General features: G+C 50.1%; 2 protein-coding genes across 4 annotated transcripts in view; both read left to right on the top strand.

The window, feature by feature from the left end:
* CACNG6 (calcium voltage-gated channel auxiliary subunit gamma 6) overlaps nt 1–890 on the top strand; it is a 17,604-nt gene extending 16,714 nt beyond the window's left edge. The window contains exon 4 of the mRNA XM_029585493.1: nt 1–890. This exon is cut by the window's left edge and continues 598 nt beyond it. The gene's annotated coding sequence lies outside the window, so the exon portion shown is untranslated.
* Nucleotides 891–14,111: 13,221 nt separating this feature from the next.
* On the top strand, nt 14,112–65,285 carry LOC115080726 (cytoplasmic phosphatidylinositol transfer protein 1-like). Of its 3 annotated transcripts, none has more exons than XM_029585104.1 (10): nt 14,112–14,271; nt 27,660–27,803; nt 34,625–34,713; nt 35,530–35,537; nt 36,224–36,295; nt 54,660–54,752; nt 55,272–55,427; nt 57,063–57,126; nt 57,398–57,478; nt 63,405–65,285. In XM_029585104.1, exons 2-10 carry the CDS (start codon nt 27,676–27,678, stop codon nt 63,560–63,562), a joined length of 849 nt encoding a protein of 282 aa, XP_029440964.1. In that variant the 5' UTR covers nt 14,112–14,271; nt 27,660–27,675; the 3' UTR covers nt 63,563–65,285. The 3 variants fall into 3 exon arrangements, with proteins under 3 accessions (XP_029440964.1, XP_029440962.1, XP_029440963.1); XM_029585102.1 differs by having other exon boundaries at nt 27,655–27,803; XM_029585103.1 differs by lacking the exon at nt 14,112–14,271 and adding an exon at nt 18,046–18,184 and having other exon boundaries at nt 27,655–27,803.
* The last annotated feature ends 5,181 nt before the right edge of the window (nt 65,286–70,466 follow it).

The raw sequence follows: 70,466 nt of genomic DNA, 5'->3' as shown, positions 1-70,466 counted from the left end.
GTGGGAGGGAGGGGAGCGACAATATGAAAATGTGTTATTTATTCAGACCTTATTTAACATTATTTTGATTTTCTCATTCAACTGGAGGGGACGGGGACCAGGCTAACGAATATTCAACCTGGGCTCTGCCTCTGCTTGAGATGTTGGCCAAGTCATTAGAGCGCCCACACCTCAGTTCACTTGTATTAGGATAGAGAAGCAGTGCATGCTGGGATTATTTGTCCTCTTTGTTTCCTTGCATGGCAAAGTCCTGGCATGATGGAAAGTTAAGAAGCTTGGGACAGGACTAGCTTGTCAAGGTGGTCCTGACAGCGCAAGCAGGACCAGTGCCAACTAGCGAAGATCCTCATTAGAGGGCAGAGATGACAGGTTACAAGATTGAAATGTGAGAGGCTTAAGGGCTTGACCTTCACACGTGGCTACCTCGGTGGCTGCCAAATCTGATCTTCAAGACTCCCTCCCCTCTTCCCCTCCTCCATCCACAACCAAATACATAGGGTTGCCAGGGTAAGTTAAAGGCATGCCAGTAGTTCTGGATTTGAGTCCAGCTGCTTGCCAACATAACCTCAAGAATATTCTACTGTGGTTATCCTGAAATGCAGACCTGTCTGTGGAGTGGACAAGGAGGTAGGGGTCTTGAAGATTGGATTGGGCCAACATTGGGTTACTTTATCAACCGACCAAGATGGTCAGGTTAAAGGTAGACCAGAGGTTCCATCGAGTCTCTCTTACAATGGTAGGAAAGAAATCTCTCTGTGGAAATCTCAAGGAAGGAGAAGACAATGCCACACTAGATTATCTTTAGCCAACTCAGCTGTACACAGTGAGAGAAAAAAAAATCCTTCCCAGCCTCCTAATAGACTGTAAAATATAAATTTGTACATACATGATTCATCTGGTGCTTTAATAAAATGCAAATATGTGTTAACAGACCTCTAAGTGTCTGCAGGTGGGGGATATCTGCATATTGTCAGTCACACAGTACAAGGGTCCCTCGCCCCCATCCCCATTCCTCTCTCACTCTATGACCCCTCCAGATATTAGATGTGATTGGACAGATGATAACACTGTTCTCATGCACTTGCTGAGACACTGATGTGGGGCTTTAATGAGACTTCCTTGTATTTAAGAGGGAGACAGCATTGAGATCTATGGGGGTGAATGATGTGGGGAAGAAATATTTAAGAGGGTGACGCCATTGAGGTCCATGGGGGTGAATGACGTGGGGGAAGAGATATTTAAGAGGATGACGCCATTGAGGTCTATGGAGATGAATGATGTGGGGAAGAGATATTTAAGAGGATGACGCCATTGAGGTCTATGGAGATGAATGATGTGGGGAAGAGATATTTAAGAGGGTGATGACATTAAGGTCCATGGGGGTGAATGACGTGGGGAAGATATGTAAGAGGGTGATGACATTAAGGTCCATGGGGGTGAATGACGTGGGGAAGAGATATTTAAGAGGGAGATGCCATTGAGGTCTATGGGGGTGAATGACATGAGGAAGAGATATTTAAGAGGGTGACACCATTGAGGTTTATGGAGATGAATGACGTGAGGAAGAGATATTTAAGAGGGTAACACCATTGAGGTCTATGGGGGTGAATGACATGAGGAAGAGATATTTAAGAGGGTGACACCATTGAGGTTTATGGGGGTGAATGACGTGAGGAAGAGAGATTTAAGAGGGTGACGCCATTGAGATTTATGGGGTGAATGACATGAGGAAGAGATATTTAAGAGGGTGACACCATTGAGGTCTATGGGGGTGAATGACGTGAGGAAGAGATATTTAAGAGGATGACGCCATTGAGGTTTATGGAGATGAATGATGTGGGGAAGAGATATTTAAGAGGCTGACGCCACTGAACTCTATGGGGTTGAATGACATGCTTAGGAGGGTGACAGTCTACGAAGGACTGACTCTCATGACTGTAATAAGGTTGTCTGGACCTTCCTATACTGAACGAAGGTTTTGCTGTGCTTTAGAAATGACTAAGCGGGAAATAAATAATTTTAAATGTACAAAAATAATGAAATTGAAATAAATAAGCCTGAAGCATGCGCAGCACCGCCTCTAGGGTGAACGAGACTCTCCTCGGCAGGAGAAGCCGGGGACTGGGACTCGCTCTCTCATGCTTCACTACTCCAGCCATGAGACCACAAGATCCCTCTCCCCCCTCCTCCCTTTTCTGCTGCCTGTGCTAGGCAAAAGCTCCTTCCAGCGGAATCTGGGCCTGGCTCCTATTACATCTTGAACCGGCCAGGACGTAAACATGTCCCCCCCCCTCCTTCTGTGGCTCCCTTTCCTTCCTCTCTTTCTCATCACAGATTGATTTACTTCATTTCCTTCTATCCAACCCATTATCAGTTTCTCTTGGTCATCAGATGATCGCCCCCGCTCCCTTCCAGTTAAGCTATAAGGGATAGGCCCCGGAAAGGGGGTGGGGGGTTGGATAGGGTCAGCCTGTCCTCTGTGAGGGCCTGCAGCTCGCTGGCCACCCTACTCGAAGGAAAGGACACTTCCTGGCTCAGACCGAGGTCTCTTTCTGTCTCCCTCCTCCCCCCACGGCCGATACCAGTTTGTCATTTTCCCACTCTTCCACCCCGTCACCCCAAATCCCCCATTCTCCAAAGATTGTCGGGGGAGAACGGCGGCCCAGCCAGTTCCCCCGAGACCTAAAAAATACACTGGGAGGAAAGTGAAGCCGTCCAAGGTAGCGGGAGGGGGGGATGGATGGGATAATTCGGGAAAGGGTTTTCACACCACCTGAGACCCCTCTCCTCCAGGCTAAGAGTCAACGTAATTTGAGATATCTGGCATTGGAGAAGGAGGGGGGAACTCTAAGATGAGGCTGTCTTAAAGGGGCCTTTCCTAGGAGGTGTAGGAGGAGGGGGGTGGGGTGGTGGGGGGGGGGGGGTCTAGGCAGAGAAACTGATCTAGGCACATATGCCTTCAGCTTTCTGGAAGATCATGTCAGGTTCTTTACCAGAGGGATTATTTCCAGTGCTTTGACCCACCCCCTTCACAGCTCTGCCAATGCACCTCACTCCTGCGCTGCAGCACCCCCTGCTATTCCAGTACTGAGACCCTCTCACATAGCACTGCCAATGCACCTCATTCCTGCCCTGCAGCACCCCCTGCTATTCCAGTACTGAGACCCCTCACACACACAGCTCTGCCAATGCACCTCACTCCTGCGCTGCAGCACCTCCTGCTATTCCAAATACTAAGACCCTCTCACATAGCACTGCCAATGCACCTCACTCCTGTCCTGCAGCATCCCTTGCTATTCCAGTACTGAGACCCTCACACACAGCTCTGCCAATGCTCCTCACTCCTGCGCTGCAGCACCTCCTGCTATTCCAGTACTGAGACCCTCACACACAGCTCTGCCAATGCACCTCACTCCTGCGCTGCAGCACCCCCTGCTATTCCAGTACTGAGACCCTCTCACACAGCTCTGCCAATGCACCTCATTCCTGCCCTGCAGCACCCCCTGCTATTCCAGTACTGAGACCCTCACACACAGCTCTGCCAATGCACCTCACTCCTGCGCTGCAGCACCTCCTGCTATTCCAATACTAAGACCCTCTCACATAGCTCTGCCAATGCACCTCATTCCTGCCCTGCAGCACTCTCTTCTAGTCTAATATTGAGACCCCTCCCCAAATGCACACAGTTCTACCACTGCACCTCACTCCTGTCCTGCAACACCCTCTGCTATTCCAGTACTGAGACCCTCACACACACAGCTCTGCCAATGCACCTCACTCCTGCCCTGCAGCACCTCCTGCTATTCCAGTGCTGAGACCCTCACACACATAGCTCTGCCAGTGCACCTCACTCCTGCCCTGCAGCACCTCCTGCTATTCCAGTGCTGAGACCCTCACACACACAGCTCTGCCAGTGCACCTCACTCCTGTCCTGCAGCACCTCCTGCTATTCCAGTACTGAGACCCTCACACACAGCTGTGCCAATGCACCTCACTCCTGCCCTGCAGCACCTCCTGCTATCCCAGTGCTGAGACCCTCACACACATAGCTCTGCCAATGCACCTCACTCCTGCCCTGCAGCACCTCCTGCTATTCCAGTGCTGAGATCCTCACACACATAGCTCTGCCAGTGCACCTCACTCCTGCCCTGCAGCACCTCCTGCTATTCCAGTGCTGAGACCCTCACACACACAGCTCTGCCAGTGCACCTCACTCCTGTCCTGCAGCACCTCCTGCTATTCCAGTGCTGAGACCCTCACACACATAGCTCTGCCAATGCACCTCACTCCTGCGCTGCAGCACCTCCTGCTATTCCAATACTAAGACCCTCTCACATAGCACTGCCAATGCACCTCACTCCTGTCCTGCAACACCCTCTGCTATACTGATACCCTCCCCCCCCCCCAGTCAATGCACCCCACTCCTGCACCTCCCCCCCCCCATGCATATATTACAGCAGATTGTGTCATTACCATTCCAACAAAGAGAACTGAATTACTTTGAAAAATAAAGGAGAAGCAGAAAAGGTGTGCAGAGAGAATGAGGCCGAAGCAAGAGAGTGGACTGTTGAGCAAGGGAAATCCAGTGAAAAGATGGAACCTGGTGCCTTTATGTGGTTTACAAAGCTCTCCAAATCCAAGGTGCTTCCTTTTCTAACATTCCCTGGCCCAATCCCCATAGGCAGGGAGTACATCTCGGTATAGTAGGATGGGAGGGGGAATGAGGAGAGGGCGGTACATGTTTCCACCCAGGCATTATCAGACCTGCGTGCGATGTACGGATGGACAGAAATATGGCTCGTCATGTGGGGGGGGGGGATGGAAAAGAGAGTGGGATGGAGGGCAGAGGATGTAGGCAAGGAAAGGGGGAAAAAGAGGGAGGAACGGCAAGGGAGGAGGGGGCCGCCAGCTCCCTATAAAGAGGCACCAGGAAAAGGTTTTGGGGTGTGCACGACCACTGTCCATGTTCCTGTGTGACGGGGGGGGGGGGGGGGGGGGGGCATTGGTAATAGGATAAAGAGAGAGGGAGGCGACATGGTGAGAAGGGTTAATAAACGCTGGGATCCCCCCATGTCCTCCAGCTCTGGAGGAGACTAAGAACATAAGGACATGCCATACTGGGTCAGACCAAGGGTCCATCAAGCCCAGCATCCTGTGTCCAACAGTGACCAATCCAGGCCATAAGAACCTGGCAAGTACCCAAACACTAAGAAGATCCCATGCTACTGATGCAATTAATAGCAGTGGCTATTCCCTAAGTAAACTTGATTAATAGCCGTTAATGGACTTCTCCTCCAAGAACTTATCCAATCCTTTTTTAAACCCAGCTACACTAACTGCACTAACCACATCCTCTGGCAACAAATTCCAGAGTTTAATTGTGCGTTGAGTGAAAAAGAACTTTCTCAGATTAGTTTTAAATGTGCCCCATGCTAACTTCATGGAGTGCCCCCTAGACTTTCTACTATCCGAAAGAGTAAATAACGGGTTCACATCTACCCGTTCTAGACCTCTCATGATTTTAAACACCTCTATCATATCCCCCCTCAGTCGTCTCTTCTCCAAGCTGAAAAGTCCTAACCTCTTTAGTCTTTCCTCATAGGGGAGCTGTTCCATTTCCCTTATCATTTTGGTTGCCTTTCTCCGTACCTTCTCCATCACCGTTATATCTTTTTTGTTACGGCGATGAAGGTAGTGGAGCTGGATTTAAAACGATTTGGACAAGTTCCTGGGGAAGACCTCCATACCGTGTCACTGGCCGGGTGGATTTGAGGAAAGCCACTACTTACTGCTGAGCATTCTCAATATGGGAGCTCTTTACTGTTCGGGATCCTGCCAGGCACTTGTAGCCCGGACTGGCCACTGTTAGCAACAGGATATTGGGCTTCATGGACCCTGGGTCTGACCCAGTATGGCATATCATATGTTCTAACCCAAATAACTGTAGAGGTCTCTGTGCAGACAGTAACATCAGCAAACTATTCTGCAGTATCCTCAACAAATGAATCTGACAATTCCTAGTGAATTGCACAGACTTCCGGGTGCATTTCTCCCCCAGCACTGAAGCACTGGCCACATCTTTACCTTACAGTGATCAACAAACATAAAAAACCAGCCCCTCAGAAATAAGCACTGCGTGTTTTAGTTGCCTTTACAAAAGCTGTCGATTCGATCTGGCACCCGGGCCTCGACCTTAAACGATCGCAAACTGGAATTGGGACGGCATCAGGCAGGAGTGAGATGTGAGCCTTCATCAATGATATCCCCAAGCTACCGGAAAGATCCTCACCTCAGGAGCGAAACTAAAAGCACTCAGAGACCAAACGGTCGGGCCATTTTATCCCAGACAAAAGATTCAAAACCTGCTAGAGAGCTGTAGCAAATCCTGGGTCCAACAGAAGTTCCTGGAAAAGACAAAAATGACGGCTCTCCAGAAACAAAAAAGCCAAACAAATCTCCCACGCATTCAGATTTGACCTAAAGAGCCAAGTCGTAGAGCTCACCCCAGACTATGCAGGCAACAAACAGGCCCAGCTTGACTGGGGGTGCAATACTCTGCATTCGCATGGGGCGGCACACCCGGGGGGGGGGGGGGAGGGGGGGCAGCGGGCCAGAGGCAGCAGGAGAGGCCATGGGGCCACCGGCGGCTGAAGAAGCGAGGCCGCCGGCAGCTGAAGGAGAGGCCCGGGTTTCTGGGCGCGCCCGTGCACAACTTCCAGTCCCCGCCCGAGCAGGAAGGCCGTTGGGCCGAGGTGAAGCTCATCCCACCACGGCCCAATGACAATAGGAGGCTCTGTGTGTATATGTGGGAGCTTGGGTGTGTGAGTGAGAGCCTGTGTCTGTGAGAGCAGGTGTGTGGTGTGTCTGTGAGAGCAGGTGTGTGGTGTGTCTGTGTGAGAGCCTATGTGTATGTTTGTGTGTGTCTGTGTGAGCACATTTGTGTGTGTGTGTGAGAGCCTACGTGTGGTGTGTGTGTCTGTGTGAGAGCCTGTGCGCCTGTGAACGTGTCTGTCAGAGCCTGTGTGCTTGTGTGTGTATCTGTGAATGCTTGTGTGCCTGGGAGAACCTATGCGTCACAAATAGGCTCTCACAGGCACACACACAACACACACATGTACATAATGTATCTGTGAGGAAGAAGGAGCCTGTGCATGTGTGAGAGAGAATGAGTGAGAGAAAGAATGTGTTACCGAGCGTGAGTGTGAGAGGGAAGATAACATTTCTACAGCCCTACCTCCCCCAATCCACGAGGATCTCAGGGTGACGGGAAATCAAAAGATCCCAGGTCTGGAGAGCAGGAGATTTTGAAATCCTTATTAGTTTGTAATTATTGGGTGTAATTGGATGTTTCTCATCTTTTGAAATATTTAATTTGGGGCGGGGGGGAATAGAACAGGTTTAAATTATTGAATGTTTTAGTCATCAGGGGTTTGGACATTGTGCACACTCATTCGTTCACTGGTTGGAAACCTGTATTCTTTTTACGAATATGATTCCATTCTTACGTTTGATGTTTGATATCCCTTGATCGGATTAGGTCATGTTTCATGAAGGACGGTGATGCTCCTGTTTCTCCATTCTTGCTCTGCAGGTAGAGGCCGACTTCCTGCGGGTCCCGGTTCAGTTCTTCTCAGGCACAGTTTCTCTGGATACTTTCGGAGCTCTTCATTCTGTATTTGGTCAGGGTCTCTCTGTGCCCTGCATAGGTGAGGGAGGGGGCGTCAGTTTTTAAAATATAGAGCGCAGGAGGGAGCTGGGCTTTATCTGATGGGGGCCCGGGGGCAGAGACTGAATTGTTCGTACAGGGCAGCAAAAAAACCCCTAGCACCGGCCCTGGGAACAAAGAAACCTCTAGACAAATACAACCCCCGAATAAAAACTACCATTCAGATTATTCAATGGCATCACTGACCCTGCCGAAAGGTGCAGCCAAAACCTGCTCGGGGGAAACCCCCAAAAGATGATATGTAATTTTTTACATGAATCCCGGTATATAAAAGTGTTAAATAAATAAATAAATAACTAAGAAACCCCGACACTGCCTGCAGTGCAGCACCGGGGAAAGAGAAGCAGAAATGCATTTCCTCCTGCGCTGAGAAAAGGGGGAGAGAAAATCCAGGACGTCCCAGCCAGGAAGGAGCAGGAAAACCTGCGTCTGATCCTGGGGGAAAGAGGAGAAACAGCAGCCGGAGCCGCAGGATCGGAACCGGGATCTGAGCAGGGCCAATCCGGACCGGCACCAGAACCTGGGACCCAGCCCTCTTCCTGTCCCCTGGCTGCACGGTGTCATTCTTTTCTTTTCTGGCTTACTTTGAAAACACTTAACCGTCCGGCCAGGTGAGCATCTGGAAACTTTAATTGAATGTTAGGGAGGGAGGGAGATTAGAGGGCCTGCAGGTAACACCACCTGCAGACAGGTGAATTAATTAGCACCACTCTGACCTACTTTTTCGGGGATTATTCTGCAGCACTGGCTTTGTGATCTGTGACTTTTTTTTTTTTTTTAACATGTCTGGAGTTGTTAAATCCCTCCCTCACATCTGAGAGAGGATGCCAGGTGGCCAGAGAGAAAGTCCGGGGAAAGAAACAGCCAGATATTCCTGGGGAGGAGGGGGTGATCATCATCCTGCCACTTGCATTTTCCAACCCTGAGGGCCTCAGAAATCAAAAGCCATTGGGGCCAGCCCAGAGGGGGGTAACATTTGTTTTGGATCCCCTAATGGTGTTACATTAGCTTAAATCCCTGGCATCAAGCCCATGGTACTGTAGGGCACCCCAAAGAGTGCCCAGTGCCACTCCACCCCCAAGCTTCGGGTCGGCACCCAGGTGTTTGGGGGCCATCACTTGCTGAGCAGATGCATGGATGATTCTTCTGAAGATTCGCTTTGCCTGCAAACGAAACCCTTTTCCAGCTGCAGCAATTCTGGGGCAAAAAAAAAAAAACAAACCAAACAGGATGGTGCGGAAAAACCTGTCCGGAAGTCCAGATCTTGAGGCAATCTGAGAGCGACATCATACAGATAACGTGACTAAGAGAGGGAGAAGTGAGGCTGCAGGAGAGAAGGCCTGGAGGAGGCTGCAGATTGGATAAATAAAGCAAGGGGGGGGGGGGAATGGGGGGAGGGAGGCGCAATCAGGATAGCCATCCGGTCCCTCTCTTTGTTCAGTGGTGACAGAGGCAAGAGGTCACAGACTAAAAATCACAGGAGACCAGTGTGACACGTTAGAAAAATCTACTGACTTACCCAGAGAGGGGATGGGATCTCAGCACATCTGTCTGGGAAAATGTACCCCTGGAGGCACAGGTTAGACTAAATGACCTCTCTAGATCCCTCCCAGCCCCATCTTTTTCTCTGACTCTAGATGGCCTCCTGAGGTCCCTCCCAGCTCCATCTTTCTCTGACTGTAGATAACCTCCTGAGGTCCCTCCCAGCCTCATCTTTCTCTGATTCTAGATGACCCCCTGAGGTCCCTCCCAGCCTCATCTTTCTGACTCTAGATAACCTCCTGAGGTCCCTCCCAGCCTCATCTTTCTCTGATTCTAGATGACCCCCTGAGGTCCCTCCCAGCCTCATCTTTCTGATTCTAGATAACCTCCTGAGGTCCCTCCCAGCCTCATCTTTCTGATTCTAGATAACCTCCTGAGGTCCCTCCCAGCTCCATCTTTCTCTGACTGTAGATAACCTCCTGAGGTCCCTCCCAGCCTCATCTTTCTGATTCTAGATAACCTCCTGAGGTCCCTCCCAGCCTCATCTTTCTCTGATTCTAGATGACCTCCTGAGGTCCCTCCCAGCCTCATCTTTCTGATTCTAGATAACCTCCTGAGGTCCCTCCCAGCCTCATCTTTCTCTGATTCAAGACGATCCCCCTGAGGTCCCTCCCAGCTCCATCTTTCTCTGACTCTAGATAACCTCCTGAGGTCCCTCCCAGCCTCATCTTTCTCTGATTCAAGACGATCCCCCTGAGGTCCCTCCCAGCTCCATCTTTCTCTGACTCTAGATAACCTCCTGAGGTCCCTCCCAGCCTCATCTTTCTGATTCTAGATGACCCCCTGAGGTCCCTCCCAGCCTCATCTTTCTGATTCTAGATGACCACCAGAGGTCCCTCCCAGCCTCATCTTTCTCTGATTCAAGATGATCTCCCCGAGGTCCCTCCCAGCTCCATCTTTCTGACTCTAGATTACCCCTGAGGTCCCTCCCAGCCTCATCTTTCTCTGATTCAAGACGATCCCCCCGAGGTCCCTCCCAGCTCCATCTTTCTCTGACTCTAGATTACCCCTGAGGTCCCTCCCAGCCTCATCCAGAAATGTTGCTTTGCAGGTAAGTTCAGATCTTCCTGTTCTGTGGGCTCCTAAGCTTTTCCCTGAATGTATTTATTTTATTTATTTGTTAGTTTTTTTATATACCGACATTCGATCGAGCTATCACATCGGTTTACATGTAACTGAACACAAAGAATGCAGAGGCTGCTTATTTCACATTGTAACATAGTAACTTAAATGCTAAGGTTAGGGAGATAAATATACATATACTAACTTTGCAGGTTAATTAACAAAGTCATTTAGAGAGAACATATAACATGTGAAAATGAGAAGATAGATGGGGGAGGGGTGGCATAGAGGAAGACATATTTACAGTTATATTTTCCAAGGGAATCTGGGGTGCATCAATAAAGGACCGTACTAATTTGACGGATACGAGGGTTTCTCGGCTCCCTCCCTTAACCGACCCAAGCCAGATTCCACCAGGCCTGGCATACCGAGCCAAGACAACTCTTTTTGTTTATTCTGTTTTAATTAAAACTTAGGTACACCAACTTGTGACCAAGGAGGGATCTCAGGACTACTCCCTTAAGCACTACTAACTCCAGGGTTAAGGACAGGGCCTGGAAAAAATGCTGTTCCCTCCTCAGTCTCCCTTCATATCCTCATCTGGCTAGGTCCAGAGACCTTCTCTATGACAGAAAGAGACAAACCGACCAAAAAAGGAAACTCAAGAGTCAGGGAAAGCAGGAAAAAAAGGGGCGATGCAGACGGAAGCAGTATTGGCTTGTAAATCAGTGTGAGGGAGGATGCAGCCGCAGGAGAGGGAGGAAGACAGATAGAGAAAGAGTGCTCCAGTTCTGTGAAGAGCGCAGCCTTGAGAGCAGCGTATGTCCCGGGCCCAGCTATGAACAGGTTCATCCCCTCCACCCCATCTGAGGAAACCTCACAAGAGGCATAAAAGAAACACACCACAGCCGGGCACCTCACCCTCAAAGAAAGACTTGCTTCTTTCCCCTGCCCCTGCCCTGGGAACTGGTAAACTCATGCCCCAGATCGGAGGTCCCAGCAGCTTACTAGTCAAACTTGTAATTCCATCCTCTTCCCACCGTACCCACTCACCCTTATTCTGTAGTCAAAAGCCATAAGCTACCCTAGGGAGCTCGGTTAAGGTTTTATAGGGTGGGTCAGACACACGTCTGGCTAGGATGCAGTGGGTCTGGCCTAGAGGAACCTAAGATTTTAGATGACCCATCTTTCTGATTCTAGAGGTTCCCTCAGAGCTAATTCTAGACGATCCCCCGAGGTCCCTCCCAGCCCCATCTTTCTCTGACTCTAAATGACCCCCCTGAGGTCCCTCCCAGCCTCATCTTTCTCTGATTCAAGACGATCCCCCGAGGTCCCTCCCAGCTCCATCTTTCTCTGACTCTAGATAACCTCCTGAGGTCCCTCCCAGCCTCATCTTTCTCTGACTCTAGATGACCCCCTGAGGTCCCTCCCAGCTCCATCTTTCTCTGACTCTAGATGACCCCCCTGAGGTCCCTCCCAGCCTCATCTTTCTCTGATTCAAGACGATCCCCCGAGGTCCCTCCCAGCTCCATCCTTCTCTAACTCTAGATAACCTCCTGAGGTCCCTCCCAGCCTCATCTTTCTCTGACTCTAGATGACCCCCTGAGGTCCCTCCCAGCTCCATCTTTCTCTGACTCTAGATGACCCCCTGAGGTCCCTCTCAGCCTCATCTTCCTCTGACTCTAGATGACATCCTGAGGTCCCTCCTAGCCTCTTTTTTCTGACTCTAGATGACATCCTGAGGTCCCTCCCAGCCTCTTCTTTCTCTGACTCTAGATAACCTCCTGAGGTCCCTCCCAGCCTCATCTTTTTCTGACTCTAGATGACATCCTGAGGTCCCTCCCAGCCTCTTTTTTCTGACTCTAGATGACATCCTGAGGTCCCTCCCAGCCTCTTTTTTCTGACTCTAGATGACATCCTGAGGTCCCTCCCAGCCTCTTCTTTCTCTGACTCTAGATAACCTCCTGAGGGCCCTCCCAGCCTTTTCTTTTTCTGACTCTAGATAACCTCCTGAGGTCCCTCCCAGCCTCATCTTTTTCTGACTCTAGATGACCCCCTGAGGTCCCTCCCAGCCTCTTCTTTTTCTGACTCTATATAACCTCCTGAGGTCCCTTCCAGCCTCATCTTTCTCTGACTCTAGATGACCCCCTGAGGTCCCTCCCAGCTCCATCTTTCTCTGACCATAGATGACCCCCTGAGGTCCCTCCCAGCCTCATCTTTCTCTGACTCTAGATGACATCCTAAGGTCCCTCCCAGCCTCTTCTTTCTCTGGCTCTAGATGACCTCCTGAGGTCCCTCCCAGCCTCATCTTTCTCTGACTCTAGATGACCCCCTGAGGTCCCTCCCAGCCTCCATCTTTCTCTGACTCTAGATGACCCCCCTGAGGTCCCCCCAGCCTCATCTTTCTCTGACTCTAGATAACCTCCTGAGGTCCCTCCCAGCCTCTTCTTTTTCTGACTCTAGATGACCCCCTGAGGTCCCTCCTAGCCTCATCTTTCTCTGACTCTAAATGAACCCACTGAGGTCCCTCCCAGCCTCTTCTTTTTCTGACTCTAGATGACCCCCTGAGGTCCCTCCCAGCCTCATCTTTTTCTGACTCTAGATGACCCCCTGAGGTCCCTCCCAGCCTCTTCTTTTTCTGACTCTATATAACCTCCTGAGGTCCCTCCCAGCCTCATCTTTCTCTGACTCTAGATGACCCCCTGAGGTCCCTCCCAGCCTCTTCTTTTTCTGACTCTATATAACCTCCTGAGGTCCCTCCCAGCCTCATCTTTCTCTGACTCTAGATGACCCCCTGAGGTCCCTCCCAGCTCCATCTTTCTCTGACTCTAGATGACCCCCTGAGGTCCCTCCCAGCCTCATCTTTCTCTGACTCTAGATGACATCCTAAGGTCCCTCCCAGCCTCTTCTTTCTCTGGCTCTAGATGACCTCCTGAGGTCCCTCCCAGCTCCATCTTTCTCTGACTCTAGATGACATCCTAAGGTCCCTCCCAGCCTCATCTTTCTCTGACTCTAGATGACCCCCTGAGGTCCCTCCCAGCTCCATCTTTCTCTGACTCTAGATGACCCCCCGAGGTCCCCCCAGCCTCATCTTTCTCTGACTCTAGATAACCTCCTGAGGTCCCTCCCAGCCTCTTCTTTTTCTGACTCTAGATGACCCCCTGAGGTCCCTCCTAGCCTCATCTTTCTCTGACTCTAAATGACCCCACTGAGGTCCCTCCCAGCCTCTTCTTTTTCTGACTCTAGATGACACCCTTAGGTCCCTCCCAGCCTCATCTTTCTCTGACTCTAGATGACCCCCTGAGGTCCCTCCTAGCCTCATCTTTCTCTGACTCTAGATAACCTCCTGAGGTCCCTCCCAGCCTCATCTTTTTCTGATTCTATATAACCTCCTGAGGTCCCTCCCAGCCTCTTCTTTTTCTGACTCTAGATGACCCCCTGAGGTCCCTCCCAGCTCCATCTTTCTCTGACTCTAGATGACCCCCTGAGGTCCCTCCCAGCTCCATCTTTCTCTGACTCTAGATGACCCCCTGAGGTCCTTCCCAGCCTCATACTGCTCCGATTCCCAGTGACCTCTCCAGTTCCCTTTCTCCCTTATCTGTTTGGGAGAAAGGGAACTGGAGAGGTCTTACACTATCCTGCCCAAATACAGGTGCCTAAACCCAATGGACCTTTCAGGGGTTAACTTTTTTTTTCTGACTGTACAGAGGTAGGTGGAGTTTTGGCAAAATATTTTTTTAAAGTCCCGTGCACAGGTGTGTCTGCCAGCAGTAAAGGGGGCAGGGAGACGCGCGCGAGGCACCAGGTGAAGGAAGTAGGTACGGGCGGGAGGGAGGCTGCTGTTTCACTGCTACCGGGGCAAGGCAGAGGCTTCCGCAGTCCAGGGCACAGGGATGCTGGTGAAGGAGTACCGGATCTGCATGCCTCTGACGGTGGAGGAGGTAAGGGTCACATAAAGTCAGAAAGTAGAAACAAAAGATGCCATTTCCTCACTGGGGTTGAGATGCACCCTGCACAGCGGGAGCTTCTCCACAGTTCCTGGTATCAAGGAGACCCTGCCCTGACAGGAGTATGGGGGGGGGGGGGGGGGGGGGGGGAGGGGAATGGAGGCCCAATTCCCATCAGGTCTCTTGAGCTGAACTCGAGCTTGCTGGAGTTCTCTGCCCATGTCTGTTCTTGCAGGTTGGGGGGAGAGAGGAAGAGCCTCTGACATGACTGCATGCCCCCCCCCCCCCCCCCAGCAAGGAGGTAGGGGTGCAGGGGAGTACTGCACCAGCCTGGGATACTGGGCAAGGGACTGGCCTGCTGATGCAGAAACTTGGCATAGAAGTGAGCTCAGTTTCTCAGTTCTGGGACTTCAGAGTAAAAAAACCCAATCTTTGAATCAATGGGCGCACAGGGCGCTTGCCAACCCCCCCCCCCCCAAAACAATAATCACACTTTGTGCCAACTGAATGCAAATTTCTATGCAAAGCTCAGTGCCGTGAGCAAACGTGGAAGGGACATCGCTCTTCAAATGTCTGTGCACTGGTGAGATGAGTGTGTGTGTGTGTGTGTGTGTGTGTGGGGGGGGGGGAGATGATTAAACTCTGCTCTTCAGCTATCCGTGCTGTGTTCACACTTTAAGTGTATCACTGTGACGCCTGCAGGGAACTCTAATGAAGATCTGGTCTTCAGCTGTCTGTGTTGTATTCATGCTTTTCGTGTAGCAGTGTGACGCCTCCTGCATGGGGCTCTTCAGTTGTCCGTGCTGTGTTCACAGTTTCCAAGTATCAGAGCGATGCTTGCAAGGGACTGAGATGAAGATCAGTTTTATCAACTGTCCATGCTGTAGTCACGCTTTCCAATTTCAAAAGATGCTTTAGGGAGACATCGCTAAAGATAAGGAAGCTTTAACATGGTAAACCGCTTCTTTAAGAAGACAGAGAGAGGCTTGCTGGGAGAGGTGAGATGTTGTGGCTTCATCTTGGCCCAGTTATTCATTGAACAAAGGGCAATGGGTCCACATTGCCAGCTGTCTGGAATGAGGCAGGGGGTGGGGGAAGGGAAGGGGTGATGTTTGCAGGTAGGGAATAGCTGCCTGCAATCCCACCTGCCCCCCAACACACCTTTCTGCTGGTGATCTCACCCAGAGATCCGTGGGGAGGAACAGCTAGCTTGGAGTTTCAAATACTTATTTTCACTTGGAAATGAGTGTGAAGATGACACTGGCAGGATAGCGATTATAAAATTTAAACAAAGAAAACAAATCCTGCAAAAAATCCATTTTGCCAAAGCAAGCCCTCTGGGCGACATGCCTCTCTGCTCTGATTTCTGCCTCTTATCTGCCTTTGCTTACTGGTTAAAAGGGAGGAGGAGGGTGAGGAATTTCCTCTCTCTCTCTCAGTTACTGCAGAATGGCAATAGCAGAGAAAGCTCAGGTTGCGTTCTGCATTACAATCCATCTTTCTGCAGACTACTACCTCCGCTTACCACAGTAAAAAATAAATAATCTTTTTTTTTTTTTTTTTTGTGCAATGATGGGACTGCCTGGTGGAAAACAGATCCCAGGAGCATGAAATGCCATTTCCCTAGTGCAGAATTAGTCAAGATCATGAGGCTATCGTGCAACATTTGTTGCTGCTAAAAGAACACTCCCTGGGGTTTGGTGTCTATTTCCACTCTGCAGGGCAGAGGCTGCACATATGGGGGAGGGGAGCAGCAAAAGGGAGTCCCAGAGGAGAGATGCAGGCAGATGGCACACAGCTGGATCACTCTTTCACACTGATTTTTGGTAGGCAGAGATGGGGGGCATGGCTTTAACATATAACACAGAACCCACCCTTGAGCTTTGCCTACCGTGTTACCGCTGTGAAGGGACAGAGAAAGGGAAAGCTTTTAACCAGTAAATAGAGGTGGCCACGAAATGGGAGTCACAGTGCAGACACACACAGGCAGCAGCCGACAGGATAGCCCTTGCATACTGACTCTCATCATTGTGGGAAAGCTTGAACTTGCATCTTAGAACACAGCCTAAGCTTCCTCTGCCATTGCCACTCTGCAGTAAACAAAGAAAGGGAAAATACAGTCATGGGGAGGGAGTCACAGAGCTGAGACAAATACAGAGAGGGGCTTTAAGACAGTACCTCGCGGTGCTGGGAGTATAAAATAATCACAGAACAGCTAAAAGGCAGGTCTTGGAATTAAAGGGCATGGGCGGCTAGTGGTAAGAGCAAGGGGCCGAAAACCAGGATTCAAAAACACACTTCCAGCACCAACGTTCCTTATGACTTTGGGCCCAGTCACTTTATCTGCCGGTGCCTGGGGTACCCACTTAGACGGTCAGCTCTTCCGGGTTGGGACTCCTTGTACCCGTGTACTAAATAAATGCTGTAAACGACCTTCTGAATCATTAAGAAAAGGGAGGGAAGAGGGAAGAGGGAGCAGAAGACAGGTTTGCACCCGGAACACACGGAGGCATCAGAGCACGCCAACGCGGCTACATCCGGCAGGGCAGGCGCTGGGCCACTTCTACCATGGGGTTGTTGTTTTTTTGTTTTTAATTGTATGAATTTAGGGCGGAAAGAAAGCGCCCCCCCCAGGGCGGAATTCACTGCAGAACCGGTTCTTCAACGCCACAACTGAGGTTTACCAGCTTTTTCCTCCAAAATGCTGCCCCCTCTTTTTCTCCGAATAGATTTACGGACAAGAATGAGGCCTTTTTAATGTAACGTGGGCGAATGGTGTCTGCGATGGTTCTCCGCAAGTCGGAATCTGACAGATCAAAAAAAAATAAAATATATATATATATATATATCTCCCACCCATAACCCCCATCTGGCTTCATTTAATCCTTACCACGCTTCAGGGGCCAGTCAAGACCACACACACGTGACCCAGGCCTTTTCAACACAGGCCTGGGCTTCGGCATTGCTGTGCGATCTCGAGAGCTCCGAGTTCTAGTTCCACACCCACCAGTGACGCTGAATTACGGGATTTTCCTTTCCTCCTACCTTGCCCTGCCACCTTCTCCCCACCAAGCAGCAAACACTTCCGAGATTTGGGGGTACCCGGCACCTCCCACTGAAAAGGTTTGCAATCGGGGAGGGGGTTTGTGTCCAAGAAGGACAGGGAGAGTGCGGACCCTCTACACCCACCACAGAGTCTCCGGCTACAAGCAGAGAGCGCAGGGGCTAAAAATACCAGAGGGAGACGCCAGTGACCTTTTCCGTACGTGCAGAACAGGTTTCCTGGCACAATTTCTGAGAACGGGTGGGTTCTGAAATGCCAACAGCCTCGGGGCATGTGCTACGCTCAAAAGCGGGCCCCCGATCCTCCTAGGGGCGGGAAGGGGGCCTGCGAGATGTCGAGTCCCCATTAGAACAACCCCCCCCCACCCCCTCCGCTTTCAGAGCCCGTCCGGCAACTTTGGCGGCCGGTGCAGCGCGCGCGCGCCGCGCGTGGCAAGAAGCCGCCGCCTGACCCGCACCGCGCGCTCAAACTCGCGCTCTCCCAGCCCTTGCGGCGGCGCGGGTGCCGCTCTTGCCTCGGCGAGCGCGTGCGCGAGCGTTCTGCGCCCGCCGCCGCGGCTCCTTTCATCTGCTCGGCTTCTTTTCCACCGAGGCGTGTCCCGACCTGCCAGTCTGAGGGCCGGGAAAAGCATAGGAGGGCGGTCCCCTCTGTGGTTAGAACAACAACAACAACCCCCCCCCCCCAAAAAAAACAAAAACAAAACCGAGCACGTTGGGGTGGGAGGTGAAGAAATGAACCTGACGTGGGCGCACGTGTTCCTTAGCCGATTTTCTCCTTCAGTAGTTCTGTGGAATTTGTTTGGTTTCTTCCTTCTTTGCCATCCTCCCCCCTCCCTCCCTCCAGGTGGGTTTTTACTTTCTCCGTCCCTGCTTTAGCTGCCGAGGGCGACTGGAAGCTTCCCATCATCATCCGAATGTGGGTCTGCCGGAGCTTGGCGACCCTCCCCATAAATCAAGGAATACCTGCTGGATAGCTGGCAAGTTCAGAATTATTGATTGAGGGCATGGTGCTTAGCCCTAGGATGGGACCCTCCCTCCATGTCCCTAGAAAGGTGGAAACTACACCAGATGCCCTGCAACAGGGCATGGAGGAGCAAGAGCCGCTTGGTGACCACGTTTGTGGCAAACTATGTAAAACAATTTTTAAAACCCCCAGTAGTGGAGAAAATATGTCGCCAACGATTTTATTTCAAGGTTGAAACGAAGACTATGTTTGATTGCAGAAAAACACAAGTCCCTTGAGCAGCACCGGTGGTAGAATCACGGAAAGACGGAGCTAATAGAATGGAATTCAGGAGGTCATCTAGATAATAGAAAGATACAGTTTGAAGGGACCTCAGGAGGTCATCTAGAAACATGGAAAAATGAAGCTGGAAGGGCCCTTAGGAGGTCATCCAGATAACAGGAAGATACAGCTGGAAAGGACTTCAGGAGGTCATCCAGATAAAAGGAAGATACAGCTGGAAGGGACCTCAGGAGGTTATCTAGATAACAGGACGATACAGCTGGAAAGGATTTCAGGAGGTCATCCAAATAACAGGAAGATACAGCTGGAAGGGACTTCAGGAGGTCATCTAGATAAAAGGAAGATACAGCTGGAAGGCACCTCAGGAGATCATCTAGAAACATGGAAAAATGAGGCTCGAAGGGTCTTCAGGAGGTCATCTAGATTACAGGAAGATACAGCTGGAAGGGACCTCAGGAGGTCATCTAGAAGTATGGCAAAATGAGGCTGGAAGGGATCCCAGGAGGTCATCTAGATAACAGGAAGTTACAGCTGGAAGGGACCTCAGAAGGTCATCTAGATAACAGGAAGATACAGCTGGAAGGGACCTCAAGATGTCATCTAGAAGCATGGAAAAATGAAGTTGGAAGGGTCCTCAGGAGGTCATCTAGAAGCATGGCAAAATGAGGGGTCATCTAGATAACAGGAAGTTACAGCTGGAAGGGACCTCAGAAGGTCATCTAGAAGCATAGCAAAATGAGGCTGGAAGGGTCCTCAGGAGGTCATCTAGATAACAGGACGATACAGCTGAAAAGGACTTCAGGAGGTCTAAGTATCTAGATAAGATAACAGGAATATATAGCTGGAAGGGACCTCAGGAGATCATCTAGAAGCATGGACAAAGGCTGGAAGAGTCCTCAGGAGGACATATAGATAAAAGGAAGATACCGCTGGAAGGGACTCCAGGAGGTCATCTAGAATAGATAACAGGAAGTTACAGCTGGAAGGGACCTCAGAAGTCTAGATAGATTCCAAGCTGCTTATCCCAAGAATAAGCAGTGGATTTCTGCAACTCTTCCTTAATAATTGTTAATGGACTTTTCCTCCAGGAACTTGTCCAAACCTTTTTTTTTTCTTTTCTGTTTATCATTTTACAGATATATGAACAAAGATACACTTTGTTTGAGAAATATATTTTACTTAGATAGTAATTATACATATTAGCTGAAATAAAATATTATCATTTCTCAAATTTATAAGAAAATGCGGGAGAGTAGTTTACTATAAGAATAAGGAGCATCTAAATATGTTATAAACAAAGGAAATCGGCTGTTAACATTCACAGTACATATTATATTAATCCCAAGATGTTTAAAGATTGGCTGGATTCTGCCCTCTACCATTCAAAAATTCCCTCAAATGCTCTGGGTTAAAGAATACATAGGTATTACTGGATATCCTTATTACGCATCTACATGGATAGCGCAGTTGAAATATTGCTCCCAGAGCATTTACTTCAGTTCGCATCGATAAGAAAGCTTTACGTCTTAATTGAGTAGCCCTTGCCAAGTCCATGTATATTCGAACAGTATCTCCATGAAATTGAGCATTTCAATTTTTAAAGTAAGATCTCATAATATAACTGAAATCCTGTTCAGCATATAGGGAAACAAACAGTACTGCTCTCTCTGTAATTTCCGGATTTGTATTTTCAAGGTATTCTGTTAAATTTAGGAAATCAGGCCTGTTTACTGAGATTTGAGTAGGACCCAGTCTCTGAACCAGAAAGATCATCTTCTTTATCGACTGTATCTGTTCAGGGGGAATCTTTAAGGCCTCTTGTAAATATCTTTTAAAGGTAATAATTGGTAGTTCACCCAGGATTTTAGGGAAATTTAAAAGTCTCAGGTTTAAATGCCTTAGGTAGTTTTCAAGAGATTCCAATCTCCTAGAAGATGTTATACAATTCCGAGTAGTTCGTGCAGAGGAATCTTGTAGAGCTTTTTTTATAGGCTGGATAGCTTGTGCGTGCTCCTGCACTGCCAGTTGTTGTTCTTTAGTTACCACGTCTATTTTCTTCCCCAAAGAATCTACCTGGCGAGACTGTTCTTTGAACATGGTGGACATACCTGCCACTAGATCCCACAATGAGTCTAGTGTGATGACCTCTGGTTTTCTTATTTCCACCATCTGGAAGCTGTCTTCTCCAGTGTCTCTTTCCACAACTCCTTCTACCCCCTGAAGGGGGTCAGTACCGCCAGCTGCACTTCTCTCCTCCGGGACCTCAATCCTTTCGACCTGGGCACAGACAAAGCCAATTCTGGGTAACTGCCGGTGTCCCCGGCCAACTGAGGCTCTCCGGTGATGTCATAATCCTGCGCCTTGGCAGTGTAGGCAGTAACTGGAGGGGAAACTAGGGGAGGAAGTGTGGGATCAGGCGGGCTCAGCGAAACCTCCCTGGGTGACAGTGGAGCTCCTCTCCTCACTGCGCCAGTGGGGCTGGAAGCCCAAAAAACCTGCGAAGTAGCAGCAAACTTCGATATCAAACGCTGGTCCGGGGGAATACCAGCTTCAGCCGGGTAAATTCTGATTTTCCCCTTTCTCTTATGGGGCATTTTATTTTTAATTAAAGCTTTTACAAGTACTGAAAGAGGGAGCAGCGTTAGGAGCGTCTGCTCAGGCAGCCATCTTTACTCCCCGCCCCAAACCTTTTTTAAACGCAGCTATACTAATAGCTTTCACCACATCTTCTGGCAACAAATTCCAGAGCTTATTATACTGAGTAAAAAATTTTTTTCTCTTATTAGTTTTAAATGTAGTACCCAGTAGTAGTTTTAAATGTATTACCCAGTAACTTCATTGTGTGTCCCCCTGGTCTTTGTACTTTTCGAAAGAGTAAACAACTGCTTAACATTTACTCCTTCCATTCCACTCATTATTTTATAGACCTCTATCATATCTCCCTCAGCCGTCTCTTCTCCAAGCTGAAGAGTCCTAACCTCTTTAGCCATTCTTCATATGGGGATTGTTCCATCCCCTTTATCATCTTGGTCGCTCTTCTCTGTACCTTTTCTAATTCTGTTATATCTTTCTTGAGATGTGGTGACCAGAACTGAACACAATACTCAAGATAAAGTCCCACTATGGCGTGATAGAGAGGCATTATGATATTCTCTGTTTTATTCTGCATTCCTTTCCTAATAATCTTTAGCATTCTATTTACTTTCTTGGCTGCCGCTTCTGCACACTGAGCAGAAGATTTCAATGTATTTTCAACGATGACACCTAGATCCTTTTCCTGAGTGGTGACTCCTAACGTGGAACCTTTTTATTTTGTAGCTATAATTTGGGTTACTCTTCCCTAAGTGCATCACTTTGCCCTTGTCTACATTAAATTTCATTTGCCATTTGAATGCCCAATCTCACAGTTTTGCAGTGTCTGCTTGCAATTTCTCACAATCTTCTTGTGATTTGACAGCTTTGAATAATTTTGTGTCATTGGCAAATTTCATCACCTCATTTCCAGGTCATGTATAAATATATTAAAAAGCATCGGTTCCAGAGCAGATCCCTGGGGCACTCCACTATTCACATTTTTCCATTGGGAAAATTTAAAAGTTAGCCCTACACTCTGTTTTCTATCTTCAATCCACAATAGGACACTGCCAGCTATCCCATGACTTTCTAATTTCCTAAGAAGTCTCTCATGAGGGACTTTGTCAAATGCTTTCTGGAATTCCAGATACACTATATCAACTGGCTCACCTTTATCCACAGGTTTACACCTTCAAAAACATGTAGCAGATTTGTGAGGCAAGACTTCCCTTGGCTAAATCCATGTCGGCTTTGTCCCGTTAAACTATGCTTATCTATATGTTCAGCAATTTAGTTCTTTATGATAGTTTTTACCATTTTGCCTGGCACAGACGTCAGACTCACTGGTCTGTGATTTCCTGGATTACCCCCTGATCCATTTTTAAAAATTGTCATTACAATGACAACCTTCCAGTCTTCAGGTACTATAGATGATGTTATTGTTTACAAATTTCCAATAGCAGGTCTGCAATTTCATTTCTCAGTTCTTTCAGCACTCTGGGATGTATTCCATCTGGTCCAGTTGATTTGCTACTCTTTAGTTTGTCAGTTTGCTCTAATACATCTTCCAGGTTCACTGAGATTGGTTTCCGTTCCTCTGAATCATCACCTTTGAATATCATTTCTGGCATGGGTATAACTCTTCTATCTTCCTCAATGAATACTGAAGCAAGTAATTAGTTTAGTCTGTCTATGGCTTTCTCATCCCTAATTGCTTCTTTTACCCCTTGATCATCTAATGGTCCAACTGACTCCCTCGCAGGCTTTTTACCTTGAATGTACCTGAAAAAGTTTTTATTAAGAGTTTTTGCTTTCCAAGCAAGCTTCTTTTCAAATTCTCTCTTTGCCTTTCTTATCAATGCTTTGCATTTGACTTGCCAGCACTTATGCTGTTTCCTGTGTTCTTCATTCAAATTCCTTTTCCATTTCTTGAAAGATGTTCTTTTAGATATTATAGCCTCTCTCACCTCACCTTTCAACCATGCCGTTAGTCGTTTAGCCTTCTTTTCACCTTTTCTAATGCATGGAATACATCTGTTCTGGGCTTCCAAGATGGTATTTTTAAACATCATCCTTGCCTGAGCTAAACTCAACCTTTTCAGTTGCTCCTTTCAGTTTTTTCCTAACCATTTTCCTCATTTTATCATAGTCACCTTTTTGAAAGTTAAATGCTGTCATAGTAGATTTCTTTTTTGTGCTCCCTCCAGTTAAGTCAAATTTGATAATGTTCTGATCACTATTGCCAAGTGGTGTTGCGGTCTCCACCGCTTCCCCTCTACCCGCTCTGCACGGCGCTTACCTACAGTGCTGGAAACGCCGCTCCCGCGGCTCTGCCGACCCTTCAGAGCGTCCGCCATTACCGGTTCACCTCCCTGCTGCCACGTGCGCGCGTGAGGATGCGCACTATGGATGCACAGCCGCCGGAAGTCTGGCCACGCCCGGCTTAACGACGCCACGCCCCAAGCCCGATTTAACCGGCGTTCGGTTACCATCTCATTGCCTTGCAACGAGGGTCGCTACTGGATAGTAGTTCTAAGTTGCGCTTCACTTGTTCCACGTTCCTGTTTTGACTTCAGCCTGTTCCTGACTCCGCTTCTGCTTGCCGCCTGCCATTGACCTCAGCCTGTTCCTGACTCCGCTTGCCGCCTGCCATTGACTTCAGCCTGTTCCTGACTCCACTTCTGCTCGCTGCCGGCCACCGACCCTGCTCGTGCCTGATTCCGCTCCAGCCGGCTGCCGACCTGACTTGGGTTCGACTCCATTTCAGCTCACAGCTTGCTTCAGTTCTCAGCACGCTACAGACTCCGTTCCTGCTCACAGCTTGCTTCAGTTCTCAGCACGCTACAGACTCCGTTCCTGCTCACAGTCTGTTCCAGTCCACAGCACGCTACAGACTCCGTTCCTGCTCACAGCTTGCTTCAGTTCTCAGCACACTACAGACTCCGTTCCTGCTCACAGTCTGTTCCAGTTCTCAGCACGCTACAGACCCCGTTCCTGCTCACAGCTTGCTTCAGTTCTCAGCACGCTACAGACTCCGTTCCTGCTCACGGATTGCTTCAGCGTGCTTCAGTGCTTGGCACGCTAGAGACTCTGTATCTGCTCACCCTCTGCTCCAGCACCGCTGGACCCAACTAGGCCACAGTCTACCGGACTTCCTTACCCTTCTCTCTGCCCAGGCCTTCTTCTACTATAGAGACTTACACTGTGCTCCTAAGTCCCAAGGTTCTAGGACCCTATGGGCTCCTCCTGGGGGGTTCCTGGTTCCCGGGTGAAGATCTCTGCCTGTGGCTCCGCCTCCCGACCTGCCCTATCTTGGGGTAGTTCGGCCCAAGGGTTCACACCTGGTCTGCAGCTTCACAGACTGCAACAAGTGGCTCTAACACCGTTACCTCTCGCACCAAATCCTGTGTTCCACTAAGGACTAGGTCTAAAATAGTTTCCCCTCTCGCTGGTTCTTGTAGCAGCTACTCCATGAGGCAGTCATTTATTTCATCTAGGAGCTTCACTTCTCTAGAATGTCCTGATGTAACATTCATCCAGTCAATACTGGGGTAATTGAAATGACCCATTATTACTGTGCTGCTGATTTTGTTAGCTTCCCTAATTTTTTTTAGCATTTCATTGTCTGTTAGTTCAGTCTGGCCAGGTGGACGGTGATACACCCCCATTATTATTTTATTCCCTTTTTCACCTGGAATTTCTATCCATAAAGACACAACATTGAATTTTGTTTCCTGCAGAACTTTTATCCTGCTCTCTTTAACATATAGCGCCACCCCTCTACCAATTTGATCCATCCTATCATTTTGATGTAATTTGTACCCAGGTATTACAGTGTCCTGTTAGTTATCCTTCTTCCACCAGGTCTCTGAAATGCCAATTATATCTACCTCTTCATCCAGTGCTATACACTCCAACTCTCGCATTTTATTTTTTAGATTTCTAGCATTTGTATATAGATGTTTCAAAGTATGTTTCCTGTTTGAATTAACAACCGGCTCATCAGTTGACGGGGTAATTTGGAATCTTTCTGCTCTTTACTTAAAAGCACCTGATCCCCTTTGGCATTTATTGCAACCTCTCTACTGGGATGCCCTATTTTCCCTGTTCTCTTAGTATCCTTCAAAGATACATCATTCTGAACCATACGCTTCTGAGCGACTGTCGTCTTTCCCCCATCATCTAATTTAAAAGCTGCGCTATCTCCTTTTTAAAGGTTAGTGCCAGCAGCTTGGTTCCACTCTGGTTAATGTAGAGCCCATCCTTTCAGAAAAGGCCCCCTTCCCCAAAATGAAGCCCAGTTCCTAACAAATCGAAAACCCTCTTACTTGCACCATCATCTCATCGATGCATTGAGACTTTGGAGCTCTGCCCGCCTTTAGGGTCCTGCACGTGGAACGGAGAGCATTTCTGAGAATGCTACCCTGGAGGGTCTGGATTTCAGCTTTCTACCTAAAACCCTAAATTTGACTTCCAGAACCTCCCTCCTGCATTTTACTATATCATTGGTACCCACATGTACCAAGACAGCCAGCTCCTTCACAGCACTATCTAAAATCCTATCTATGTGATGCGTGAGGTCCACCACCACCAGGCAGGCAAGTTACCAAGCGATCCTCACATCCACCAGCCACCTCGCTATCAACCTTCCTAATAATTGAATACCAATTATAACAGCCATCCTAACCCTTCCCTCCTGGGCACATGCCTCTGGAGATCTATCCTCAGTTTGAGAGTATACTACATCATCTTGAAGGCAGGTCCTAGCTACAGGATTGCTTCGTGCCTCATCAAGTTGATGCTCTCCTTCCAGGTGACCTTTCTTCTCTAAAGCAGCATAGGAGCTACCAGATTGGGACTTTTTTTCTATGTCTCTGAAGGTCTCCTCTATATACCTCTCTGTCTCTCTTAGTTCCTCCAGGTCTGCCACTCTAGCCTCCAGAGATTGGATTCATTCTCTGAAGAATTGGAGGTCTTTGCACTTAGCACACACATGTGACCTCTTGCCAGCTGGGAGATAATCATACATGTGGCACTCAGTACAAAAGTCTGGAAAGCCTCTCTCTCGCTACTGGACTACTTCCTGCATAATAATTTTGTTGATTTATCGATTTAAAATTTCTAAGGGAGCAGGGATGTAAAGCTAACCTAAACTACTTTTAGTCTATGGATTTATTTTATATGTGTCTGGTAATGATTCTCAAACACTACAGTTAATCTATCTGTATCTTCCTAGTTACCCAGCTTATTAACTCTTGTTTTGAATTAGATTCCTTATGTATAAAATCTGCAACAAATTACTCCTACTAAACACAATTACCATGTAAAATCAAGACATATAAAACCAAATAAAAACAGATAAGATCTAATAAACTGATAAGGTATAGCAAGGTAAACATCTTGGCAGCAGAAGACTCCAGAGGTCACAGTGAGCGATCCAGACTTCGAATTCCACAGCCCCAGCTTCCAGAGGCCTCGCACCATTTACTGCAGAAAATGTCTGGAAGTCTCATCTGCATATTCTACCCAGCAGCCCCTGGAAGAGGAACCCCAGAGATTTCAGCGAGCAATCCAGGTTTTGAACACAGCCAATAAAGCAGAACAAGAAGATAAAGCTGGAAGGGACTTCACTAGGTCATCTAGATAACAGGACTATACAGCTGGAAGGGACCTCAGGAGGTCATCTAGAAAACAGAAAGATAATGCTGGAAGAGACTTCAGGAGGCCATGCCATTATCTACCACATTACTAGCTACAATTTGAGAAAGACAGGGCTACGGGATGGGGGAAACTCATGGGTTCAGGAAGAATCAGAGACAGATGGAGCCGAGAAGACTTCATCTAGATAAGAGAAAGCTGGGACTGCTAGGGCCCTTATGAAGTCATCTAGAATTACAGAAAGATTGGGGGGGGGGGGGGACTTTGAGGGAACCCTCAGGATGTCACCTTCATTCAGAGAGCATCCACTGTACCTAAATCTTCCCCTCCAGTGCGTCCCCAGGTAACTCGTTCCATTGCTTAGGTTGTGAAGTTTTTGTAGCCATATTGGTCCTGGAGAATTGCCAAATTGTGAGACCACTTCACGGACTATCAAAATGGATGGTACAGCTACATGGACTTTTGAGACCATACAGGATTAAGCGGTTTATACAGACCAATCAAGTTCACCTTTAATGGATTCCGGAGAGATCCAAGGTGAAGGCCCTTTGGGCCGAAAAATGTCTTCATGCTGGTTTAAGCTTGATATTTAGGCAGCATCTGGATTTCAAGTAGGCGAAACCCCCAGGTCCCTCTCACTGACATGAAACCGTATGGGGAGATGGAGGGGGATACAGCAAATTCAGATGGTGGGGCTGGAAGCTTTAGGGGAAATACTCCCAGTCCAGGTAAAGAACCCATAGCAAGAGAGATCCTGTTCCAACAAGAGTTCTTTAGATTTTGAAATCTGCAACCTCAAAAAAAAAAAAAGCTTTTCCTTATCTTTCTCTCTCTAGTACAGAATAGGACAACTCTACATGATCAGCAAACACAGCCATGAGCAGAGCACGGATGGGGAAGGGGTAGAAGTGGTCATCAACGAACCCTACGAGGATCCCATTCATGGCATAGGACAATACACAGAGAAACGAATCTACATGAACAGGTCTGAATTAAACTACTTATTCCCAGAGACCTACACTCCAGAAAGGAAGATAACAGAGCAACTATTAGCTTACCTGCTGTTTATTTTCCATTCCTGTTTGTACCCCAGATCAGTCCAGACAAGTGGGTTTTGCATCCCTACCAGCAGATGGAGGTAGAGAACAAAATCTTTGATGCACTGCTCCATAACTGAAAGTGCCACCTGCAGTCCTGAAGTATTTATCTGTCTCCAGCAGATTGTAGAGGTGCAAACCTGCAGTCTGGTTTAGAGTAGTTAAAAAAAAAGAAAAGAAAAGGCAGGAAGAGACAGAATCTACTTCATGAGCTTCCTGAGATGCTAGGTACCTTTGTGGACCAACCCTTAGGTTGAGCCAGGCAGAGGGATTGTTGATCCCTGAACTGCTTTTGCCTGCATCATCCCGGTGGTCTGATAGCAAGGGTTCTGGCTCCTTCATCCCCTCAAAGAACTTCTTCCCGTGGTGGCGGTCAGCAACTGGAAAGTACTTTGTTTTCCTTCTGTGTGCAGTGCTAGGCTGTGGCTCCTTTAAAGAAAAAATAAAGAACAGGAGCAGTGGCTGACCATTTTGTTGCGAGTGCTGCAGCTTCGAGGCAGCAATCGCTGTAGGGAAGTGCTGAGCTATCTACCCGACGATGCTGGGATTTCTCGGGGTTCTGCGGAAGAGTTTTCTGGCCAGTTGCAGGATTCGCCTGAGGCATGCCTGGAGCGCATTTTCTAGGTAGTGGGCTGATGGCTTCCCAGCGCACGAAAGAGTGTAAGGATTGTGGATCGTGGCAGCAACAATTAAGTTCTGCTGTGCTTTGCTGTGAATGTGTCTCAGGGAGTTAAGGAACCTCTGCGGGAACTGCAAGTGCTTGGAGGGTCACTCGCTCAGGGTCAGCGCTGGAGGCTCCTGGGGGGGGGGGGGATCATGCGGCACCATTCCGACAGGCACATGGCAGAAAGCAGTGGCAGGGCCCAGGGACTCCCTTCCTCCTCTTTCCCTGGTGGGGCTTCCCTCAGGGGAGAAATCGGAGGCTGGGAAGGATCCAGATGTAGATGACCTCGCAGAGGCTGAGGAGTTCTCCACATATTTTGTGTTGCTCCTTCACAGGTCAGATGGGGAACTGGGGGAAGGCGGACCCTGGGGTAGAAACCGCAGTGTCGCTTGAAGAGATCCAGGATGGCCCCGACTGGTGGGTCGGGGTACTTGCTTCATCACCTGGGTTTGGCATATCCCTCAGGGGTGGGAGATGAAGAAGATCAGAATCCGGAAGACCCTTTTGTGACTGGAGGTCACCCGGCGGATGATCCAGGGGATGACCTCACAGCGGGCGATCCAGTTGATGACCCAGGAGCGAACAAGGATGGGGGTGACCCAGATAAAGCACCAGTGACAGAAGGGAATAACTCTAGGGTCGTTCAATTGTTCGGAAAGAGGAGATAAGGCCCTTTATTCCCCAGATTTTGGAGGAACTGGGGATCAAGGTCACCCAGGAAGATTTGGATAATGAAGGTGTGGATCCGGTGCTGGCTGGCTAAGGGGACCACTGAAGGCATTTCCCTTACCCAAGAAGGTGAAGAAGCTGGTAAACCAGCAGCAGGATACTTCGGAAGCTGGCTTGAAAGTCAGTAGGGTGATGGTGAAGTTGTACCCATTGACAGAAGAGACCTTGGACTTGCTGAGGCTACCTAAGGTGGAAGCTGCTGTCTTGGCAGTGACCAAAAAGACCACAATCCCGGTGGTGGGATTGGCTGTATTGAAGGATGTACAGGACTGTAAGCTGGAAATTCAGTTGAAAAGAATATTTGAAGTCTCAGCTTTGAGTCTACAGGCGGCGATTTGTGGTAGCCTGATGCAGAGGGCCAGTTTGCGCTGGGTACAGAAGGCACAGGAGAAGGAGCCTAGTTCTGGGTCTCCAGTCAGGCAGCCTGGCTGGAGGCCGGAGTGGACTATGTGGCGGATGCACTTTATGCCTTGGTCTGGACGTCGGCCAGGAATATGGTAGCAGCAAGGAGACTTTTGTGGTTATGGAATTGGTCAGCGGATGTGTGGTCCAAGTTGCAGCTTTGCAGTCTTCCTTTCAAGGGAAAGCTCCTATTGGAAGACGATTTGGAACAGCTGATGAAACATCAGGGGGAGTCCAAGGGCAACAAGTTGCCGGAAGACAAGAAGGCAGTTAAGAAAACCTTTCTGTCATGGTCCCGTTTTCGGGATGTCAAGCGTTTTCGTTCTGTCAAGAATGCCTCAGGTTCAAGCCAAAAGCAGACCTCGGGAAGGCGGCAATCCTTTCGGGGTGGCCGCAGAACCTTCAGAGATGGCTCCGGTCAGGCTACCAATGGAGGAAAGGCTTTGCAATGAAGTTGGGTGGGTCCATTCGTAGGAGGAAGCAGGAGGGAGGTTGTTCCTGTTCTATGAAGAATGGACCAAGATCACGACGGACCAGTGGCTTTTAGAGGTGTTAAGAAACTGTTACGCCTTAGAATTTTCTTGTCCAATGAGGGAGGAATTCATGGTGTCCCATTGCGTGTCCTGAAATAAATGAGAGGCCATATGAGATACACTGCACCGTTTACAAAGGCTGGATGCAATTGTGCCAATTCCTTCACTGGAAAGGGGGTGAGGAAGATACTTGATTTATTTCATGGTTCCCAAGAAGGAAGGCACTTTTCAGCCCATTCTAGATCTCCAGAAGATCAATATGACTCTGTAGGTGCCACATTTCAGGATGGGAAAGTTACGGACGGTAATTGTAGCGATCCGAAGAGGAGAGTTTCTAGCGTCCCTGGATTTGACGGAGGCTTATCTGCATATAGCCATTTGGCAGGAGCACCAGAAGTTTTTAAACTTCATGGTGTTGGGGCAACATTTCCAATTTTGGGCCCTTCCTTTCGGGTTGGCAACGGCACCACGAACGTTCATGAAGGTGGTGGTGGTGCTGCAAAGAGAGGGGATTCTTGTCCACTCTTATCTGGACAATTGGCTCATTCGGGCAAAGTCCAATGGGGAATGTTGCCAGGTGGTGCATTGGGTGATGGACATGTTACAGTCGCTCGGATGGGTGATAAACTTAGCCAAGAGTCTTCTAGTACTGACCCAATTATTGGATTACCTGGGAGCATGGTTCAACACCTGGGCTGGCAAGGTTTTTCTTACCCCACAGAGGGTAGTAAAGTTTAAGTCACAAATAGAGTGTTTCTTACGTCTGCCAGTTCCCACGACCTGGGATTATTTATAGGTGCTGGGTTCTATGGCGTCTACACTAAATTTGGTACTATGGGCCCATCTAAGGCCTCTCCAGAGGGTGTTACTGTCCCGCTGGAGTCCGTTGTCGGAGGAGTATCAGCAGCCTTTACAGCTACAGGGGGAGTCCAGGTCCAGTCTCTCGTGGTGGCTGTCTTATCGCAATTTAGAGAAAGGGGTGGATCTGGAGACTTCGGACTGGGTGGTGGTGACCACGGATGCCAGCCTCAATGGTTGGGGGTGGTCTGTCAAGAATGGATGGCCCAAGGTCGGTGGTTGCCTACGGAAGTAACCTGGTGGATCTATATTCAGGCAACAACCAACAAGGACTGAATTACATAGTCTGGATTAACAGATAAGCATGGGTGTAGCTTGCTTATTGCGGTGGTTAATACCCCTAAGTAATTAAGCTATTTCACTTAGATGCAGTTCCAAAACTGCTCTCTACATTAATGGCGGGGGTGGAAGGGAAATAGAATAAAAAAGGTTACTAAGATCCAAGAGAAACAGATAAGTATGTGTGAGAGAAAAAAAATGGTTTCTAGGCAAACTGAAATAAGAACTCACAATATCTGTATATGAAATAACTTCTGAAATAGAAGAGAGTCTTCGGAGGGTTTGAGGAACATTGGCCCTCAAGGAGCGAGTACTGGTTCCTATCTGCAATCTGTAATAACTCACGTTCTCCGTACCTGCGATAGCGTCTTAGACAGAAGAGAATCTTCCGAGGTCTAGGAGCATTGGCCCTCGAGGAGCAAGTACTGGTTTCTATATGCAACTGGAATAGAAACTCACAATGTTCACGTCTGCGATCGCTTCCAGGCAGTAGGGAGACTTCTGAGCGTTCAGGGACGTAGGCCCTCAAGGAGCGAGTACCGGATCCCGTCTTAGCAATCTGAAAACAAGAGGAGAGAGCGGGGCCCTCGAGGAGCGGGTACCCCTGGTAAGTTCGAAGAGGCAGAGCAGCGGAGAATGAAGCGGGTCGAGATGATCCCCGCAATCAATCCCATGCTAACTCGATTCGTAAGCGTAAGCAAAGACCTTTTATGTTGGAAGTGGATGACGTCACTACGGGGGGACGCCCCCGAGATTGGCGCCCTTGCTGGTACAAACTTCTGAGCGCGCACCCTACGTCATCAGGAACATGGCGGATCCGCAGCGTCAGGCCAGCCCGGGAACTCCGGGAAGAAACGGTGAGGAGAAGCCGCGGCAGCAACTGTCCATCAGACCCGAAGGGAGTCGCCTCAGAGGTAGAGAGGGTGGAGCCGAGGGCAAGAGCAGGCACGAATGCAACAGTGTAGGGTTATTTTGTTACATCTCACTTGTCTGGACTGATCTGGGGTACGAACAGGAAAGGAAAATTGGTTCTTACCTAATAATTTTCATTCCTGAAGACCCACAGATCAGTCCAGAGACCCAGCCCATTGTTTGCGAAAGACCATGCTGATGGCAGACATTATGATCTTCAGTGTACATAGATTCAGAGCCTATGGAAACATAGAAACATAGAAATGACGGCAGAAGAAGACCAAACGGCCCATCCAGTCTGCCCAGCAAGCTTCACACATCTTTTCTCTCATACTTATCTGTTTCTCTTAGCTCTTGGTTCTATTTCCCTTCCACCCCCACCATTAACGTAGAGAGCAGTGATGGAGCTGCATCCAAGTGAAATATCTAGCTTGATTAGTTAGGGGTAGTAGGGGTAGTAACCACCGCAATAAGCAAGCTACACCCATGCTTGTTTTACCCAGACTATGTTATACAGCCCTTATTGGTTGTTTTTCTTCTCCCCTGCCGTTGAAGCAGAGAGCTATGCTGGATATGCGTGAAGAATCAGTTTTTCTTCTCTCCTGCCGTTGAAGCAGAGAGCTATGCTGGAAATGCGTGATGTATCAGTCTTCTCCCATGCCTTTGAAGCAGAGAGCCATGCTGGATATGCATCGAAAGTGAAGTATCAGGCACATTTGGTTTGGGGTAGTAACCGCCGTAACAAGCAAGCTACTCCCCGCTTTGTGAGTGCGAATCCTTTTTTCTTCTCCCCTGCCGTTGAAGCTATGCTGGATATGCGTGAAGCATCAGTTTTTCTTTTCCCCTGCTGTTGAAGCAGAGAGCTATGCTGGAAATGCCTGATGTATCAGCCTTTCTCCCATGCCGTTTAAGCAGAGAGCCATGCTGGATATGCATCGAAAGTTGAAGCAGAGAGCCATGCTGGATATGCATCGAAAGTGAAGTATCAGGCACATTTGGTTTGGGGTAGTAACCGCCGTAACAAGCCAGCTACTCCCCGCTTTGTGAGTGCGAACCCTTTTTTCTTCTCCCCTGCCATTGAAGCAGAGAGCTCTGCTGGATGTGTGAAGTATCGGTTTTTTCTTCTCCCCTGTCGTTGAAGCAGAGAACTATGTTGTATATGCATTGAAAGTGAAGTATCAGGCTTATTTGGTTTGGGGTAGTAACCGCCGTAACAAGCCAGCTACTCCCCTCTTTGTGAGTGCAAATCCTTTTTTCCATGTTTCCTCTTGCTGTTGAAGCTTAGAGCGATGTTGGAGTTGCAGTAAGGATTACCAGGTTTGTTTGGTTTCCTTGTGTTTGATGTGGATCTTCAGTTCAGGGGACTCCAACCCTACGTTTGTTGTTTGCCCTGGGAAATCAGGGGATAGTGGTGTTTTCACTCTAGCATGGCTTGGGTACAGGTCAAAACTGAGGGACTGCAGGTGGCACTCTCGGTTATGTAGCAGTCCACCAAAGTTTTTGTTGTCTGCCTCCATCTGCTGGTAGGGATGCAAAACCCACTTGTCTGGACTGATCTGTGGTACTTCTGGAACGAAAATTAACTGGTAAAAACCAATTTTCCAGTGTTGCCTCTCCTCATGACTTCCTTCCACGCATGCATCTGTGGCATGCACTCAACTCTTCCTCCCCCCCTCCCATCAACCCACCCAACCCCCAAAACTTACTTCCAGCCATTGGTGGCATTCACACAATCTTTCCCATCATCCCACCCATTCTCCAAGATTTCCTTTCAGCTATCCATCCGTGACAACCACTCAATCCTTCCCCCCCAACGCTTCCTTCCATATATCCATCAGTGACATCCACCCTCTCTCCCCCATCATCCTACCCAACTCCCTCCACTCATTGGTGGCATCCACTCAACCCTTCCCCCCACCATCACCCCCTCCTAACTCAAGCCATTCATCTGTGGTATCCACTCAACCCTCCCCCCATCATCCCAGCTAACTCCCTTCCTTCCACTCATCTTTCGGTAGCATAGACTGAACCCTTTTCCCTCATCCCACCCATCTCCCAAGACTTCCTTCCACACTTCTATCAATGGTATCCCTCTATTTATAACATCCCATCCATTCTTTCATCCTACATCCCTTCATCTCATAGCTCTCTTCCTTTCCCTCATTCAAATCTCCCAGAAGGTCCACCCATCTGCTGCTTATTTCTCTCACCTTACTCCCCACTTCCATCTTTTGGTTTTGAGTGTTTCATGTATTGGGTCACTCTGTGATCTACATCACTGCGGGTTTGAAAAGACATCAACTAATTCATTTCCTCAATCAACTTTACCCAGCAAACTGCCTACGTGGGTGAGGGGCTTCATCCCGAAGATCTTCTATGTTGTAGAGAAGGCCTGGAATTACTACCCCTACACCATCACAGGTAATATGCTGCCCTTAACTGGAGATGACAGATGTCTCACCTGCATCACAGAGAGAGTTGCGAGGGAGAGACTGTTCCTCCTTTATAATAACGCTTCATGGTTAATAACTCTGCTCTGTGCCCTCCCTGACAGGACCTGGGTTAGGGGGTGTTTCTTGAGGGGCACTGAACCAATAGAAAGTACACACAGAATGGGTAAATGTTTGCCAAGCTGGCAAGCCGCTGGTGCAAAATGGGGAAGGAGAAAGGCAGGATGGGGAGAGTGGAAGGGGTGGGGGTGGGGAATAGGGTTTTGCAAACAGAAACAAGCCAGGCTGACGCTACAGCAAACTCGCAAGATTGGTCAATCTCATGAAGGGAAATGCCTACAATACCTGGACATAATCCACTTTGAAGTGCTGGAAGGTAGAATATAAACACATTAACTAAGGCGGCCAGTGTTTTGTTTGAGAACACTGTAAGAGCCTTCCCCATTCCCAGTGTCCCTGTTCTAAGGTCATTCCTGAGAACCCTGTTATAAGGTTCTGTTTAGTGACATTCCCTCGGGGGGGGGGGAGGTGTCAGCTTATTTTAGGGGGTCACTCAGGGCAGTCGCAGCTCTCACTCCATATCGCCCCCTCCTTCAGAAAGATTCCCCAATTAATGACGCCACTGGAGCTTAAAATGTCTGCTCCAGGGAAGCAGCAAAAGGGGTGAGGAGGGGGGGGGGGCAATATAAGCAAATATAAAGGCAAACACCCATCACTAACATTCTGCTCTCTTCTCTCCTCCCCCATTCCCATCCCTCCCCCTCTCCTGGATCCACGTCTTCCGCAGAATACACGGTAAGTCGCCGTCAGGGTCACTGTCTCACCCTTCAGCCCACCCGAGCTTTGCTGAGATTTTTAAAAAGGCCACAACACAAGGGGACCCTTATCCCTGCCTCTTGAGTTTCTTTATGTAAAAAGACTAGGAAGGTGGAGGAGCTCACCCAGAATCAAAGAAAGATGGGGCTCGGAGGGCTCTAAACCATGTGCCCCTGTGCCTAAACCATTTCCGACAGAATGCACTCCCTCTCTGGGATCCCATTTAGAAAGTTCTTCCCTCCATGTGCTGTATCAGGAGCCAGGACTCCAGCAATGGCCTTGCCCAGGGCTTTAAACCCAATGCTTTCTCCTCATCCCGCCAAACAGCCCTATAAATTGGTGGCAGCCTTGGGATCGGAACTCAGGTACAGGAGGGCCTTGCTATCCTGGCTTCACTCCATCCCACCCTTCCTCTCTCTCTTGATCTCGATGCTCTACCAAACAAGGGAAAATGTTGGGTGGGGGGGGGGGGCCTTCTGATAATGTTCTCCCTTCTGGCCAGGGAGCCATCTTTCATAGTTATGCTGCTGTAACCCCAGTGGGACCCTGCAGCAACTAAGCTGAACTGCTACCCCTTACCCCCTCCTCGCCCTGCATTTATTCACTGCTCTCCCCCCACCCCCCCCCAACTCACCCAACCGTCTTTCTTTTCCTCCCCCTTCCAGTGCTCCTTCCTGCCAAAGTTACATGTCCGTATAGAGACCAAGTTTGAAAACAACAACGGATGTAACCTGAAGGTAAGTAACAGGGGCTCGACTTAACCTTTCGGGAGTAGGGCGGCGGGGGATCTCCCTCTCTCTCTCTGACTGTTCCCTGTCTTATAAACCATTCAGTCCCATTTGTAAAGTTTAAATAAACAGTCACAGGGTGTAACAGATCCACAGATACCGTGGACAAACACTACGAGCTCCTAGGCAGGCAAGCTACACACAAACACCCACACTAGGGATGTGCATTCATTTAATACATAACTGTAAAATGCGACAAATCAGGCTAATTCATTTCAAACTGGGGTCCCCGTCAAACGAAATTAACCTTATTTGTTCATTTCATTTCACACTAATGCATCGGGCCTTGCCTATGGCATAGGCCGAGGCCCAAAGCAGGAACCGTGGCCTATGCCCAAGCACAATGCCAGCATCTCGGCTTAGGCCCGAAGCTGGGGCCTTGCCTAGAGCTGAGGCCAAGGCAAGAAGCTGGGGCCTTGCCTAGGGCCGAGGCCCAAAGCAAGGGCCAGGGCCTAGGCGCAAATGCAACCCCTGAAAGTTAAAAAAAACCCAAAACCCTTACCTGATCCGTTGGGTATACGATGAAGGCCGGGTCCAGATGCCGGAGCCTAGGCCAGGGCCCGGACCTAGGTCTAGTGCCGCAACCTGCCCAGTAGGCTGGGTCCCAACACCTGGGCCTTGACCTAGGCTGGAGCCCAAGCCCAGGCCTGACGCCATAACCCAACCTGGAGACCGGGTCCAAGCGCCAGGGCCTTAGCCCAGACCCAGGCCCGATGCCGTGACCTGACCCGACGGCTGGGTCTCGACGCTGAGACCTCAGCCTAGGCCAGAGCCCAGACCCAGGCCCGATGCCACAACCCGACCCGTAAGCTGGGTCCCGATGCTTGGCTCAGGCTTTGGATTCCTGGCCTGGGAGCTCCTCTTCAGCTCCTCTTCTTTCTTCAGCTCGCGAATGCCAAATGACTGCATCCGTTGGGGGTCGCACCGGAGTTAATTAGCTCTGGCGCATTCACCCCAGTGGACGATGTCATTTTGATGTACAGCATGTCCAACGTGACCCCCAACGCAAGCTGTCATTTGGCATTCAAGAGTCGAAGAAAGAAGAAACCTCACACACACACACTCACTCACTCACACACTCACTCACTCTCTCTCTCGGACAGTTACAGCACAGGCAGCAGCATTACAAGCTGCACACACACAGTTCCACCATAGGCCCTGGAAAGACAAATCTTGGTCTCTGCCCCATGCAGTGCAATATCCTTATAACCTGGGGTGGGGGAGCACAAGATTTTTGGATTGGTGGGATAGAAATACTTTTTTTTTTTTTTTTAATAATTTCTTTATTGGGGCATGATAACAAGTTAACAGCCAACATCACGTCAATGAAACAGATACATACCACCAAGTTTTCAAACTGTAACGAAGGAGGAGCACAAAAAAACATTCAACAGCCCCTCAGCTACAATCGCAATGTCCCTCCCACCCCCCACCCCCCCCTCTGCAGAGAACCTCACTCACAACTTTACGCATAACAGCATATAGGTGTCCACAAGAAAAGGAGAAGACATAGAATCATACAATCAGAACATAACAATACAAACATACGAGGTATGCGACCCTTATTGGGGACCAACAGGCATTGTGGATTGCAAAAATAATAACAATAATAATAATAATAAGATAATAATGCAAAAATAATAATAATAATAATAAGATTAATAATGGATAGTAGTATATAGAGAGGTAGCCGAGACCAATTTTGGCTAACCATGCCTTACGTCAACCCTTCCAGAGGCGCAAGGGACTTAGAGTATTGAGAAAGAGTCTTATAGTATGGCCCCCAGATCTCCTGAAACTCACGTTTTTTTGCGTGGGCTAAAGGATTTGTACATAGAACCATATTCCAGCTGATATATTTCCGTCATCAAAGCAGTCCAAAAATCTCCGGCCGGAGGTCATTCGTCAGTCCATTTTAGTAAGATGCACTTTTTTGCAATCAAGCAAGCTTTAGACACCAGACCTATGTTGTCCACATTTAGACTAACATCTCCGATGTCATTGTTCAGAAGGCAGAAAGAGCACGACCATTGAATGTCCACATGGAATAACACACCTAAATTGCCACGTATTGTGTCCCAAAAGGCAGATACCATTGGACATTCCCACAAACAGTGTATTAACGTTGCTGGGGATTGAGCACACTTTAAACATGCAGGTGATGCAATGCTGCCCATCTGGTGAGCCCTCGCCGGCAAATAAACGATGCGATGAAAAATTCGCTGTTGTAATTCGCGAAGCCCAATATTATTGGTGATCTTAGTGATAGATTGATAACAGGCTCGAAGCATTCGTTCGTCTAATGTTTCCCCACAGTCCCTGGACCACTTAGGAAGTAAATTTGCATACACAGAAGATGGTAATACAGAATGATAAAATTGATATAAACAGGATAAAGATCCTGTCTTAGCCTTGAAACACTCCAACAAAGAGTCATAGGTAGAATTTGTAATAGCAGTCCCCACTGGCCCTTGCAGTACAGCCTGGACAGTTGCCTTCAAATGCCTATAAAGGAGAAAATGGTGAGATTTAAGACCGAATTTCTCTTGACACTGCGCAAAGGTGTATACCTGTCCAGTATTAGGATCCAACATCTCTTGAAGCATCCACTTAGATGTAATGTTAAAACTGTGGTGGGCTGGTAGCATCTCATGGGACTCCGGTGTGGAACCTCGTAGTGGAAAGTGGAGAGACACATGGGTTGGTAAACCCAAGAGTCTACGGGTAAGACCCCATACTTTCCGCAACCCAGCTACTAATCTATGACACATATAGGGTTGGGGTCCCTTGTGGGCCATGACATGAATAATATAGCAGGGATTCTCCGGATAGCATAAGGCCCGTATCAAGGTGGGATCAGTATATTCTTGAGTGCCCAAAAGCCAATCCCCCAGAAATCTTAAATTTGCCGCCCATGAGTAAACTGTAAAATTTGGACGTCCATAGCCTCCATGGTTTCTCTGAGCGGTCATCGTGGAATATGCCAAACGTGCCCGCTTATTTTTCCAAATGAATTTACGTATGGTGGTCTGAATCGTCCAATTATCCTTAGAAAGAAATAGAAAGGGTAACATGGTCAATTTATATAATAGTTGCGGTGCGATAACCATCTTAATCACTGCAGGGACAGAGGGAGGTTTTGCCATTCCGCTAATTTTTTTGTAGCCTTCTCAAGGACAGGGTGCACATTGAGACTGTACCACTTCTGAGGATTGGGATGGATGATAATGCCTAGGTACTTAATCGTTGATTCAGCCCATTTCACTGGAAAATTTGACCAAGCAGCCCGCAAAGCCCCACCCAAATCTAAGGCCTCTGTTTTATCTAAATTCAGTTTGAAACCCGATAGTGACTGGTATAGTTGAAAAATATTAATGGCAGCCGGAAGAGCTTTACGAGCATGAGATACCAAAAGCAAAATATCATCTGCAAAGAGCAGAGTGAGATACGTTTGTGCCCCTACCGAAATACCAGTCACATCGGGATTCACCTTCAATCTACACACCAGAGGTTCAACTGTCAAAATAAACAAAAGAGGGGATAGGGGGCACCCTTGCCGGGTCCCCCTCTGCAGGTAAAATTCCTCTGACAGTTGGCCATTGACCGAGATACGGGCGGAAGGATTAGTATAAAGTAAATTAATATAGTCATAAGTTCTTCCAACAAAACCCAACTTGGACAAGACCTGCCGGAGGAAGGGCCATGCTACTCTGTCAAACGCTTTCTCTGCGTCGCAGGTGACTAATAATGGGTCAGGAATCTTAGACGCTTGACAGTGCTCTAAGGCCGCCAGTACTTTATGTATATTTACTGTAGATCGTCTCCCGGCAACAAACCCCACCTGGTCTGGCGATACTAAAAAAGGCATGAGAGGCTTCAATCTATTAGCCAAACTTTTTGTGAAAAGTTTGATGTCCAAATTTAACAGAGAAATTGGTCTGTAGGAGGATGCCAACAAAGGATCCCGACCTCCCTTACAGCTCGATACAGTATCGTCCGGTCGAAGATTGCCCGTCTGTAACGTGCTCGGAGCGCACAATACAGACGAGTAAGGCCATCCAGCAATACAGTCTCCAGTTTCACGCGTCCTTAGCGCTTTGTAAAATAGACACATAACCCTTTCCGCACCCAGCATGTAAATGAACGAAAAAGCTGTATAATGAAGGAATTAGCTATTCCCCTCCGATACTGTAACGGGCGCTGATACTATCTCCTCAGTAACCCGCTGTTTTGCCGCGGCCTTAACGTGCTATTTTACTGCCTCCCCCTAGAAGGAGTTAGGACTGTGAGTCTAGTAACAAATCCATCGACACCGCTTAAGATACTCAAACACAATAAAACAATAAGCCTGGCACCCTCCTTGATGTAGTACGTCCCGGATGCCCCCCCCCCCCTCCCCAGCGCGCCCGCCACTACCCCTTTCATCAGCTGCATCCACCCATTATGCCCCTCACGGGCATGTCCCGCTTCACAGAGCGCTCCCACTCAAATCCGTTCATGGGTATATACCCTTTCGCCCCCCTCACAGCACCATGCTACCACTGCGACCCAGCAGTCCCGTGAGGCCTACAAAAAAAAAAAAATCCCCGGCTCCCGCGCCCCCGCACTGGCCTGCCGACTCTAACCCCCTCCTCCCGATCGGGCGGGTAGGCGGCGGCGAAAAGCAAAAAAAACCAAAATCAATTTTTTTTTTTCAAAAAGCGACATCACACAATGCATAAAATAATTTCTCCAGCCTTAAAGCGACAATTTTGTTTTTTTCCAAAAGCGACTTACTTTTGGGATCTGTCAAGATCCCAAAAGTAAGTCGCAAAAGTAACTTACTTTTCTGAAGCCATCAGGAACACGATCTTAGCTCCTCCGGACGAAGACGAAGATGGCCGCCTGCACGGGGAAAGCGTGCAATTGGCAGCTGAAGACGTGACGTCACGACGTTTGGCGTCACAAGATGTGACGTCACGTCTTCAGCGGCCAATTGCACGCTTTCCCCCGTGCAGGCGGCCATCTTCGTCTTGAGCTACGATCGTGATGGCTTCAGAAAAGTAAGTTACTTTTGCGACTTACTTGACAGATCCCAAAAGTAAGTCGCTTTAAGGCTGGAGAAATTATTTTATGCATTGTGTGATGTCGCTTTTTGAAAAAAAAAAAATTGCTTTGGTTTTCGCCGCCTACCCGCCCGATCGGGAGGAGGGGGGTAAAGTCGGCGGGCCAGTGCGGGGGCGCGGGAGCCGGGGATTTTTTTTTTTTTTGTAGGCCTCACGGGACTGCCGGGTCGCAGTGGATGCAGCTGATGAAAGGGGTAGTGGCGGGCGCGCTGGGGAGGGGGGGGCATCCGGGACGTACTACATCAAGGAGGGTGCCAGGCTTACCGAACCGCTGCTATTGCCTCTGCTCGCAGGGCCTCACGGGACTGCCGGGTCGCAGTGGATGCAGCTGATGAAAGGGGTAGTGGCGGGCGCGCTGGGGAGGGGGGGGGGCATCCGGGACGTACTACATCAAGGAGGGTGCCAGGCTTACCCAACCGCTGCTATTGCCTCTGCTCGCAGGTCTATTTCGCCGGCTTGCTGCACACTTTCGCTTTGCTCGGCTCGGCTCTGCTTTTTCTCCTCTCCCGACTTTTCGTGTTTTTTACACTTCCTGGTGCCTGTCATTTCAAATGTCATTTGAAATGACAGGTACCAGCGCACCCAGGTTACTGTATAGGCGCTGTATTAAGCGCCTATACAGTAAAATGGGTTGCGCGGGCATAACCCTTCCCTAACGCTTTAAAGCCGCGGCATGCATTTGCATGCAATTAGAAGAGAGTATCGGGGACTTAGTGAAGAGAACTGTGCGTGCGGGGAGGAAGGGTGCGCCTGACACTGCCGCACTGTTTCTACCGCGGCCTTACTGTATCGACCTGCTAGGAAGGACAACAATGGTCGCGGCCCGCATAGTTTTGGGCATTTCTTGTTGGTCCGTCATTCTTTCGAAAACGGACTGTAGGACTGGGGACACCTCGTCTACCAATGTTTTGTAAAAGACAGACGTCAATCCGTCTGGGCCCGGTGCCTTATTGGCCGGTAGCGAGCAGATCGCCTCACAAACCTCTATAATCTCAATGGGCCGTTGCAATTTCGACTGCTGGTCCTCCGACAATCGTGGTAAAGGGAGCTCTTTTAAAAAATCCGTAATAGCTACGTCCTCCACCAGATTAGAAATACTTTTAAGTACCGTAAGTAAATATATACCGCAAAGAGAGTCCAATCAAAACTCTAGGGATACAAGTCATTTTGATAAAAGCAGGAATGGTCGTGTGCCTCATCCTCTGTGACTCCCAGCTCATGCTGGCTTTGATTCACCAGTTAAAAATAAGGATTTTTATTTTGCAGCTCCTGCAGGGTGGCATAGAAGGGGATGCACGGAATGTGTTATGCACAGCGATTACATTTTTTGCCCTCCCCGACGGCAAGAGTCGTTGCATAGGAATGATCTGTTTGAGTGATGCCTGTGCTGATGTACCCATGGCTGCTTTGTGAACACCTCCTCTGCCCTCCCACCCAGTCCACCCCAAGCAACTGCTGTCAACCCATTAATCTGAGGCAGGTGTGAACTGGAGTCACAGAGCATAGAATTACATAGACAGACATCATCCGGAGGGACTTGTTACCTCCAGGGATTGGATGCCAGCTTTTAATTGTGATGCAGAGCAGTCTGAGCTTCCTCTGCCATTGCCGCTCTGCAGTAATCAAGGGACAGAGAACAGACACATATGGGTGGCACACGAGAATCCCTCACCACTGGTTGGATGATGAGGACTGCATGCTAATTCATTTTCACCCATCAGCTGGTCATCCTCCCTCATCTGCAGCCAATGCTCCACACCTGTTCCCCCTATGCTAAACTCATACCTGGGGGTAAATGTCTCTTCTCTCCTCACCTTCCCAACATTCACCACCCATGATGCAAGCAAACCACTCCCCTGACAGCTTGTCCTACAGCAGCATCTAGTGGCGGAACATGGTTCTACAGCACAGATGTGTGCAAACAGCTGGAAGTGGTCCAATCTGGCTATTCTTATTGATCTCTGTACACAGGGAAGACAAAAAAGGAGAATCGGGAACCAGAATTTTGGAACACAAAAGTTATATTACAAGAAAGCTGCAATGTGTGAACATTACAAAGCAGGGCTTTCATATCTACCTTTTAAATGTTGTCATGTTCTATGAATTATTACTTTCAGATTTAATTACATGTACTTGATTGAAATATTTATTTATTTTATTTATTTAAACGTTTTTATATACCGGTATTCGGCGAAACATCATATCGGTTTACCTGGAACAGAACGTGGAACGTACATAAAACAGGGGTGAGGGTACCTTGAAAAGCATTAATGGGAAAACCACTATATACAAAAGATTCATATATACAAGGGTCTAGTCATGTTACGTACAAATGAGGAGAGAAGTTTGGGGAACTGCAAGGATACCATGGAGTTCAGGTTATTTGCTGAGGGACAGAGGGGGGAGAAGGGGCGGGAGCGGTACTATTCCGGGAAGGCTTGTTTGAAAAGCCAGGTCTTGATTTTTTTTTTGAATGTCTGTGTGCTAGGTTCAAACCGTAGATCGGTTGGCATTGAGTTCCAGAGTGTAGGTCCGGCCAGGGAGAAGGCGCAGTTTTTTTGTGGCACATAGGTGTGAGGACTTGAGGGTCGGGGCATGGAGGGTTCCCTTGTAGGAGTATCTGGTAGGGCGGCTGGATGTGTGAAGGCGGATGGAGTTGTTGAGCCAGTGAATGTCGCTGTTGTGGATGCTTTTATGAATAATGGAGAGGCATTTGTAGGTGATGCAATAGGGAATAGGGAGCCAGTGAAGCTGCTTGAGGACAGGGGTGATGTGGTCAGTTTTGCGGGTGCTTGTGAGGATTCTTGCGGTTGCATTCTGTAGCAACTGTAGGGGTTTAAGGGTAGAGGCAGGGAGACCCAGTAGCAGGGCGTTGCAGTAATCGATTTTTGAGAAGATGGAAGATTGGAGGACGGTGCGGAAGTCGTTGAGGTGGAGGAGGGGTTTGAGCTTTTTGAGCACATGGAGCTTGTAATAGCATTCTTTGATGGTAGTATTGATGAAGGTTTTTAAGTTGAGTTGGTTGTCGAACATGATACCAAGGTTTCGTACGTTTTGCTGGAAGGGGGTTGGGCACGGGTGAGGGTTGTGATTGGGATGGGGTGTGGGGTCATTGCGGGGGGAGATGATGATGAGTTCAGTTTCAGCCGTGTTAAGGGCAAGATGGAGGTTGGTGAGGAGGGAATTTATGGAGAGGAGGCAATTTTGCCAGAATTCGAGGGATTTGTGCAGGGATTCTTTGATGGGGATGAGTATTTGTACATCGACTGCATGGAGATAATGGGTGAGGCCGAGGTCAGAGAGGAGTTGGCAGATGGGCAGGAGGTATATGTTAAAGAGGGTGGATGAGAGGGATGAGCCCTGGGGGACTCCTTGGGGGAGATCAATGAGTTTACATTCAGTGTTGGCGAGTTGGACTGTGTATTGTCTGTTTTCCAAATAGGAAATGAACCAGAGTAGGGCTGAACCAGAGATCCCAATTTCTGTAAGGCGTTTAATGAGGATATTGTAGTTAATGATATCAAAGGTGGTATCAAAGGCGGTATCAAATATGTAAAGGTTTCATATGGTTTTACGTCCCTCCCTGTGTAACTGTTTCACTCTTATATGCTTTTATTTTAAAGATTTCTTATTTATATATATGTATATATATATACAAACACGCTCCTTTCCTCTGGTTGCATTTACCTGCAAATAAAGAGTGGCTTCCTTCCCGCACTCCACCCAAGGACAGATGAGATAAATGAAGACATTTATACCCCAGCCCCAAAGTTCTCTCAGAAACTGCGCACTGCTTCAACTTAAAAAACATCTGTGGCTCCATCATGCCAACCAAGGAGCTCCCTAATCTGCAAAAGAATTCTCCTCTGGTATTTCCAGCCCCTGCGCTCTCTGCATTTTGCTGGAGTCTCCCCTGGTATTTCCAGCCCCTGCGCTCTCTGCATTTTGCTGGAGTCTCCTCTGGTATCTCCAGCCCCTGCGCTCTCTGCATTTTGCTGGAGTCTGCCTCTGGTATTTCCAGCCCCTGCGCTCTCTGCATTTTGCTGGAGTCTCCTCTGGTATTTCCAGCCCCTGCGCTCTCTGCATTTTGCTGGAGTCTCCCTCTGGTATTTCCAGCCCTTGCGCTCTCTGCATTTTGCTGGAGTCTCCCTCTGGTATTTCCAGCCCCTGCGCTCTCTGCATTTTGCTGGAGTCTCCTCTGGTATTTCCAGCCCCTGCGCTCTCTGCATTTTGCAGGAGTCTCCTCTGGTATTTCCATCCCCTGCGCTCTCTGCATTTTGCTGGATTCTCCTCTGGTATTTCCAGCCCCTGCGCTCTCTGCATTTTGCTGGAGTCTCCTCTGGTATCTCCAGCCCCTGCGCTCTCTGCATTTTGCTGGAGTCTCCTCTGGTATCTCCAGCCCCTGCGCTCTCTGCATTTTGCAGGAGTCTCCTCTGGTATTTCCAGCCCCTGCGCTCTCTGCATTTTGCTGGAGTCTCCCTCTGGTATTTCCAGCCCCTGCGCTCTCTGCATTTTGCTGGAGTCTCCTCTGGTATTTTCAGCCCCTGCGCTCTCTGCATTTTGCTGGAGTCTCCTGTGGTATTTCCAGCCCCTGCGCTCTCTGCATTTTGCTGGATTCTCCTCTGGTATTTTCAGCCCCTGCGCTCTCTGCATTTTGCAGGAGTCTCCTCTGGCATTTTCAGCCCCTGCGCTCTCTGCATTTTGCTGGAGTCTCCCTCTGGTATTTGCAGCCCCTGCGCTCTCTGCATTTTGCTGGAGTCTCCCTCTGGTATTTCCAGCCCCTGCGCTCTCTGCATTTTACTGGAGTCTCCCTCTGGTATTTCCAGCCCCTGCGCTCTCTGCATTTTGCAGGAGTCTCCTCTGGCATTTTCAGCCCCTGCGCTCTCTGCATTTTGCTGGATTCTCCTCTGGTATTTCCAGCCCCTGCGCTCTCTGCATTTTGCTGGAGTCTCCCCCTGGTATTTCCATCCCCTGCGCTCTCTGCATTTTGCTGGAGTCTCCCTCTGGTATTTCCAGCCCCTGCGCTCTCTGCATTTTGCTGGAGTCTCCTCTGGTATTTTCAGCCCCTGCGCTCTCTGCATTTTGCTGGAGTCTCCTGTGGTATTTCCAGCCCCTGCGCTCTCTGCATTTTGCTGGATTCTCCTCTGGTATTTTCAGCCCCTGCGCTCTCTGCATTTTGCAGGAGTCTCCTCTGGCATTTTCAGCCCCTGCGCTCTCTGCATTTTGCTGGAGTCTCCCTCTGGTATTTGCAGCCCCTGCGCTCTCTGCATTTTGCTGGAGTCTCCCTCTGGTATTTCCAGCCCCTGCGCTCTCTGCATTTTACTGGAGTCTCCCTCTGGTATTTCCAGCCCCTGCGCTCTCTGCATTTTGCAGGAGTCTCCTCTGGCATTTTCAGCCCCTGCGCTCTCTGCATTTTGCTGGATTCTCCTCTGGTATTTCCAGCCCCTGCGCTCTCTGAATTTTGCTGGATTCTCCCTCTGGTATTTCCAGCCCCTGCGCTCTCTGCATTTTGCAGGAGTCTCCTCTGGTATTTCCATCCCCTGCGCTCTCTGCATTTTGCTGGAGTCTCCCTCTGGTATTTCCAGCCCCTGCGCTCTCTGCATTTTGCTGGAGTCTCCTCTGGTATTTCCAGCCCCTGCGCTCTCTGCATTTTGCTGGAGTCTCCCTCTGGTATTTCCAGCCCCTGCGCTCTCTGCATTTTTCTGGAGTCTCCCTCTGGTATTTCCAGCCCCTGCGCTCTCTGCATTTTGCTGGAGTCTCCCTCTGGTATTTCCAGCCCCTGTGCTCTCTGCATTTTGCTGGAGTCTCCTCTGGTATTTTCAGCCCCTGCGCTCTCTGCATTTTGCTGGAGTCTCCTGTGGTATTTCCAGCCCCTGCGCTCTCTGCATTTTGCTGGATTCTCCTCTGGTATTTTCAGCCCCTGCGCTCTCTGCATTTTGCTGGAGTCTCCTGTGGTATTTCCAGCCCCTGCGCTCTCTGCATTTTGCAGGAGTCTCCTCTGGCATTTTCAGCCCCTGCGCTCTCTGCATTTTGCTGGAGTCTCCCTCTGGTATTTGCAGCCCCTGCGCTCTCTGCATTTTGCTGGAGTCTCCCTCTGGTATTTCCAGCCCCTGCGCTCTCTGCATTTTGCTGGAGTCTCCCTCTGGTATTTCCAGCCCCTGCGCTCTCTGCATTTTGCAGGAGTCTCCTCTGGCATTTTCAGCCCCTGCGCTCTCTGCATTTTGCTGGATTCTCCTCTGGTATTTCCAGCCCCTGCGCTCTCTGAATTTTGCTGGATTCTCCCTCTGGTATTTCCAGCCCCTGCGCTCTCTGCATTTTGCAGGAGTCTCCTCTGGTATTTCCATCCCCTGCGCTCTCTGCATTTTGCTGGAGTCTCCCTCTGGTATTTCCAGCCCCTGCGCTCTCTGCATTTTGCTGGAGTCTCCTCTGGTATTTCCAGCCCCTGCGCTCTCTGCATTTTTCTGGAGTCTCCCTCTGGTATTTCCAGCCCCTGCGCTCTCTGCATTTTGCTGGAGTCTCCCTCTGGTATTTCCAGCCCCTGCGCTCTCTGCATTTTGCTGGAGTCTCCTCTGGTATTTTCAGCCCCTGCGCTCTCTGCATTTTGCTGGAGTCTCCTGTGGTATTTCCAGCCCCTGCGCTCTCTGCATTTTGCTGGATTCTCCTCTGGTATTTTCAGCCCCTGCGCTCTCTGCATTTTGCTGGAGTCTCCTGTGGTATTTCCAGCCCCTGCGCTCTCTGCATTTTGCAGGAGTCTCCTCTGGCATTTTCAGCCCCTGCGCTCTCTGCATTTTGCTGGAGTCTCCCTCTGGTATTTTCAGCCCCTGCGCTCTCTGCATTTTGCTGGAGTCTCCCTCTGGTATTTCCAGCCCCTGCGCTCTCTGCATTTTACTGGAGTCTCCCTCTGGTATTTCCAGCCCCTGCGCTCTCTGCATTTTGCAGGAGTCTCCTCTGGCATTTTCAGCCCCTGCGCTCTCTGCATTTTGCTGGAGTCTCCCTCTGGTATTTTCAGCCCCTGCGCTCTCTGCATTTTGCTGGAGTCTCCTGTGGTATTTCCAGCCCCTGCGCTCTCTGCATTTTGCAGGAGTCTCCTCTGGCATTTTCAGCCCCTGCGCTCTCTGCATTTTGCTGGAGTCTCCCTCTGGTATTTTCAGCCCCTGTGCTCTCTGCATTTTGCTGGAGTCTCCTCTGTCTCCTCTGGTATTTCCAGCCCCTGCGCTCTCTGCATTTTGCTGGAGTCTCCCTCTGGTATTTGCAGCCCCTACGCTCTCTGCATTTTGCTGGAGTCTCCCTCTGGTATTTCCAGCCCCTGCGCTCTCTGCATTTTACTGGAGTCTCCCTCTGGTATTTCCAGCCCCTGCGCTCTCTGTATTTTGCTGGAGTCTACTCTGGTATTTCCAGCCCCTGCGCTCTGCATTTTGCTGGAGTCTCCTGTGGTATTTCCAGCCCCTGCGCTCTCTGCATTTTGCAGGAGTCTCCTCTGGCATTTTTAGCCCCTGCGCTCTCTGCATTTTGCTGGAGTCTCCCTCTGGTATTTTCAGCCCCTGTGCTCTCTGCATTTTGCTGGAGTCTCCTGTGGTATTTCCAGCCCCTGCGCTCTCTGCATTTTGCAGGAGTCTCCTCTGGCATTTTCAGTCCCTGCGCTCTCTGCATTTTGCTGGAGTCTCCCTCTGGTATTTTCAGCCCCTGTGCTCTCTGCATTTTGCTGGAGTCTCCTCTGTCTCCTCTGGTATTTCCAGCCCCTGCGCGCTCTGCATTTTGCTGGAGTCTCCCTCTGGTATTTGCAGCCCCTGCGCTCTCTGCATTTTGCTGGAGTCTCCCTCTGGTATTTGCAGCCCCTGCGCTCTCTGCATTTTGCTGGAGTCTCCTGTGGTATTTCCAGCCCCTGCGCTCTCTGCATTTTGCAGGAGTCTCCTCTGGCATTTTCAGCCCCTGCGCTCTCTGCATTTTGCTGGAGTCTCCCTCTGGTATTTTCAGCCCCTGTGCTCTCTGCATTTTGCTGGAGTCTCCTGTGGTATTTCCAGCCCCTGCGCTCTCTGCATTTTGCAGGAGTCTCCTCTGGCATTTTCAGCCCCTGCGCTCTCTGCATTTTGCTGGAGTCTCCCTCTGGTATTTTCAGCCCCTGTGCTCTCTGCATTTTGCTGGAGTCTCCTCTGTCTCCTCTGGTATTTCCAGCCCCTGCGCGCTCTGCATTTTGCTGGAGTCTCCCTCTGGTATTTGCAGCCCCTGCGCTCTCTGCATTTTGCTGGAGTCTCCCTCTGGTATTTCCAGCCCCTGCGCTCCCTGCATTTTACTGGAGTCTCCCTCTGGTATTTCCAGCCCCTGCGCTCTCTGCATTTTGCTAGAGTCTCCTCTGGTATTTGCAGCCCCTGCGCTCTCTGTATTTTGCTGGAGTCTCCTCTGGTATTTCCAGCCCCTGCGCTCTCTGCATTTTGCTGGAGTCTCCCCCTGGTATTTCCAGCCCCTGCGCTCTCTGCATTTTGCTGGAGTCTCCCCCTGGTATTTCCAGCCCCTGCGCTCTCTGCATTTTACTGGAGTCTCCCTCTGGTATCTCCAGTCCCTGCTCTCTCTGCATTTTGCCGGAGTCTCCTCTGGTATTTCCAGCCTCTGTGCTCTCTGCATTTTGCTGGAGTCTCCTCTGGTATTTCCAGCCCCTGCGCTCTCTGCATTTTGCTGGAGTCTCCCTCTGGTATTTCCAGTCCCTGCTCTCTCTGTATTTTGCCGGAGTCTCCTCTGGTATTTCCAGCCTCTGTGCTCTCTGCATTTTGCTGGAGTCTCCTCTGGTATTTCCAGCCCCTGCGCTCTCTGCATTTTTCTGGAGTCTCCCTCTGGTATTTCCAGCCCCTGCGCTCTCTGCATTTTGCTGGAGTCTCCCTCTGGTATTTCCAGCCCCTGCGCTCTCTGCATTTTGCTGGAGTCTCCTCTGGTATTTTCAGCCCCTGCGCTCTCTGCATTTTGCTGGAGTCTCCTGTGGTATTTCCAGCCCCTGCGCTCTCTGCATTTTGCTGGATTCTCCTCTGGTATTTTCAGCCCCTGCGCTCTCTGCATTTTGCTGGAGTCTCCTGTGGTATTTCCAGCCCCTGCGCTCTCTGCATTTTGCAGGAGTCTCCTCTGGCATTTTCAGCCCCTGCGCTCTCTGCATTTTGCTGGAGTCTCCCTCTGGTATTTGCAGCCCCTGCGCTCTCTGCATTTTGCTGGAGTCTCCCTCTGGTATTTCCAGCCCCTGCGCTCTCTGCATTTTACTGGAGTCTCCCTCTGGTATTTCCAGCCCCTGCGCTCTCTGCATTTTGCAGGAGTCTCCTCTGGCATTTTCAGCCCCTGCGCTCTCTGCATTTTGCTGGATTCTCCTCTGGTATTTCCAGCCCCTGCGCTCTCTGAATTTTGCTGGAGTCTCCCTCTGGTATTTCCAGTCCCTGCTCTCTCTGCATTTTGCCGGAGTCTCCTCTGGTATTTCCAGCCCCTGCGCTCTCTGCATTTTGCTGGAGTCTCCCTCTGGTATTTCCAGCCCCTGCGCTCTCTGCATTTTTCTGGAGTCTCCCTCTGGTATTTCCAGCCCCTGCGCTCTCTGCATTTTGCTGGAGTCTCCCTCTGGTATTTCCAGCCCCTGCGCTCTCTGCATTTTGCTGGAGTCTCCTCTGGTATTTTCAGCCCCTGCGGTCTCTGCATTTTGCTGGGGTCTCCTCTGCTATTTCCAGCCCCTGCGCTCTCTGCATTTTGCTGGATTCTCCTCTGGTATTTTCAGCCCCTGCGCTCTCTGCATTTTGCTGGAGTCTCCTGTGGTATTTCCAGCCCCTGCGCTCTCTGCATTTTGCAGGAGTCTCCTCTGGCATTTTCAGCCCCTGCGCTCTCTGCATTTTGCTGGAGTCTCCCTCTGGTATTTGCAGCCCCTGCGCTCTCTGCATTTTGCTGGAGTCTCCCTCTGGTATTTCCAGCCCCTGCGCTCTCTGCATTTTACTGGAGTCTCCCTCTGGTATTTCCAGCCCCTGCGCTCTCTGCATTTTGCAGGAGTCTCCTCTGGCATTTTCAGCCCCTGCGCTCTCTGCATTTTGCTGGAGTCTCCCTCTGGTATTTTCAGCCCCTGCGCTCTCTGCATTTTGCTGGAGTCTCCTGTGGTATTTCCAGCCCCTGCGCTCTCTGCATTTTGCAGGAGTCTCCTCTGGCATTTTCAGCCCCTGCGCTCTCTGCATTTTGCTGGAGTCTCCCTCTGGTATTTTCAGCCCCTGTGCTCTCTGCATTTTGCTGGAGTCTCCTCTGTCTCCTCTGGTATTTCCAGCCCCTGCGCTCTCTGCATTTTGCTGGAGTCTCCCTCTGGTATTTGCAGCCCCTACGCTCTCTGCATTTTGCTGGAGTCTCCCTCTGGTATTTCCAGCCCCTGCGCTCTCTGCATTTTACTGGAGTCTCCCTCTGGTATTTCCAGCCCCTGCGCTCTCTGCATTTTGCTAGAGTCTCCTCTGGTATTTGCAGCCCCTGCGCTCTCTGTATTTTGCTGGAGTCTACTCTGGTATTTCCAGCCCCTGCGCTCTGCATTTTGCTGGAGTCTCCTGTGGTATTTCCAGCCCCTGCGCTCTCTGCATTTTGCAGGAGTCTCCTCTGGCATTTTTAGCCCCTGCGCTCTCTGCATTTTGCTGGAGTCTCCCTCTGGTATTTTCAGCCCCTGTGCTCTCTGCATTTTGCTGGAGTCTCCTGTGGTATTTCCAGCCCCTGCGCTCTCTGCATTTTGCAGGAGTCTCCTCTGGCATTTTCAGTCCCTGCGCTCTCTGCATTTTGCTGGAGTCTCCCTCTGGTATTTTCAGCCCCTGTGCTCTCTGCATTTTGCTGGAGTCTCCTCTGTCTCCTCTGGTATTTCCAGCCCCTGCGCGCTCTGCATTTTGCTGGAGTCTCCCTCTGGTATTTGCAGCCCCTGCGCTCTCTGCATTTTGCTGGAGTCTCCCTCTGGTATTTGCAGCCCCTGCGCTCTCTGCATTTTGCTGGAGTCTCCTGTGGTATTTCCAGCCCCTGCGCTCTCTGCATTTTGCAGGAGTCTCCTCTGGCATTTTCAGCCCCTGCGCTCTCTGCATTTTGCTGGAGTCTCCCTCTGGTATTTTCAGCCCCTGTGCTCTCTGCATTTTGCTGGAGTCTCCTGTGGTATTTCCAGCCCCTGCGCTCTCTGCATTTTGCAGGAGTCTCCTCTGGCATTTTCAGCCCCTGCGCTCTCTGCATTTTGCTGGAGTCTCCCTCTGGTATTTTCAGCCCCTGTGCTCTCTGCATTTTGCTGGAGTCTCCTCTGTCTCCTCTGGTATTTCCAGCCCCTGCGCGCTCTGCATTTTGCTGGAGTCTCCCTCTGGTATTTGCAGCCCCTGCGCTCTCTGCATTTTGCTGGAGTCTCCCTCTGGTATTTCCAGCCCCTGCGCTCCCTGCATTTTACTGGAGTCTCCCTCTGGTATTTCCAGCCCCTGCGCTCTCTGCATTTTGCTAGAGTCTCCTCTGGTATTTGCAGCCCCTGCGCTCTCTGTATTTTGCTGGAGTCTCCTCTGGTATTTCCAGCCCCTGCGCTCTCTGCATTTTGCTGGAGTCTCCCCCTGGTATTTCCAGCCCCTGCGCTCTCTGCATTTTGCTGGAGTCTCCCCCTGGTATTTCCAGCCCCTGCGCTCTCTGCATTTTACTGGAGTCTCCCTCTGGTATCTCCAGTCCCTGCTCTCTCTGCATTTTGCCGGAGTCTCCTCTGGTATTTCCAGCCTCTGTGCTCTCTGCATTTTGCTGGAGTCTCCCTCTGGTATTTGTAATCCCTACGCTCTCTGCATTTTGCTGGAGTCTCCGTCTGGTATTTGCAGCCCCTGCGCGCTCTGCATTTTGCTGGAGTCTCCCTCTGGTATTTCCAGCCCCTGCGCTCTCTGCATTTTACTGGAGTCTCCCTCTGGTATTTCCAGCCCCTGCGCTCTCTGCATTTTGCTGGAGTCTCCTCTGGTATTTGCAGCCCCTGCGCTCTCTGTATTTTGCTGGAGTCTCCTCTGGTATTTCCAGCCCCTGCGCTCTCTGCATTTTGCTGCAGTCTCCCCCTGGTATTTCCAGCCCCTGCGCTCTCTGCATTCTGCTGGAGTCTCCCCCTGGTATTTCCAGCCCCTGCGCTCTCTGCATTTTGCCGGAGTCTCCCTCTGGTATTTCCAGCCCCTGCGCTCTCTGCATTTTGCTGGAGTCTCCTCTGGTATTTGCAGCCCCTGCGCTCTCTGTATTTTGCTGGAGTCTCCTCTGGTATTTCCAGCCCCTGCGCTCTCTGCATTTTGCTGGAGTCTCCCCCTGGTATTTCCAGCCCCTGCGCTCTCTGCATTCTGCTGGAGTCTCCCCCTGGTATTTCCAGCCCCTGCGCTCTCTGCATTTTGCCGGAGTCTCCCTCTGGTATTTCCAGCCCCTGCGCTCTCTGCATTTTGCCAAAGTCTCCCTCTGGTATTTCCAGCCCCTGTGCTCTCTGCATTTTGCTGGAGTCTCCTCTGGTATTTCCAGCCCCTGCGCTCTCTGCATTTTGCTGGAGTCTCCTCTGGTATTTTCAGCCCCTGCGCTCTCTGCATTTTGCTGGAGTCTCCTCTGGTATTTTCAGCCCCTGCGCTCTCTGCATTTTGCTGGAGTCTCCTCTGGTATTTTCAGCCCCTGCGCTCTCTGCATTTTGCTGGAGTCTCCTCTGGTATTTTCAGCTCCTGCGCTCTCTGCATTTTGCTGGAGTCTCCCTCTGGTATTTCCAGCCCCTGCGCTCTCTGCATTTTGCTGGAGTCTCCCTCTGGTATTTTCAGCCCCTGCGCTCTCTGCATTTTGCTGGAGTCTCCCTCTGGTATTTCCAGCCCCTGCGCTCTCTGCACTTTGCTGGAGTCTCCCCCTGGTATTTGTAACCCCTGCACTCACTGCATTTTGCCTGAGTCTCCGCTGGTATTTTCTGCCCCTATGCTCTCTGCATGGTCCTGGCGTCTCCCTCTGGTATTTTCAGAACATTTACCTAACAGTTCTCTAGTAAAAGAAAAATCACAGAATCTCCTCTGCAGATATCTCCTGTAAAGCTGTAAACGTGGGGACATTTTGCGCTTTTCCTGACACACCCCGGGAAGAAGGTATCAGACCGGACACTGCAAACAAAGTTTGAATTCCCAAACCCTATTCTCATGCCTTGTAGTCCCCTTTCATTAGTAACTTTTCCTCCTCTTCTTGGCCAGCAGCTCTTCCCTCTGACTCCGTTTCTCCTGGCTTAGGTTTTTGGAGGGGATGCCGTGCCTGTGGAGGACGCCTGCTACCTGGACATTGCCTTCGATGATCTCCCCGAGGGATTCTACAAAAAATCAGAGGTGAACTGCAGCAGGGAAGGTGAATAAGACTCAGTGTCAGGGAAGGAAAAACGAGAGAGGCTGCATCGCAGTGTGTGAGGTCAGGGAAGGGAGGAGCGAGAGAGACTGCATCATAGTGTGTGAGGTCAGGGAAGGGAGGAGCGAGAGAGACTGCATCATAGTGTGTGAGGTCAGGGAAGGGAGGAGCGAGAGAGACTGCATCATAGTGTGTGAGGTCAGGGAAGGGAGGAGCGAGAGAGACTGCATCATAGTGTGTGAGGGCTGGGAAGGGAGAAGAGAGTGAGAATCTGTCACATCATGTTAGGTCAGAGATGGGAGGAATGAGGGAGACTCGCTATTTAGATGTTTTCCAGCAGTCATGGGCTTCTCTTGAGATTGTTGCTTGGCGGGTGAGGCTTCTGGAGAAGGGCTAAAACCTTGATCCCTGTTCCTGACTTTCCTGCTACCCTTCCAGCTCCGAGCAGGGCATGATAGGGAATGGGAGATGCCGCTGTTTATGTGTCCCTGGTTGCCTCGTAGGACCTCACCTTGTTCCATTCAGAGAAGACGGGCCGGGGTCCTCTGGAGAGGGGCTGGAGGAAGGATTGTAAGCCCATCATGTGCTCATACAAGCGGGTGGCAGTGAAGTTCGAAGTCTATGGCTTCCAGAACCGGGTGGAGAATTTTGTACATAAGGTAACTCTGAGCATCTGGGAAATGCAGTCCCTTGCATTGCTCTGATGATGCACCTCACTCCTGCCCTGCAGCACCCCCTGCTATTCCAGTACTGAGACCCTCACACACACAGCTCTGCCAGTGCACCTCACTCCTGCCCTGCAGCACCTCCTGCTATTCCAGTACTGAGACCCTCACACACAGCTCTGCCAATGCACCTCACTCCTGCCCTGCAGCACCCCCTGCTATTCCAGTACTGAGACCCTCACACACAGCTCTGCCAATGCACCTCACTCCTGCCCTGCAGCACCCCCTGCTATTCCAGTACTGAGACCCTCACACACAGCTCTGCCAATGCACCTCACTCCTGCCCTGCAGCACCTCCTGCTATTCCAGTACTGAGACCCTCACACACACAGCTCTGCCAATGCACCTCACTCCTGCCCTGCAGCACCCCCTGCTATTCCAGCACTGAGACCCTCACACACAGCTCTGCCAATGCACCTCACTCCTGCCCTGCAGCACCCCCTGCTATTCCAGTACTGAGACCCTCACACACAGCTCTGCCAATGCACCTCACTCCTGCCCTGCAGCACCCCCTGCTATTCCAGTACTGAGACCCTCACACACAGCTCTGCCAGTGCACCTCACTCCTGCCCTGCAGCACCTCCTGCTATTCCAGTACTGAGACCCTCACACACAGCTCTGCCAATGCACCTCACTCCTACCCTGCAGCACCCCCTGCTATTCCAGTACTGAGACCTTCACACACACAGCTCTGCCAATGCACCTCACTCCTGCCCTGCAGCACCCCCTGCTATTCCAGTACTGAGACCCTCACACACAGCTCTGCCAGTGCACCTCACTCCTGCCCTGCAGCAGCCCCTGCTATTCCAGTACTGAGACCCTCACACACAGCTCTGCCAATGCACCTCACTCCTGCCCTGCAGCACCTCCTGCTATTCCAGTACTGAGACCCTCACACACAAGCTCTGCTAGTGCACCTCACTCCTGCCCTGCAGCACCCCCTGCTATTCCAGTACTGAGACCCTCACACACAGCTCTGCTAGTGCACCTCACGCCTGCCCTGCAGCACCTCCTGCTATGCCAGTACTGAGACCCTCACACACAGCTCTGCCAATGCACCTCACTCCTGCCCTGCAGCACCCCCTGCTATTCCAGTACTGAGACCCTTACACACAGCTCTGCCAGTGCACCTCACTCCTGCCCTGCAGCACCTCCTGCTATTCCAGTACTGAGACCCTCACACACAGCTCTGCTAGTGCACCTCACTCCTGCCCTGCAGCACCCCCTGCTATTCCAGTACTGAGACCCTCACACACAGCTCTGCTAGTGCACCTCACGCCTGCCCTGCAGCACCTCCTGCTATGCCAGTACTGAGACCCTCACACACAGCTCTGCCAATGCACCTCACTCCTGCCCTGCAGCACCTCCTGCTATCCCAGTACTGAGACCCTCACACACACAGCTCTGCCAATGCACCTCACTCCTGCCCTGCAGCACCCCCTGCTATTGCAGTCCTCGACATCTCTGGACTGCCAGCCCTACCTACGAGTCTAACGTTGTGGTGGAATGCATCCGAGATGATTTATTTTTCAACAAGACCCAATTTCCTCCTCTTTCTTTCGCCTTCAGAATGTTCGAGACATTTTACTGGCAGGCCACCGACAGGCTGTGGCGTGGATTGATGAGTGGTATGGTAAGTCATCTTAAGAGGGGAGAGGGAGAGAGGACAGTAGGTACAAAGAAGGAACATGGGACCCTTGCATCCAACTTTCACAGATTTCCTGGAATCTGGGTTAAGAATGGCCTGATGATGGGGGCTTATAGCGGGGGGGGGGGGGGTGTCACTGGGGATAATGCGTAACTCCTCACACCCAGCAGAGGTTCCACCACAGGGTTTTGGGGTGATGCCAGGATGGGCTCTGGGTAGCGGAAGGCCTGACGCATCCTCTGCGTTCACGTTTCAGGCATGTCCTTGGATGACGTCCGGCAGTACGAGAAAAGGCTGCAGGAGGAAACGAACTGGAAAGTGAACCGCAAGAATGCAGGTGAGAATCCCTCCGTCCAAGAGTGCGAGAGGGCAAGGCAGGCAAATAGAAGGCAGGAAGAGAATAAGGGGAGTTCCGTGTGTGTCGCCAGCTCAGTTCAGATTCAAGGGTTTTGCCTCTCTTTCAGCAGATGAAGACAGAGAAAGTTTTACTGACACTGTCACTTAACCTGGTGTGCCATCTGCAGTCTCTCAGTATTTCTCTGTCTCCAGCAGATGGAAGGTGGTGCACATCCTGCAGTCTGAGAAAAAAAAAAAAAGTTAGGCAGTTTTAGGGTTAGGTTGACTGGTTAGCCTTCCCTGAAGGTCGGTAAGTCCGGTGGGGCCATCCATTCAGGTGGAGGAACGGACGAGCGGGAGGGGGTTGGAAACCCCTGGGTATGCCTGGATCTTTAACCCGCTGAAGAGGGAGATAACTGGTGGGGCCAATTCTCTCTCCTCCCTCCTACAGGTGGACCAGCCGGAGCCTGCAGCCGCTAAAGGGAAGTTTAAAAAGAAAAAAAAGGGGGGGACCTCTCAGTTTGTACCTTATTTTGTTTTGTCGTGCCGGTCGGGTGCTTCAGCCGGGCTTAGCAGCGCGTCACTTCGGGGACGTCAGGCGCACTGGAGGCTGGTTTTTGCGGCGGTTCTGCAGGCGGGCTGGTGCAGCAGTAAAAGAAAAAGGAGGAGAGCGATGCCACGCGGCAAGCAGTGCGCGGTGTGTAGGGACGCGCACGCGACTTTCTCTCAACAGCCTTTGCTTCTGCTGCATCTCTGGAGGAGAAGGCAGCTCGGGGAGCGCAAAGAAAAGCTCAGATAGGTGGCGATCCTCCATGGGAACGGCAGGGGGTGGCAAGCACCCAATGATACCTTCCCAATTTTGACGGGAACAGCGGCCTTTTTGTCTGCTTTTGATGCTGCAACTGACAGGGCTTGCAAGGACACTGCCCTGCCCCCACCGCTGGCAGATCGGAGGCCCGCAGAGCCCTGGGGGTCCCAGGATCCTCTGCTGGGGCAGGAGGAGGTAGACCTCCTGGAGCAGGATCCAGACGAACAGGGGGATTTTTCCCCGTATTTTGTTCTCCTTATGCACAAGGCATTTTTGGCTAGAAGAACAGATGGACATCATCTTCATATGCCTCTGGACCCTGGCTAAGAAGTCTCGATTGGCTCAATCTGGTGGATCAACCAGAGTTTGAAGAGTGCTGGGACAACAGGTGCATTCGGGGAATGCAGATGTTTCCTCGGAGAGTTTGGAGAATGGTGATGCTCTGCCTGGAGATCCATCAGGGTGGATCTGCTTTTGGATAGCAGGGACCCTGATGATGATCACAATCAAGCACCCTTGGTGGAGGGAGATGATCCGAAGGTGGTCCATCTTTTCCACCGGGAAGAATTATGACCCTTAATCCCACGTGTCCTGAAGGAACTGGGTATTAAAGAACCCCAGGCTGTTCGGACCACAAGGGAGTGGATCCGGTCATGGAAGGCTTAAGGGGACCAGCGAAAGTGTCCTTTTTCATAAATCAGTGAAGAAGTTAGTGCTTTGGGAGTGGGAGATGCCAGATACAGATTTAAAGGTTGGCAGAGCCATGGAGAAGCTGTGTCCATTACTGGAAGACACTTTGGATCTGTTGCGGATGCCGAAGGTGGATGCTTTGGTTTCAGCGGTGACAAAGACAATGATCCAGGTGGCAGCACTTAAGGATATTCAAGATAGGAAGTCGGAGGTGCACCTCAAGAAGATATTTGAGGTGTCAGCATTGGGCATTCATGCTGATGTATGTAGTAATTTTATGCTCCGGGCCGGATTGCGCTGGGTACAGTAATTGTAATCAGATAGGACGCTATCCGAGGAGGACGTAAAGCAGGCTGAGAGGCTGGAAGCTGTGGTGGCCTATGGTGCGGATGCTATGTATGATCTCATACGCACTTCCTCGGTTGATGATGTCCGTGGTCTCTGCTAGAAGGCTTCTTTGGCTGAGGAACTGGTCTGCAGATTTATTTATTTATTTATTTATTTGATGAGTTTTATATACCGTTATTCGGTAGAGCCATCATAACGGTTTACAAAAGTATACATTTATCTTGTAACTGAGCAGTAATAAGAACGTTAAACAGATGTTTGGTCTAAGTCTCAGCTTGGATCGCTTCCCTTTAGGGGAAGCTTCTTTTTGGAGAGGACTTGTAGGAGCTTATGAAGCATCTCGTAGAGACCAAAGGACACAAGCTACCAGAGGACAAGCCGAGAGTCAGCAGAGTTTTCTCATTTCCGGTCCATCTGATGTTCCCGGAAGTCTTGTCCTACAGGAGGAGGTCAGAGGCAAGGCATCGGGAGGCAGCAGTTTTGGAATCAGTCCTTTCAAGGCCAGAGACCTTGAAAGTGGTACTGGTTAGGGGACCTCCGGTTCCAAGTCCACCCAATGAAGCAAGGCTGGCCGTTCCTCCATTCCAAAAATTGGAGGTTGGTTATCTCTTTTTCTCAAGGAGTGGGCCAAGATTATGTTGTATCAGTGGCCCCTAAGTGTGTTAGAACACAGTTAAGCTTTAGAATTTGTACGCCCGTTAAAGGTTTTGTTCATAAGGTCCCCTTGCGCGTACGAGCAGAAAAGACAGGTGGTTTGATAAATTGTCTGTCGTCTACTTATGTTGAGGGCCATAATTCCGCTACTGTTGATGAGCAGGAAACAGCAAGGTATTCCATGTATTTTGTGGTCCCAAAGAAAGATGGCGCTTTTCATCCAATCCTGGATTTAAAGAAGGTGAATATAGTGCTCAAGGTTCCTCATTTTCGGATGGAAACATTGAGGTCGGTGATCGCTGCAGTTCGCAAAGGGGAGTTTTTGGCTTCTCTGGATCTGACCAAGGTGTATCTCCACATTCCTATTCACCTGGATCATCAAAGTTTTCTCAGGTTCATGATCCTCGGGGACCATTTTCGATTTTGTGCCCTGCTTTCTGGATTGGCAACAGCTCCAAGGACCTTTATAAAAGTGTTGGTCATAGTGGCAGCAGCTCTTCGGCAGGAAGATGTCCTGGTTCACCCGTATTTGGACAACTGGTTGATTCGGGCAAAGTCAGAGGACCATTGTCATTGGGCGGTGGCAGCGGTGCTGCAGCACTTACAGTTCCTTGGCTGGGTTGTGAATCTTCCCAAGAGCCAGCTGGTTTCATCTTAAGTTCTGAAATTCTTGGGTGCACACTTTGCCACCAGGCTCGGGAGAGTTTTTCTTATCGAGGAGTGGATAGACAAGATCCAGGGGCAGATTTGCGGTTTGCTAAGCAAGGTGGTTCCCAGGGTATGGGATTATCTGCAGGTTCTTGGGTCCATGGCTTCCACTTTGGAATTGGTCCCCTGGGTGTTTGCTCATATGCGGCCACTTCAGTTGGCCTTGCTCTCCAGGTGGAACCCGGTATCGGAACAATTTCATCTACCGTTGCCCCTTACGGAAAGCGCCAGATCAAGTCTGGATTGTTGGCTTTGTCGGGACAATTTGAGCCGTGGGGTGGCTTTGGAGGTCTCGAGTTGGATGGTAGTCACAACCGATTCTAGCCTTACCAGTTGGGGGGCAGGGTGTCAGACTCAAGTGGCTCAGGGGCACTGTTCTCCGGAGGAGGCGTCATGGTGCATCAACTGCCTAGAGATGAGAGCAGTGCGTCTAGCATTGCAGGATTGCAGGCCTTTCTTCCTCTTCTACAGGGCAGGCCAGTGAGAGTTTTGTCAGTCAATTCGACGACGGCGGCTTACTTCAGCCGGCAGGGCAGTACCAAGAGTCAGGCAGTGGCACAAGAGGCCCAGGAGTTAGTGCACTGGGCGGAGCGACATCTGGAGGTGCTGGCAACTTCCCACATAGCGGGATTGGACAACGTGCAGGCGGATTTCCTCAGTTGCCAGCAGATAGATCCTGGAGAGTGGGAGTTGTCGGAGGAAGCCATGCTCCTGATTCGTCGCAGGTTGGGAGTCCCTTGCATGGATCTGATGGCAACGCGGAAGAATGCCAAGGCTCTGCGGTTCTTCAGTCGAAGAAGGGAGCATGGGGCAGAAGGAGTTGAATCCTTAGTACTCCCGTGGCCTCAGAGGATTCTTCTGCATGTGTTCCTGCCATGGCCGCTGGTGGGCAAGGTCTTGCGAAGAATAGAAGTTCATCTGGGGCAAGTAATTCTGGTGGCGCTGGAATGGCCTCGTTGCCCGTGGTTTGCGGATTTAATCAATCTCGCAGTGGGTGGTCTGCTGCGTCTGACTCATCTTCCCAACCTGCTGCGCCAAGGGCCTATGTTTTTAGATCAGGCGGATCGCTTCTCTCTCACAGCTTGGCTTTTGAGAGGAGGCGCCTGAAAGAAAAGGGTTATCCGGAGGATGTTATTACCACTTTGTTGCAAGCAAGATAGAAGTCCACCTCCTTGGCTTATGTGCGGGTGTGGAAGGTCTTCGAGGCTTGGTGCAGGGAGCACTGCGTGGATCCGACTCCTGCTTCAGTGGCCCACATTTTATCCTTTTTGCAGCAAGGTTTGGTCAAAGTTTTGGCTTGCAACTCCTTAAGGGTCCAGGTGGTGGCCTTGGGGTGCCTTACGAGCAAGAGGCTGTGCATCCAAATGTGGTTACGGTTCCTGCGAGGTGTTAAGCATTTGTGTCCTCTGATACTAGAAAGTGTATCTCCCCGTGGAGTCTAAACTTGGTTCTTAAGGCGCTGTGTGGGGCGCCGTTTCAACCGCTGCGCAGGGCGACTCTGAAGGATCTTACTTTAAAGGTTGTTTTTCTGGTGGCAAATTTGTTTGGCTAGAAGGATTTCGGAGCTACAGGCCATCTCATGTAGAGATCCTTTCTTAAAGATTTCCGATCGGGGTGTCTCTTTGCGTAGGGCGCCTTCTTTTCTTCCAAAGGTGGTCTCGCTTTTTCACTTGAATCAGTGCGTGGAGTTACCAGCCTTTCCAAATCTGGAGAGGACGGTTCCTTTGGATAAGGAGTTGAGGTGTCTGGATGTGAGGTGGGCACTGTTGCAGTATCTGAAGGTCAGTAATAGCTTTAGAGTGTCCAATCATCTTTCATTCTCTCGAGTGGTGCGAAGAAGGGGGCAGAAGGCTTCAAAGGTGACCATAGTGTGGTGGTTGAAGGAGGCCATAGTTTCGGCGTACATTTGTGTGGGCCGGTCGGTGCCTCGGGGTCTGAGAGCTCACGCGACTCCGTCGCAAGTGACAACTTGGGCCGATTGTCAGTTGGTATCGCCACAGGAGATTTGTAGGGCAGCTACTTGGAAATCATTGCACACTTTCTCCCGGCATAATCGCCTGGACGTTCAGGCGCCAGAACCTAGGAGTTTTGGGGAAAGTGGGCTTCGAGCGGGACTCTCACAGTCCCACCCAGTTTAGAGAGGCTTGGGTACAGCCCAGGAGCCTGGACTGATCCGGGTACGTACAGGGAAAGGAAAACTGGTTCTTATCTGCTAATTTTCATTCCTGTAGTACCACGGATCAGGCCAGAGTCCCGCCCGGATTTGGAGAGTCCGCTTGATCTGTGGGTTTTTTGTATATATGCTAAAAGGATTTTCTGGCTCAGGTGATGGTTGTACATTCTGACTTACATGGTTGTAAGGATCTTTCAGATTAAGTGGTTCCATTTCCTCCCGCTCGTTCAGCGGGAGATATTTTCATAGGTAATAGTTGTTTTTGGGATACATTTTCCATCTTGGCTTGGGTACAGGTCAATACTGACAGACTGCAGGTGGCGCCCCAGGTTGTGTTACAGTGTCTGTGAAACTTTCTCTGTCTCCATCTGCTGGCAGGGAGGCAAAACCCAGGAGCTTGCACTGATCTGTGCTACTACAGGAACGAAAACTAGCAGCTAAGGACCAATTTTCCTATAAGCACAAGGAGAGGAGGAGGGGAGAAGGGGTGTGAAAGGCTTCCACTGTATCAGACCTGATGGAGCGTTTCCCTCTTTCTTCCGGCAGGCACAGACGTCGATTCCCTGTTGGCTGTGAACGGCGCAAAACCTTCCATCAGCCGTTCCACTTCCTGGAACACTGCCAGCGAGACAGACTCTTGTTTGGCCGCCAACAGCCCTGCCGAGTTGAAACACAGGCCCAGGATACCATCTGCTCCCAAATAGCGAAACGCCCCTTGCCTCCCCTCTGCCACCGCCTGGCGAAGGCCAGGAAGACTACCTCCATCCAGCCCTGAGGTCAGAAGTTGTTTGGGTGCTTTGCCCCTTCACCTGGCTGTTGGCAAGCTGGGAGAGACTCTGGCTGGAGGGCCTTTTATGAAGGAGACAACTCAAGGCACTGCCCAGCTGACCCCTCCTCCCTTCCCCCAGAGCAGGGGGGTGGACTTCCTGGATGGGAGCAATGTAGAGGAAAGGGGGATGATTGAGTTGGGGGTTAGATACCCCAGTTAGCCATCCAAAAATGTCAATAGTCTGTCCTTTAAGCTAGGGACAAGGTTAAGCTACTTCAATGCCTTGGAAGGCATAGGTGTGGGTTCTCGGAGGGAGGAGGGCAGGCACGGGAAGGTTCTCACTCCTCCTCCTGCGATGTATCAAAACGTTTGAATGTGCCGTGAAGTTCTCACATTCACTATGAGAATGCCTGTGTAAGGTTTTATCGCTTTTCAACTAAGGATCTTTCGCAAGACATTGAGTCTGCTGCTGAGCCTATTCAGAAGCTTCTGTAGCTAAGCTAGTAGGATGTCCTTGCCAGTGTCCTCTTATCTCCCGCCCATTTGCCCATCTCTCCAAGGCACAGCCATGTCAGGTGCTCAATACTGCCCCAACCCCCACTTGGATTTCCCTGCCCAGGGTGCCAACATCCAGTCTTGGGCAAGCTGCTGGATACTTCCAAGCCCTTGTTTGACTACCCCACAGCCTTCCCATCTGTCCTCTGCTGCTCCCAAATCCCCTTCCCCCCAATCCTGTTTCCACAATCCTCTGTGGGTGTGCAAAGGTCCTTCATCAACACAACATCTTGAAGGTTGAGGAGGGGGTAAAATTGCCAAAAACGCTATTGCCACTTCAAACCCAGGTCCACCGAACAGGCTGATCCTACCCCTGATTTTGCTCTTCAGTGTATGCAGGGATTTTCTTACGGGGAAGACCAGAGCTAGCGCTTTCTGCAAGCTCAGAGATGGGAGGAGAATCAGGGACAGGATCAGCCTGTTTTGTTACCTCAGGGTAAAGGTGGTCGAATCCATCCCCCAACCTCAACTAACGCAGCTCTGACCTTTCCTCCCAATGTTTCCTGGTATCTGAACCCTGGACCGCACCTACCTCTTCCACATAAATGGAGCTACAAGACTGTTACCATAATGGTTTTGGTGGGTTTTTCCCATCATTCCACAACAGAACACTTTATGCAGATGTTAAAAAAATAAATAATAAAAATAAATGGAAAAAGGAACAGTTTGCACAGCCTGAGCTCAGTGACATTACCCCTCTCTTAGACCTATGTAGCGGGAAGAAGGGAAGGGTTTACGCATCCGGCTGCCTGGCGGGAGGAGGGAAAACCAAATCTCTTCACGGGGCTTGATCCGTTCAGAAGGCGAGCAGGCTATCTCAACCGAACAGCAACGGAAAAAAATAAAACCTCATTTCAAAACTCCCAAAAGAGCCCCCGACACGTACGTCGCAGGGAACAGACTAGAGGTGATGGGAAATTTTAAGATGCGGACCTCTGTCTCCTGATTGGTTCCCGCAAACAGATCTTTCTTAAACTGCTAAATTCCTTTTCTTGAACACAGTCGTAGCGGGTAAAAAAAATAATTTAAAAGGGTTTATTTGTAATGTTCAGGTAATTTATTTGGCCAATGGAAATAGAAATAAAGTTGTTTAGACATCCTCCTTTTGTTAGGATTTATTTACAATTTGCTAAGGTTTTTGAAAATGCCTACCTGGTTAGATTGTTATTCTGTTATTAATGTGAGTGACTACGGCACGGACAGCTGAAGAGCAGATCTTCATCAGAGTCTCATAGTAACATAACAGAGTATTGTCGACAGAAAATATACCAAATAGTCCAGTCTACCCAGCAAGTTTCTTATGGTAGTAACTGCCGCTCCAAGCAAGATGGTAATCCTCACACATGGGTGACATCATCAAATGGAGCCCCGACACAGAAAACTTCTATCAAAGTTTCTAGAACTTTGACTTGGCACACTGAGCATGCCCAGCATGCCCTATACCACGTATCCACGCGGGGTCCCTCTCCAGTCTCTCTTTTGCCGCAGAGCTGTAGCATTGCGGTTGATGAGCTCTAATCTTGGCCTTTTTGGCCTGTTTTTGTAAAATTTTCTCTTTTGCGGTTTTTCGATGTTCAATGCCGGGTCCATGTCGGGCCATCCCCGATAGCGCTCCTAGTTCAGAGTATTGGTAATTTTCCTTTCGTGGTCGATTCCCTCGCAGCAGTGGTGCTTCAGCGCCTGCTGCCCATCAACACCCACCACCATTGATTTTGATTTTGTGTCCCTTTTATTTCGTCCTGTCATGGCCACGTCTGGTTTCCAGCAATGACCTTGGTGCCTGAGGACCATGACCATTACAGACCTCCATGAGACATATCTTCTGCCTGGGGCATCATATGATGTCTGGGGTTGCCGCTTATGAGCACAAATGACCCCGAAGGGATGTCGTTGTCAGTTCAACAAGATGGATTTCAGGTTGAGGAAGACTGAGCCATCGGCATTGGTGGCATCAATATCGATGGACCTCGGAGCCACACCAATGGACACTGCGCCATTGACATCGGCAGGACTGTCTGTTTTGTCGGTGCTGTCTGCAGATAGGGACACCGGAGACCAACTACTGTCGAGCTCCTCCAGGTCGAGGATGTCGTATTCCTCATCTAGGGAAGCCGAAGAAGCATCATCACTGGTCCCCATCGATGCATGGTACCAGGCATAGCGATGTACCAGTGCATGCTGTGACGCCCCTGAAGCGACCCGTGGTGAGGAGCGCCAGTTCTCCATCCGTGCCGGGAGTCTGCGACAGTCTCCACCGGTTCTGATGCCAGTCACTGATCTGCCTCACGGGTCTGAAGACGATCTGGCCACCCCTCCTTCCTCCCAGTTGGTGTTGGCATTGGCAACGTTGGAGGAGGAGCTGGCACGGCGAGTCCAGCTGGCGGTGGAACGGGTGATGCAGGGCATTGGTTCTGTGGCACAGACGGCACTGGAGCCGATACTGTCCATCCTGGAACAGCTCAATGTGCTCATCGGTGCATCACCAACCCAGCTGGCATCAGTTCCTGGGATGGTATCAGTGCCCATTGGGGCACCACAGCCTTCCCCTACCGATGTGGTAGTCGTTGCCAGTTCCTCAGAGGAGAAAATGCCACCCTGGCCAGCAGAGATGCCTGTAGCCCCCCATTCAGCTGTGCCAGTGCCTGCATCTCTGGACAAAGGCCGAGCACCTAGGACCCCCATCCCCTGTTGCTTACAGTGAGGATGAGGGTCCCTATGACCCCTGGGAGGATGACACCATGGAGACCTTAGACAAGGGCTTTGAGAGCCTCCCATCAGACGACCCTTCAGAAGAGCGAAGGAAGTCTTCACTTGGGGAATTAACCTTCACAGGGTTTGTGAAGATGATAGCGGAAGCCATCCCATTTCACTTACAGACAGAGGAGGATGCCAGGCACAAAATGCTTGAAATCCTCCAGTTTGTGGAGTCTTCTAAAGAGATCATAGCAATCCCAGTACAAGAGATCCTTAAGGAATTGCTGCTGATTCTATGGGAACACCCCCTCACAGTGCCTTCCGTAAGCAAGAAGGCTGACGGAGATCTACCTCGCCAGAAGGCTGCCAGATTTGATAAGCGTCAGCTGCCCCACCAGTCTGGTGGTCAAATCCACTCTCAAGAGAGCTAATATTCTCGGACTCATTCCTTGGTGCCCCCGAGGAAGAACCACAGAGCAATGGACGCTCGTAGGAGAAAAGTGTTTCAGAGGGCCATGCTTATTGCCCACATAGCTTCCTAAGAGCTCTATATAAGCCAATACTCACAGGACATCTGGAAGCAAATGCAGGAGGTGGCCGAGCAGCTACCTCAGCAGCAGCAGGACACCCTCTTGTCGCTGGTGCATAAGGGCCTGGAGTTCAGAAAACACGAGGTCTGAGCGACCTACGATGTTTTCAAGATGGCATCGAGGGTCTCTGCAGTGGGAATTGGCACCTCCAGAATTCCAGGAATGACAGAGGTACAGGAATGACTCACTGATGTGCTTCGCACTGGGGAGAATCTCTTTGAAGATCGGATGAGGTACATGGTGGCCCAGCTCTGGGACCACCATGAAACCCTGCCACAACTCTCCACCAGCACTTCCGCCCCATCTTCCACCTCTAGGAGGTTGGTGAGGTCGGGGCAGAGGAAGTCTTTCTTTCGCTATAGGAAGCTCTATCCTTCGCCTCCTCACTCCTGTCAACAGCATCAGGGCTCCTGCAGCTGTCCCAGGAAACAGAGAGCCCACAAGCCCCAGCCGGCGCCTCAGTCAACTCCAGGGATGGGGTTTTGACTGAGTCGTAGGGAGTGTAGGCCAGTTGCCCATACCCAGGACATTGACCTTCCCGTCGGGGACAGGCTGTGGTTCTTCACGAACCGGTGGTCCAGTATAACCTTGGACCACTGGGTTCTTTCCATCGTCTGTGAAGAGTACTCTATTGGGTATCCCACTAAATTGCCCTCCAAGCCCGTTTTGGGGGCCAGGTAGTACTGCTAATGGAGCTCTCCTCCCTCTTAACAGCCAGAGCGGTCGACCTTGTCCCACCTGGGCAGAGAGGGTGGAGATTTTACTCCATGTACTTCCTGATTCCAAAGAAAACAGGAGGACTCCGTCCCATCCTAGACCTAAGGGCCTTGAACAAATTTCTCAAAAAAGAAAAATTCAAGATGGTTTCCCTGGGCACCTTGTTCCCCCTTTTGCAAAAAGGAGACTGGCTGTGCTCCCTTGATCTAAAGGATGCGAACACTGACATCGAGATCTTCCCCAGTCACAGGAAGTATCTCCAATTTGTGGTGGGAAAACAACACTTCTAGTATTGGGTGTTGCTGTTCGGGCTAGCATCAGCCCCATGAGTCTTCACAAAATGCCTGGCCATGGTGGTGACGCACCTCCACAGGCTAGGGGTGCATATTTTAACTTTTCTGGATGATTGGCTGGTCAAGACCATATCTTAGACAAGGGCCATTAGGTCCATGCGCTTGACCATTCGAGTGTTGGAGTTGCTAGGGTTTGTCATCAACTACTCAAAGTTCCATCTTGGCCTGTCACCTTAATTGGACTTCATAGGAGCCCTGCTAGACACGGCTCAGGCCAAGACCTTCCTGTCTCATCAAAGGGCCATCTCTTTGACGACCATTGTGGCAGAGATTCAGCAGAGCTAGCAGGTGTCAGCCTGGCATATGTTGAGGTTGTTGGGCCATATGGCTGCAACCATCCATGTCACTCCCTTGGCATTACACATGCACAGAACCCAGTGGACCCTGAGATCACAGTGGTTCCAGGCCACGCAGACCCTCCAGGATTGCATCTGAGTCATCCCATCCCTCCGGGATTTGTTGTCCTGGTGGCAGGTACTTTCAAATCTGGAATGGGGGATCTCTTTTCAAAGTCCTCCTACTCAAGTTGTCCTAACCACAGGTGCATCCACCCTGGGCTGGGGAGCTCAGGGTCTCTGATCTGCTCAGGAAAGCTGTTGTCAAATCAACTTCTGGAGCTCTGGGTGATCAGGTACGTGCTATGGGCTTTCAGAAATCGGCTGTCCAACAAAGTTGTCCTGATCCAAACTGACAACCAGGTAGTGATGTGGTATGTCAATAAGCAGGGAGGTACGGGATCATACCTCCTGTGTCAGGAAGTGATCTAGATCTGGTCATGAGCCCTGTCTCCCAGGATAGTGCTCAGGGCCATTTACCTGGCCGGGATGGAGAACTTGGTCACGGACAGACTGAGTTTTGCCTTTAGGCCCCACAAGTGGTCCCTGGACCAGGGGGTGGCGAATCGGATATTCCACCTCTAGGGGAGCCGGATGAAGATCTATTCATGTCCCCTTGCAACAGGAAGGTGCCTCAGTTCTGCTCCCTGTACAGGTCAGACGGCAAACCAGCTTCGGACACCCTTGCCCATCATTGGGGCAAGGGTGTTCTGTATGCATATCTTCCATTTCCCTTAGTAGCAAAGACTCTTTTGATGCTTTGCAAGGACAAGGGACTATGATCCTCATAGCCTATTATTGGCTGAGACAAGTCTGGTTTCCACTCCTAGAGGTCTGGTTTCCACTGGGAGCTGTCCATCTGGAGACCGGTCAGTCTGGGGACTTCCCCAGATCTCATCACGCAAGATCGAGGCAGGTTGCGACATCCCAATCTCCAAGCCCAGTCGCTCACAGCCTGGATGTTGAGAAGTTAATCCTGCAACCACTTGATCTCTCAGAGAATGTGTCTCGGGTCCTAGTGGTTTCTAGAACGCCTTCCACTAGAAAGTCCTATGGAGAAGTTTTTCCATGTGGTATGAGCAGAAGGCCCTAGATCCGTTCTCCTGCCCCACATAAAAACTGCCTGACTACCTTCTACACCTATTGGATGCTGGCTTACAAACCAACTCCGTTAATCTCGGTGCAATTGGCGCATATCATCTTGGTGTAGATGGTTCTGCCATCTCTGTACAGCCTATAGTACGATTCATCCGGGGCCTGTTTCAATTGAAGCCTCCCCTTAGGCCTCCTTCTGTGTCTTAAGACCTCAACGTGGTGTTAGCTCAGCTGATGAAAGCTCCTTTTGAGCTGCTGCGCACCTGTAACCTGAAGTAACTAACCTGGAAGATCATATCATTGGTGGCGGTCACCTCAGCGCACAGGGACAGCAAGCTCCAGGCCTTAGAGACTTATCCACCTTACCCAAAGTTTTATCATGATAGGGTGGTCTTGCATATACACCCTAAGCTCCTGCCTAAGATGGTGACGGACTTCTATCTTAACCAGTCCATTGTCCTGCCAACATTCTTTCCCAGGCCCCATTCACACCAAAGTGA

The sequence above is a fragment of the Rhinatrema bivittatum genome, chromosome 19, assembly GCF_901001135.1.
Source record: "Rhinatrema bivittatum chromosome 19, aRhiBiv1.1, whole genome shotgun sequence".
NCBI lineage: Eukaryota > Metazoa > Chordata > Amphibia > Gymnophiona > Rhinatrematidae > Rhinatrema > Rhinatrema bivittatum.
This window is presented reverse-complemented; position numbering and strand designations above follow the sequence as displayed.

Excerpts from the sequence above, each read along its gene's own strand:
- LOC115080726 (XM_029585102.1), top strand. The coding sequence starts at position 14,224 with ATGCTGGTGAAGGAGTACCGGATCTGCATGCCTCTGACGGTGGAGGAG. Across the intron at positions 14,272-27,654 it reads TGCCTCTGACGGTGGAGGAG|TACAGAATAGGACAACTCTA; the intron begins GTAAGGGTCACA and ends TTCTCTCTCTAG. Across the intron at positions 55,428-57,062 it reads TGGAGAATTTTGTACATAAG|AATGTTCGAGACATTTTACT; the intron begins GTAACTCTGAGC and ends TTTCGCCTTCAG.